Raw genomic sequence first — 70,746 nt, 5'->3', positions numbered from 1 at the left:
TGGTGGAATACTCGAAGTCCCCTTCCTTGTAAATTCATTCTAATACGCGCTCAAACTGGTTTACAGGAGCATTACCAAATCAAACTTTGATGAATGGTTTTTACAAAGAGCGCTCATCTTGTCAGGAGCAGTAATATTAAATAATTCCAGACTTCAGTAGTTCTTCATCGTTTTATTGCTACAGCTCTGTTTCGTATGGTCAAATAATGACCACACTCTTCAGGCAATATTAACGAATACTGTTAAAAACTTAGCTACTCATGCATGCCAAATATAAAAAACACCATCTCATCCCACAACAAGAAAATACTCTCTGATGCAACAACGACGCCAGCACAGCAACCAAAAAAAGAGTGCAACTGTAGAAAGGCACCCGAATGCCCACTCGACAAAAAATGCCTCCAATACAACGTGGTGTACCAAGCAACAGTGACAACAAAATCAAACACAGAATCATACGTAGGGCTAGCAACCAATTTCAAAGAACGATACAGAAACCACACGGCATCCTTCCAACATGAAAACAAAAGAAATGAAACAGAGCTGTCAAAACACATATGGAACCTGAAGGACAATAACAAATCCTTCCGCATAAAGTGGAAGGTACTCAAAAAATGCCAACCCTACAGTAACATAAATAAGAAATGTGACCTATGCCTTTACGAAAAGTTTATCATAATATGTCAGAAACACCTGTGCAGCCTGAACAAACGCAATGAATTAGCAAGTCCATGCCACCACCGAAATAAATTCGTTCTCAAAAACATCAGTAACACCGATGCCACCTAACTGTACCAAGCGCCAGTATAAGACCTGAATTCTCAAAACTTTCTTGGTGACGCGATATAGTTGTCGAGAATTACGTCATACATCAACTAATGTTGTGACGTCATCAGTCGCAAACGTTTTTAACAGTATTCGTTAATATTGCCTGAAGAGTGTGGTCATTATTTGACCATACGAAACAGAGCTGTAGCAATAAAACGATGAAGAACTACTGAAGTCTGGAATTATTTAATATATATATATATATATATATATATATATATATATATATATATATATATATACATACATACATACATACATACATACATACATACATACATACATACATACATACATAGATAGATAGATACATACAAACATACATACATACATACATACATACATATATATATATACCATTATCAGCTGAGTAACAAGCTACATGAAACTTAATAAAAGTGTGTTAATTAGAAACTATTATATTTATTGTACCAGATTCTGGTTAAAACCTCTAGCGTTAACTACTTGACAAATGTACACTAAATAAATGTTTATTAATGTTTTGGGACTAAAAACTATTACTCACACAAATAGACAATATCGTATTATTACCAATCAGAGCAACAATTGCTTGAACTCCTTAAGTGTTAGATGGTACACCTCTTTAAGGGACATTCCTGAGTTTGCTGCATTGTAAGATGTTTCCGACTAATAAAATATTTCTATGATTAAACTTACATATTAAATATATTTCCTGGTTTAGAATATTAGTGTCTGTATATTCAATGTGTTTCTGGTCGTTTTAATATTTGTAAGAAGCCCAAACTGGATTTTGTCTTCAAATAATTTTGTACGTACGAATTTTTATTTTTTTTGCAGATAAAATTAAATATAACCTAGTACAAATATTAGAACGATCAGAAACATGTTTAATATACAGCCACTGATATTTCATGCACAAAAATATATTTGATATGTAATTACAATCGTTAAAACATCTTTGTTAGTCGATAATATCTTAAAAAGTGCAACAAACTCAGGAGTGTCCCTTTAAGGCAACGCCACACGATACGAGTGCGTCATACAGGAATAGCAGATTGCACAGCAATCGATGAAATCATAATGTTTGTCTTGCCGCAATCAGCTGTTCTCATGCCTCTTCTCGTACGACGTCCCGTATCATGTGGAGTCACCTTTAGCTATGTAGTGCAAGGCAACCTAGAATCTTCACTGTTTGTCAAACGAGGAGAATACTGGACATTTTAACTTTTATTTAAAAGCAAATAAAAGTAAATTCAGAAAGAATTGTAAGTCAGATCGTTACGCAAGATGAAACTCGTGGTCATCATTTTGATCCAGAAAAAACCCTTCTTGGTACATAGTTTTCAATAGACACCCGCTAAAACAAATGTCCTATTAAGTCAGATCATAAGGCTTAACGTGCACATTCAGAGCAAATTGTTTTAGCGCACGCCTGCCATGGGCACAGGTGCCGGCCTCGGTCGGCTCCTCCGTCCAGTACAGTCCTATGAGGAGCAAGAGGTCTTTTATATAGCACTTTCCCACAGACGGGATAACACATACCTTGGCCTTTGATCTACCAGAATACTGATTGGAGTGTAAAAAAAATGGATCCGCCGAATAAACGCGAAAGGGTTAATGGTTTTGTTTTTCGGTGAGCAAGTTTATAGAAAACATGCCACGATAGATGTACAAAAGATGAAATGAAGATATTGGCATGTTTTGTAACTGTCGTGGAAGCTGCCGATATGCTGCGGTAAGTTCAGCCAGCCGTTTGTCACTAACGCTTACTACCATGTTTTGTAACTGTCGTGGAAGCTGCCGATATGCTGCGGTAAGTTCAGCCAGCCGTTTGTCACTAACGCTTACTACCAGTGCCGGATTTATAAGGGGGCAAAGGGGGCCCCAGACTAAGGACTTCCTTTAAGGGACATTCCTGAGTTTTCTGCATTGTAAGATGTTTCCGACTAATAGAATATTTCTACGATTAAACTTACATATTAAATCTATTTTCTTGTTTAGAATATCAGTGTCTGATATTCAATAGTTTCTATTCGTCTTATAAGAAGCCTAAACTGGATTTTGTCTTCAAATAATTTCGTACGTACGAAACAAGCTATATTTTAGGAAATAAGATGACACTCAACCTATTACAAATATTAGAACGATCAGAAACACGTTTAATATATAGCCACTAATATTGTATGCAGAAAAATATATTTGATAGGTAATTACAATCGTCAAAAGTCTCTGTTAGTCGATAACATCTTAAAAACTGCAGCAAAGTCAGGAATGTCCCTTTATTAAAAAAAAATGTAATAATTATAAAATTAGTTAATTTTTTTATTTGTCATGTAATTTAATTTCTATGTTGAGGGGCCCCCGAACATGAAGTGTCCGGGGCCCTCAAGGTCTAAATCCGGCCCTGCTTACTAGTCAAGGTTTTACGCTACACGTATGATGACTCAGGAACGAGTCAAACTAGTTTGCAAACGTTTATCGAAAACTAGCTGTCTGAACTTAGCCCTGACGATTCTCCTTCAGCTGCTACTGAATGTAGCTTCGAGTGACTTCCTCACACGCTTTGTCCACCAGATCCGGGTTTTTTTGAAAATTTTAGAGCATAGACTCAAAACTCTAATAGAGTCTGAGACTCGAATGCCATGGCAACGCAATACAAATTGTAAGAGTGTGACGTCATTAGAGATATGAGTCTAGACTCTAAAGTTTTAAAAATACAGGCATCTTCAGATATATATATATATATATATATATATATATATATATATATATATATATATATATATATATATATATCCTAAATTGAAAGTCGATTTAACGGCATAGCTGCAGTTTATAGCAAAATTTAAGAAGAAAAAAAAACCCTCTGGACTGAATGCATTGACGTACAAGCTGGCCATATTTAAAAAGCAAAGATGCAGAGAAAATGTTTGACATGGTTTAAGTAAGAGAAAATTGGGTAACGTTTGTTTTTTAATATCCCTCTTGGGATCGAGCCCTTTTGGTAGACCTTGGATGTGGGGTTGATCTTGTTGTTGTTGGGTTTTTTTTATAATGTTGTTGTTTTGTTTTGTTTGTTTTTGTTGGGTTTTTTTTGTTGTTGTTCTAACCAGTGTTTGCTGTAAAGGTCGTGATATGTAATGCACTGTCTGTGGGAAGGTACATAATAACACTTTAAAGAAGTAGCCTATGTGATAATAGCGTGTTTCTGGTCTATCTAAATAAAGTTAAAGTTTCTTTTGTTTAATGACACCACTAGAGCACATTGATTTATTGATCATCGGCTATTGGATATCAAACATTTTGTAATTTTGTTATATAGTCTTAGAGAGAAAACCGTCGAAAAAAAATGTCATTAGTAGCAAGGGATCTTTTATATCTACCATCCCACAGACAGGATAACACATACCACGGTATTCAAAATACCAGTTGTGACGCACTGGCTAGAACGAGAAATAGCCCAATGGGCCACCGACGAGAATTGATCACAAACCTACCGCGCCTTTATACGAGCTCTTTGCGACTGGGCTACGTCCCTCCCCATCTAAAACAACAGTCGCAAGACGATGAATATGTTAACCACCAATTAGCCGTAGTTTAACACAATATATTTGAAGTGTCTTTTAAACAATTGTTTGGGTTTTTTTTAGTTCCTAACAGGCTGCGACCAATTATAATCATGACAAACAAGTGACTGTCTTATTAAAAGTGATGTATTTTGTTCTACAACTCAATTAGAGAACTCTGTGTAACTTACCATGAGAGGAACGCGGACTAAATTCGACACATGACATGTAAAATGCTTTCTTAACGTAGTTCTGCAAGGTTTGTGACATTAATTGCACGACAAAAACACATTATAACGTTATACGGCTATGGTCATGTTTCAAAAGGCGGGTTCGTACGGAGTACAAGGAAATTGACGGTTCGTAATTCATCTATGGAATTATTATATTATGTGCGGTTCGTCATTTTCCATTTTTAGGGCTACTACATGAAACATATATGTTTCTAACCATGCACAGTTGACGAACACTTTGTTTAATATTTTTTAAAGGAAAAATTCAGTTTGTGAAGCGTTCTGGTCCGGTCGGCGTTTTACCAACACCCATCGCTAACACTTGATATGAATACTGATAGGCATTACGTCCATACCAGTGAATAGTTTGTAATTTAATATAATTTGTTAATGAAATGATTCTTAATTAACACAAGTTATACACTCAACAGTATTTACTATTGTTATGGGTGGATTATGTACATGTATAATATTCACTACAATATAGGCACAAAATTGTAGAATACCCTTTGCAGATCGAATATAAAAATTGAAAACTAATTCTAACAACAGGGGGCTTACAAATCGTAAAAATTAAATGATTTGGTCTTGTTGGTCTGCCACGTGTGAGGTCATGTGACATGCACCGAATGTTAATTGATCTTTCGCCATTTTAATTCAATTTCTACGAGTCATGTGGACCCGATATTGGTAATTTTAAGGAATAAACAAAAACGACTTAGTAAAATTAATGGATTTAGTGGTTTTTAAAGTTTTGTATTTAAATACTTACTTGTTTTAACTTTTATATTAATGAAAATGTTTCAGAACTGCGGAGAAAACCTTCGCAAATGAACTACATGCAGACGACAACAAATCGGTTGTTGATTGCGCGAACCGTGCAGTAGAAAATAAATTGAACGGAGTTGCAAGCATAAGGCAACTAGGGACATTGACGATACACATATACACACACAAAAGCACAAACACGCGTACTCACACACACATAAACACACACACACACACACACACACACACATACATGTACATGCACACACATACAAACACACACATACATACACACACATACATACACACACATACACACATATACATGCATACACACACAAACACACACATAAAAACACACACACACATACAAACACATACACACATATACATGCATACACACACAAACACACACATAGACACACACATACACACATTTACACACATACACCACACACACACACACACACAAACACACATAACCACACACACATACACACATAAACACACGCACACATACACATACATAAAAACCCAGTACCTATCGCCTTATGGTAGCAGAGAAGTAAATTGACCAATCAGCGTCGTGTTGCCCACGAAGATAGTGCTTTTAAAATGCACCCCATTTTTTAATAAAATAATTTATGAGTTTGAAAATAGGTAAGAAATTGGATCTTTGACAGGAATTGCACCTACATTTATGGTACACAGTTGTGTTGAATGAGATCTCACTTTCCATGAGTTATTTGTACATACCGAGTATGAATACATGGTCGGGGAGGAGTGACTTCCTAGCAGCCGTGAAATGGCAAATTGGGATGTGCCTCTAAAAATGAAAGATTATTTCCAGATTTGGGTTGACATCACTTAGTTCAGACATTCTTGCTGCACAAAACAAGGACTGGCTATCATCACTACATGTGTGATTCACCTGGGAAAATTCTATTTTTCTATTTTTTTAAAATTTATGTTAATATGGTGGACAGTGTGTTATGATTTACTTCACTGCTACCTTGTGTCGATGGCTTAACAACGACACAACCGAGGCCGGTGTAAAAGGAACGCAGGTCCGCAGGACCTCGGTTCCTAGGAACAGTAGTCCTATCGGATCTCCATAGCTTAGGAACCATAGTCCTACCCGGACTTTCATACCTGATTTATTTTTAAGTTGTTTTTATCCTAGGACTTGTATTCCTACCGGACTTAAATTCCTTCTACAGCAGTGACAGAAGTACAAGTCCGGCAAATTAGATGTCCGTTTGTTGAGAAAAAAAGTGAGTTTTTGGCAGCCTTACCTCGTAGTGTGATGGATAAGTATACGAGTCTCTTAAGATTATTGTGGGTTCAAATCTCTATGTCAAAATATTATTTTTAAGTTTGAGTATCAACTTAATAATTTTTTTACGTCATAGACTTGTGGATCAGATACGTGAGTGAACTTTTGTAATCGTCTTACATTTTTGTCAGCATATTGAAATAGGACGAATATCTTGCTTTTTTCAAAAGTATATAATGCAACTACAGATATAAAGTAGACTATGTGTTCATGTGTTCAACACGTAGAAATATATATCTAAACAACAATATGTAGCCCAAAGTTGTTTTATATAAATGTGTGTGTGTGTGTGTGTGTGTGTGTGTGTGTGTGTGTGTGTGTGTGTGTGTGTGAAAACTGGTAACTCCAAACAACTTAACATTTGGCGAACAGCAAAAGATAATTTCTATATATACCAACATAATTTTTAATAATATGTTTTATAAGTTTATATTTTGACGGTAAATCACAATCTGATTATTTGTGATTTTCTTAATCTTTGTCCGATCGGACTTCCATTCCTCGGAATCCTTGTCTGTGGGACTTGTATTCCTAGGAATTTAAGTCTCTGGGACGTGGATTCCGAGGAATGTAAGTCCGTGGGACTTTTATTCCTGGTACTCCTGGTCCACAGGACTTTCAATCCTAGTATTCCTAGTCCTCTGGAATTTATTTCCGATATTTTGCTTATTACATATATGATTCCTGAAAATCCCTGAAATAAAACTTTGAAAACTGTACTTCGTTCTAGTAGTTAGTACTAATAACTAGTACTATAATGGCCAGTTAGGCCCTACTACAATATAAAAATAACAGGAATAATAAGCATGAAAAATTACCTTTTACTGATGAACAATTAAAAATAGCATCAAAAGACTTGAAATTAATTATCACTGCCTGCCTCATGGCAGTTTTGACCATCATAAGCATAAGATATGGGTTGAGGAAAGGGTCTCTGCATTGTTATACCTGGCCATAAGAAACATCATAAGCGTTCGAGACTGGGTGGAGGTGGGGTCGGGGGGGGGGGGGGATGAGGGGTCACTCCCCCAGTGCTGGGGGGTCAATGGACACGTTCGGGCAAAATGAGCTGGCCTGACATTTTCACCATGTATTTCCATCATTCTACTCACAATATTAGTTGTAATCCATGTACAAATGCAGACTGATTTGTTTGGAATCCTATATAGCGTCTTGGTAGTAATGCGAATATAAATATACGCTGTGTTACAGATTCGGATATTTTCGTTTTATTCGGGCAATAAAAATCAGCCTGCCCCCACCCCACCCCTACTCCCAAAAAGAGAGCCTGAATGCCTATTGTGACCAAAACTGTCAGGTGTAAAAGTGTCATGAATAGTTAGTCTGTTTAAAAATTTCTTTGTAAATTGTGTGTGCATATTATTGACAGTATGATAATTGTTCAGGGGTTACTGTTTTGTCTTAGTCGGTGTAGTGGCCCACTGAGCTGTTAAAACCCACTATTTCTATTAATTGATAAACGTTAATGATAACCATTTAACATAATTTGATATCGATGGTATGATTGGTTGGGACTAAGATATCATAGAGCCCAGAGTCTGCTGTCATATGTTAGACCAAATTAATTTTTGAAAATGAAAATTGACAAAGCAGGCACATGTTCAGTAAATTATGCAGGGGGGAGGTCTAGACTGTGGCAGGTAGAAATTTATTTTGAAGAGGGGTGTTTAGACCACGCCACCCCACCCCACACCTTACGTACACGCGCCTGCAACATTATTGACAAAAAGGCACAAACTTAAAAATTATATAAGATGGGCAAGTTATACTTATCTGCGAGTACTAATACATGCTTCGAATTATTGAAAATCTTTTCGAGTTACATTTAAATGTTTAAACATTTATTAGTTGGAACAACACGCAGTGGATAAAGACCTTGGTTTTGCTCGTGTAATAAGGTCAACAAAATGTGTACATGTGTACTCTTGCAAATAATATAAATGGAAAATATTGGAATAAATAGAAAATATTTAAATAAGGAGAGGCGCCAGTATCCCAAGTTAATTCAATAAACCAGAAAGGAGACTGCTTTTCATTTTGTTTACATTTATAATTTATATTTTATATGTACCACCGGACTTAAATTTTGATTGTCCAGGAATGCAAGTCCGACCCAGACTTAATATCCTGGCAGTCAGACCAGTATTCCTAAGGAACGTAAGTCCTAGGACTTGCATTCCTAGGTATATTAGACCTAGGACCTGCATTCCTAGGAGACTAATTCCGGCCAGACAACTATTCCTACGGACTTGCATTCCGTTTACACCGGTAGAACGTAAATGTATTTGGAATGCAACGTAAGGGAAGTAACTCGTTTTTAATTTTAACAATTTGTAATAAAAGCGATTGTTTCCCTTGCATATACTAGTGTTTTAAATATTGTTGAATGACAGATACCGGCCTCGGTGGTTTCGTGGTGAGGCCATCGGACTACGGGCTGGTAGGTACCGGGCTCGCAGCCTGGTACCGGCTCCCACCCAGAGCGAGTTTCAACGACTCATTGGGTAGGTGTAAGACCACTACATCTTCTCTCTCACTAACCACTAACAATTAACAACTAACCCACTTTCCTGGACAAACAGCCCAGATAGCTTAGGCGTGTGCCCAGGAAAGCGTACTTGAACTTTAATTGGATATAAGCACGAAAATAAGTTGAAATGAAATGAAATGAAATGAACGACAGATTTTACGTTAAACCCAAACTTTAATTTTTGAGAGGCGTGAGCAAGACTGCACCGTGTACTCTCGTCAGTTTGAACTGAAGGGTGCGAAACGCCGAACCCCAGTCTCAGCAAATATATTGTTAAAATTGTTTGTTTTGTTGTCCACCTTGGCCATTTAGCAAAAAAAGAAGAAAGAAAGAAAGAAAAATAACAGAAAAGAGGGGGGTGGGGGGATATTTAAAAATAAAATGAATTTTGTAAGTATAGATATAGATTATTGTAGGAGCGGCCAAAAAAAAAAAAAATGTTGTACAGAATTTATGAAACGTGTTTGGGAATATATTTTATTCCCCTGGCAAAAACGAGGTGTATAAAACAATTCCCAAACGAGTTTTATAACTTTCGTATGGCACTTATGCGAATGCTATAAAATAAAAAAATTCACAACCTGTGATTTAAAACAAACGTTTAATATAATTGTAAGAGCTTCACAGTCGATTTTAACATTGAGTGATGTTAATTACAGTGACGTTGAAAGATGTCAATTTCACAAACCGCTACTGCCACGAGCTTGTAGCTGCTATAGTGACTCGTGACGTCAGAAATGTGCCATAACATTTTTCAAGGTATTGTTATGATCAAAGAAAAAAAGAAATGTTTTATTTAACGACGCACTCAACACATTTTATTTACGGTTATATGGCGTCAGACATGTGGTTAAGGACCACACAGATTTTGAGAGGAAACCCGCTGTCGCCACTACATGGGCTACTCTTCCGATTATGTCATGTCATGTCATAGGGTTTTACGTGCACATTCAGAACAAGCTGTTGTAGCGCACGCCTGTCGTGAGCACAAGAGCCGGCCTTGGCCGGTTCCTCCGTCCATGACAGGAAAGGTGGGGAGAGGGGAGAGGAGGGAGCACCAGCAGCCCGATCAAATCGTTAGCAGGCGGGTGGGGGTGGGGGTGGTGCTATGGAATTTGAATGGAGCAGTTAAATGCCAACGTGAAAAGGGTGCGCAATTTTGATCGAGGGAATTTGGCGCAATTTTGAACGGTCGGTCGAAAGGTAAATGGCCGAGCATTATAGGTTTTGATATTAGTGAATCGAGAGTAGCTCGTTAATTTTAGACCTCTACGATGCTGTGGTGTCTCCCTAGGTTGCCCATAGGGCCTCTTCCGATTAGCAGCAAGGGATCTTTTATTTGCGCTACCCACAGGCAGGATAACACAAACCATGGCCTTTGTTGAACCAGTTATGGATCATTGGTCGGTGCAAGTGGTTTACACCTACCCATTGCGCCTTGCGGAGCACTCACCCATGGTTTGGAGTCGGTATCTGGATTAAAATCCCATGCCTCGACTGGGATCCGAACCCAGTACCTACCAGCCTGTAGACCGATGGCCTACCACGACGCCACCGAGGCCGGTTGTTATGATCAATGCCGTAAAGACAGCATTGGAAAATATAATATTTATGTAACTGTTTATTGAAGACCATATGGGTAATAAACGATGATATAGATGTATAACAAATTAAAATTCCTGGATTTTGTACTTGGTTAAGTACTGTTATGTTATGTGGCCTATTCCTTCCTTTGTCAGGAAAAGCAGTTTTAATTAGATTTTGTTACACGTCCGTTACTGAGAACATCATTCGTTATTTTTGAAAACACATACTGTTAACACATATACGTGTGATAATTATTTAAAGACATACAATTGGCTGCTCCTAGGTGATGACCATGTCGCTAATGCCATACCATCCAATGAACAATAAAATATGATCGAAATGGATCACTCAAGGACGTTCAAGTTAACCTGAAAATGACTTATCTTATCTGTGAGTCACAAGGTAACTGCAAGCGCTAGGGCCGTAAACAAGTTTAAATTTATTTTAAAACTGGGGTTTGGGGGGGTTATATGTAAGAAATAGAATGCTACATTCGTGTCTGTTAGATACCATTTATCTTACAGCTCGTTGTTTAAAACTGTATTAAAATCGCGTTCGCTCGTTTGGTTCACTTTAAAATAAGTCGTTTTAAGGTAAATGGTGTCTATCGTCAATCATGTAGTATTCTCTGTTTTAAAAATTGTGTTTCCAGGAACCTGACCCCACCTAGAGAAAAAGAGCCGAACCCTAAAAACAATTTCAATAATGGGTTTCTTTTCTATTTTAAAATGAAAAGGGTATATGTAGATCCTTTGAATTAAAAAAACAAAAACATTACATTAGTCTCGGCTCAACAAACTGAGCAAACACTTAAATAAGGAATCCCATTAAAAGTATGCTAAATCTACTTTTTGTAAAATATATCATTTAAATGCACTTGGCTATGGTATATACCACAGCCTTTGATTTGTCATTAGTAGGGCAATGAAAAAAATCCGGACGAACGATATTTTGCCGGGGTGGGTGGGGGGGGGGGGGGGGGGGGCGCATTTTAATGTTATTTCGACATTTTCAAAAAAAATTATACAGAATACAAAATAGAACTAATACATTTAAAAAAAACAAAAAACATATAAGAATAAAATAGAAGATGTTATGAAAATGTCTCGTATGTATTAATATATTAGCATAATAAATGCGTAAATCAATTCTATATACTTCACAGTATATAATCTACCGATAAAAATTTGGAAATATAAATATACATTATACTCTATACAACTATATAGTTTTGTCCAACAATTCTAATTTGATTGTTCTGTCACTTATTATGGAAATAAACTTATCTATATGATAATACATCTTCAGACTGTTTTTGGAATCCAGTTAACGTTAGATGTTGCATTTTGACTTTTTAAGAATAATTAGGGTTGCTAAAGTAATTGTAATGTGCATTTAGTTGAAGTGTGACGAAAATGCCGGAAACATTACCTTAAACACGTCAACATTATTTTCACGTGACATCAACAATGCGTTGATGTTTTATTAATTATGCTCATTGATGTCAAAGTGATACTACGTGCATTCGTTTGATTATTTTTCAACTTCAGAAATATTGTGAGGCAAAAATAAATGTCGATGGTGGTGTCACTGTACTATCCCAGTGTAAGTAGGGGCCATGTTCCTAAAATATGTGGATAATTTAATTTGAAAAGGCCCAAGACAAGAAATTATCATGTTCAAACTCGCTAAGCCAGGATTTAAGGAGGGAGGGCACCCAATCAAGCCTCACTAGTAAATCCTGTTCGAATTTTAATTCAGTTCAGTTTAGTGCATCAATTAACCGTAAGAACTGCCCTTGTATTGAAGGACTGCCCTTGTATTGAAGGACTGCCCTTGTATTGAAGAACTGCCCTTGTATTGAAGGACTGCCCTTGCATTGAAGGACTGCAAGTGTCGATCCAAGGGGAATGTATTCGCACACCACTACGAAATTTGAAATGCGCGAAAAATTAAGTGTTTAGCAGATGAACATAATGCATCAATTACTATTTTTACAGAAATCATTTATTGGTTTTAGTGGGTGAACAATGTTTACAATGGTTAGTTTGATATTTCCGCGAACGTTTCTTTGTTTGTTTTCGTTAACGACCACTAGAGCGCATTGATATATTAATCATCGGGTATTGGATGTCAAACATTGGGTAGTTTTGACATATAGACTTAGAAAGAAAACCCACTATATTTTGTTCCATTAGTAGCGATACATCTTTTATATACATCATCCCATAGACAGGATAACACATACCATGGCCTTTAATATACCAGGCGTGGTGCACTGGCTGGAACGAGAAATATTCCGCGAACGATTACGTGAACATGCGTGTACGTTAGTGTACTATTAGCTACTGTAGGTGCCCTTTTTAAGCGTTGCCCCTTCTCTAGGAAAATCCTGCATCTGACACTCCCTATTTTGAATAATTGCCATATTACTACGCTTTCTCCATCCGCTGACAATACAGTCTGGTTGTGACCTCTGTTTGAGTTTACGCTATATCTGCTATTGTTTCCTCTGAAGTGAATGTACTTTTTAAAAAATAATAATTAAATAATAATAATAATAATAAATTGTTTAATTAATTTTTAATTAATCTTTTAATTAATTTTTCAATTAATTTTTAAATAAAATTAAAAATAAATAAATAAGAAAACAGGTCGACCAACATCACCTAATTTGTATCGCAGGTTCCCGGAAACACATTTGCTTCAGGCTTTAGTTATTTGTGGGCAGGACGTAGCAAATTTGTAAAGTGGTGATCGATCCACGTCAGTGGCCTCATTTATTGTTCCAGCCAGCGCACCACGACTGATGTATCGCAGCCGTGGTATGTGATATCCTGTATCCATTGCTATTATTGGCAAAATGTATCATGTTTCCTATCTAAGACAATAGCCGATGATTTATAAATCAAGGTGGTCTAGTGACTAGTGGTGTCGTTAAACAAAACAAACTTTAGTTATTTGTTTAGAAAACTAAATCTAATACATACGTAAGTGATAAATCAGCACCAGTGGAGGTCTTTAATGATATTCACGGATATATCTATTCCATATTTCCAATCTAATTTCGATTATTTTGAGGAAATGAAAACTTTTACCTAGGTCGCTGCTAGAAGAGGAAGAGGGGAAGTGACAAAATGTGAAATATGTTTAATAAATCGTGGTTTTGGGGATGGTTGCAAATATTTTCATCTTTTTTTATAGATAATATGTGCTGTTTAATAGTAAAGGTTTGCCAGTATTAAGAAATTTATCTCAATTTGTAAGAACCATTTTTAAAACAACTTCTTAAAATTTAAAAACCGTGTTGCAAGAAAATACCATATCCCTTGTATGTTACATTATTTGGGGGTTTTCTATGTTTGACAAATGTTTTCTTCATCATGTCATGCAATATGACCAATGGAGTAGTAAAGTGTTTGTTTGTTTGTTGTTTTAATTTTATTTGTTGTTGGCTTTTTTTTTTTCTTTTTTTTTCTTTTTTTTTTTTGCTAATGGTCCCAACTGTCAGATACCCATCGTTTCATTATGACCATTTGCAGAACTGCTCATAAGAAAAATTTATTATAAGGAAGTATGAACACATTTTGCTTCGAAACTTAATTATCAGTAGTGCAATACGTCATTAAAATCATTTATTCATTTCATTTGCCAGTAGCCTATCGTATTACAACACACTAGAGTGTCGTCAAACATCCACATACATCCTAACTGATCAAACAGCGCTCGGTATCCTGTAGCACCAGTAATCTGCTGTTCGGGAGCTAGACAGACATTTGGACGGTTATGATCGCTCTCTCAGCCAGAGAAAGAAGGAAATGTTTTATTTAACGACGCACTCAACACATTTTATTTATTATTATACGGTATCAAACAAATATGTTAAGGACCACACAGATATTGAGAGAGGAAACCCGCTGTACATAGCAGCAAGGGATCTTTTATATGCACCATCGACCAGACAGGATAGCACATACCACGGCCTTTGATATACCAGTCGTGGTGCACTGGTTGGAACGGGAAATATCCCAATGGGCCCACTGATGGGGATCGATCCTAGACTGACAGCGCATCAAGCGAACACTTTACCATTGGCTACGTCCCGCCCCGTTAGCCAGAGATAACTGAGAAGAGAGAATTGCTGCCTATCACTGGGTAGGCAAAGATTGCTGCCTATCACTGGGTAGGCAGAGATTGCTGCCTATCACTGGGTAGGCAGAGATTGCTGCCTATCACTGGGTAGGCAGAGATTGCTGCCTATCACTGGGTAGGCAAAGATTACCGCTAAATACTATAGTCTATACTACATTGATCATTTTCCAGTTCGCCGATAACATATATTTCATATATATTAACCACTAATACAGCAGTTAAATATGTAGTTGCTGATGGGTTTCTTTCTGTTGTGTGTATTAGTGATTAATGTGTCAACTATTTGTTATCAACGGACTCGAACATTATCAATCTAATGGTATTTAGAGTCAAACATATGGTTATTGCTATATTAGAGCGAGAATCTTTGCCTACCGTCAGAATTCCGTAGTTTCGTTATAGTAAAAAAAAAGGTTTGTTTAAAGTTTGTTTTATTTAACGACGCCACTAGAGCACATTTATTTTTTTATCTTATCATCGGCTATTGGACGTCAAACATATGGTCATTCTGACACTGTTTTCAGAGGAAACCCCCTGTCGCCACTAGACTATTTTGACGACAGGCAGCAAGGGATCTTTTATTTGCGCTTCCCAACCCGCAGGACAGCACAAACCATGGCCTTTGTTGAACCAGTTATGGATCACTGGTCGGTGCAAGTGGTTTACACCTACCCATTGAGCCTTGCGGAGCATTCACTCAGGGTTTTGAGTCGGTATCTGGATTAAAAATCCCATGCCTCGACTGGGATTCGAACCCAGTACCTACCAGCCTATAGATCGATGGCCTAACCACGACGCCACCGAGGCCGGTCTTTCGTTATAGAGTTAGTTATCTCTGGTTGAGAGAGCTATCATAACCATTTGAATGTCCGTCCAGCTCTCGAACGGCAGAGTACTCGGGCTAAGTATCCTGGGACGAGTCGTTCAAACAGTAATCAGTGGTTAACAGAAATGTTTAAAAATCAACAACTGAATAAAAATAAGAAATAATTAAAAACATAGTGTTGAAAACTTGATTTAGAACAATCAAACGTATCCATACATGATCGAATCTAAAGTTTATTTTGTACTTGTGCCAAATTAATTAAAATGAAACTATTAGGCTAACCTAGAGTTAATTTAACTACGCTATGAACAACTGAACCCTGGTTTGTATCACAATTAGACGTCCTCGGAGGTAAAGCGCTCGCCTGAGTTGCGATGTATCACAGGGTCTATCCTCCTCGTGAGTCATTGGGTTGTCACGTCCCAGTTACATCAGGGGCGGATCCAGAATATATTGGGGGAGGCTAATGGGAATAGGGTACCGGTTCTCTAATCCCCGCTTAGGTCTGCATCTGTGCATTATCGGTACACCAACTGACATGGTATATACTATCCTGTCTTTGGGTAAGGTAAGGGAATGGATCTTTGATTAGGGTACCGGTTCTCTAATCCCCGCTTGGGTCTGCCTCTGTGCATTATCGATACACCAACTGACATGGTATATACTATCCTGTCTTTGGGTACACCAACTGACATGGTATATACTATCCTGTCTTTGGGTAAGGTAAGGGAATGAATCTTTGATTAGCGGCACCTCAGCACATTATACTGTAAACTACCACTAGTTGGTGTCTAATAATTTGTTATTTCAGCACGTGGTTGTCATAGAGTGACACACACACACACACACACACACAGAGAGAGAGAGAGAGAGAGAGAGAGAGAGAGAGAGAGAGAGAGAGAGAGAGAGAGAGAGAGAGAGAGAGAGAGAGGAGAGAGAGAGAGAGAGAGAGAGAGAGGGAGAGGGAGGGAGAGAGAGAGAGAGAGAGAGAGAGAGAGAGAGAGAGAGAGAGAGAGAGAGAGAGAGAGAGAAGAGAAAGAAAGGGAGGGAGGGGGGAGACAGAGAGAGAGAGGGAGACAGCGAGAGGGGGGGGGGGAGAGAGACCACTGCCGCCAGATTGGATACTCGTAACAATAAAGCAGATTATTATCTTTTATATGCACGTTCCCATAGACAGTCATGATTGGGGGGGGGGGGGGGGATCCAAGTCCATATATGGCTATCGTTCCTGCGACTCATCGCATCTCAGACAGTCACTCTACCACAGTGTTATGTCCCGCCCCGTGTGTGTGTGCATGCATATTTAAAAGACCCTTTGCTGCTAAAAGATAATAGCAGACTATGTGGCTGCAACGAGGTTTTTCTTTCACTTTGTACCACATGTTAAGTAAATATGCCAGGTGTCGTTAATCAAACATCCCCCTCTGTGTTTATGTTGGGTGTTTTTATTTCTTTTAAACAACCTTGTAGTGTGTTTACTCATCTTAAAGATAATACATACCATATTAAACTCGAAACCATTCCATTTCAATTTATTTTTGTGTTTGCATTTAATTGCGGTTCAAGTGCACTTTCTTTAATATACATGCCTCAGTTGTGTGGGCTGTCTGTCAAGGGTTGGGGTCCAAGTGGCATGATTCTATATTTAAAACAACAACAACAACAACAACAAAAAAGAACAACATTGTACGGTACTTCCGGTTGAAACAAAGATTCTTTCCTAAAAACGTCACTTGGTACATCTAGTTTACCTACAGGTATACTACCAAATAAAACCCCATAGATGGCAATCATGGTCTTATTAATGAATTGTTTAAAAATAAGGAGCACTCTGAACTTTGACCCGATTAGTTTCTATTTGATATAATATTGCTACCTATATATAATTTATATCTTCAAATGTTTGTGATACTGACAAGTTTTTAGCTTTTTTCTTCGTCTTTTTTTTCTTAAACGCAGGCGTTTAAGCATTGTCAGTGTATGTAGTTACGCACGTGTAAGACATTTCAACAGGCGTTGTCAATTTGGCCCATACTGTTCTTCAGATATTTATCATTAGATCTGAAGATTTGCATTTTACAGTCTCGCTAAAGCTCATAATAAATTAAACTTACAGTATCATTTGGAAGATAGCCTCATTATGAAATGGAAGCTGTTTTAAATGCTGTATCATATGCAGTGTTGTTAACACAAATACTACACACCTAGCTCGAGGTGCTCGTAAAATATTGAACTAGATCAGCATTTACACGGCATACCTCGCTCAGTGCATGTAAATATGGTTTTAGGGGAACACATATTTAATTAATTCTTTTTTCTGCCACCGGTTTTATGTATTCACTGGCGTCGTTATGGCAGGTAACGAAGTTGTGTGTGTATGTGCGTGTGCGTGCGTACGTACATGCGTGTGCGTTCGTGTGATTATATATGTGTGGGTGTGTGTTAATGAATGTGTGCGTTCGAGCATGAATGTTGCTGCATGTTTGTTTGTACGCGTGGGCGTGTACATGCGTTTGAATAAATATGTGTTATGCTAGGCTTAGACTGTCAACTGTCACGACGAAGTTGGCCAACTCGACGGCTGCATTGTAAAACTCTCGACTTACGACTGGTGCGCTCAGATTAACAACTAATGGATTATACGACGATCATAGAGTTGTAACAGCGCTCAGACTAGCAACTGGACAGTCGTAAAAGTCGTGAGAGCAGAAAGTTGGCCAACTTTCTTCTGGTAGTTAGTAGTCTGATTCTAGCATTAGTATATGTGGGGGTGGAAGAAGTACGACTATGATGGCCATGTTTAAACTTTATATTGTTAAAATATTACTGTTGCGATAGAATGCTTGGCGAAATTTATAGAAAACAAGGTAATTGAATCCCATTTTGATTGCAATTGAAAACAAACTTTTATTTCTTATTACATAATATAACAAAATTAATCATACTACTCGGTATCGAAATTGTTATTACAACTCACCTGAAGGGCGATGGTTCGTAGGAAGGATATAACTGACGAGTGCATTCGGCTATTTTATCTTCGTCAGTGTTCAGAGACTTTTGTATCAAAGACCGTGGTATGTACTGTCGTGTTTGACTGAAAATACTTCTGAAAAGCCCTAGTAAGAACATTCAATGTGGTGACAGTAGATTTCATTTCTCGGTCTTTAGATCAAGTGTCGGGATTATGAAAACAAAAACAAAAAATATCGTTGATATAAAATCTTTCTTTCTTTTATTTTTTATTTCTTTTATTCGTTCTGTCTTTCGTTCTTTCTTTCTTTCTTTCTTTCTTGATTTAAATCGGCCTAGGCTTCATAAAAACAAACAATCCATTACCCTTCTTTTTCATGATTACAATTTAGGGTCTGGTTTCATGTTTTGCTGCTCGTTTCTTAACCCCCATTCCCCTTCGCCCTCCCCCATCCATCTCCGTCTGTTTCGCGCTCAGTGTAATGAATCTGGTTTGACATTTTGAAGCCCACATATTCCATCCAAACAACAGGCAGATGCGTCGGGGTCTAACCGACCCAACACAGGTAAACATTATTAGGTAACAGCAAATGTAGACATGTCTAGAGCGAAAAGTCAAGCACGTAAATAACTATGTAGATAAACTGACACATATCACTAACAGGTAGGCGGCAGGTAAAAAAAAGAGATAGATGCATTAAACACCACTGAAATTCAAGATATTTACTGCCTGGAGCTTCGGTGAATGCTCCTATTAAAGCATCCTAGTTTCCACTTTTCAAATTATGACGATCTCCATTTTACGTTAAGGTAGCATGAGTAAAGAATGAGTATATTAATTATGACGATCTCCATTTTACGTTAAGGTAGTATGAGTAAAGAATGAGTATATTAATTATGACGATCTCCATTTTACGTTAAGGTAGCATGAGTAAAGAATGAGTATATTAATTATGACGATCTCCATTTTACGTTAAGGTAGCATGAGTAAAGAATGAGTATATTCATTTGTATTTACTTCCCCAGGCAACGGAACGTAGCCTAGTAGTAAAGCGGTCGACTGATACGCGGTCTGTCTGGGATCAATCCCCGTCGGTGGTGCTATAGGGCTATTTATCAAAGATACGACCAGTATGCAATAAGTCGATATAATGTTACTATAATAGTACTAAATCACAAAACAGGTTTATAGACTGTCTGTAGGATATTAGTATAAAATTGGTTCTATAGGATGCCTAAAATAAGTGGAGAGGGGGGGGGGGGGGGATTTGTGAGCAGGAGTGTCCGGTTCCCGTCAATCCCCACCCCAACCCACGATTTGCGGCTGAGCCGTATTAAATTCGAGATAACCAACATAACAGCACGTCATTAAAATAAAAATGTGTATCTCAACCAGACAATTAAGGTGAGCGTGATTCATTACTAGCAGACGGACGATTGGCATGGTGTGACCTTTATATGACCGCTTGTTTTCTAAACAAATAAACCCCTGTGCCTATTTTGACAATTTGGTGTCGCCCATTGACTCACGGCGGCGTGCTGACGCAATATTTAATGGTGCAGTACGTCAGATAATGCACCAACAAATAGTAGTCCAAAACTATAGTCCGTCCCACAGGGAACGCCTTTTTTCATGCTATGGAATTTACTACAAGTTATTTATTTCTGAGCCAATTGGTTTCTAAATTGGATATGAACATTTTATTTTATGTTTATTTCCAAAGCACTTTAACTTTCCTTCTTATGTCAAACAAACCTGAAATTATTTACAGGAGAATGGGACGGACTATAATATCTTTTACGGGATTATATAAAGTTAATTTAAAGTTCATCACAGTGATTATACTCAATTACAGTGACAGGTCGTTGAACAGTGAAGAGGTCGTTGAACTGGCCGTATACCTCGCCACTAAGCCATTAGAATACATCCAAGGTGGGAACCGGTAGCCTTAAATATTATAGAATAGTTTTAAGACAAATACAGCAATGGATTATATATTGAAACTCCATTGATACGATACTTAAAGACGGATTACCGTGTTCATGTTTGCCAAAATGCTGGATCATAAACAAAACAAAATGTATTCATTTGATATACCAAACATCATATCAAATGGGATATGACGACTATATACCTGGTTTAATAGAGTATTTTTCTGGACAAATTAAATATGTATTTGTCAGGTAATTGTGTTGGCCATTTAGTAGGAACACTGTTCGTACGATTCTCCCTTTAAATGGCAAATTGTATAATAGGGAAAAATATATTTGAAGTGAAATTACAAAATATTTGACATTATAGTAATGACATTCTTTGTACATAAACATATTTGGAAATATATATATATATGTATGTATGTATGTATGTATGTATATATGTATATATATACATATATATGATTTTGATATATATTTAAGAATGATTCACATTGAAGTAATTATCAATAAATAAAAAAAACAACAAGTAAAACTGGTCTAAAACATTTATTCTCCTCCCTTTAATGGCCCATACGTCTCTAAAACGTATACCGGTATTGAAACCTGCCTTAAAAATACCATTTCTAAACTTTACACAGTTCTTTATGAGCAGGTGTCCCATATACAGAGGTAAAGTGTAGTTTTGTGTGTTGAAAGCATAACATATTACCAACATGTGCATTATCGAATTTGAAGTTTGCGTATGTCTTAAATAAAAGCTGGTTTTCCACAAGTGTCCGTAACACACGGTTTCACATATCGTTCGCCAAGTGAACATTAATTTGGCCAAAGATCATAAAGTTACTATTAATGACAATTAGTGCGAGATTTCGCATCGTGAGCATTTAATTCGTCGCAGTTTTGTTTGACTATGAAAAATGTTCAACAAAAATTATTTACCAAACTATATATTAATCACTATGATTTTACTAGGTAAGTACTGGTTATGAATGATTTCATGTATAAGTTTCCTGCCTTTTTAAAGAACTAACAATGATTGGTAATAAAATAAAACACATTTGTCAGTCGATATTTAAAGCTGCAATCTCGAAATTATTTAACAATCAAGACAAGATATTCCATGTTATATTTTTATCAGTTACACTGTTCTACGGAGTCTTATAGATGCAGTCACTAATCCAGATCACGTACAATTGCATTAATCTGGCGTTGACGCCAAAACCGCGGATCGCCTTCTTCACTGTTTATTAACGTAATAAAGTATTACAAGAAATAGCGACAGGCATGGTTCTTGTATCGTGGATTTTGACCATATATAGGGGTTGAAATTGGCTGAAATTCCTGCTGGTCATTCGGTTCGACAAACAACAACCGAACCAAATCAAATCGTGCCGGACCAAACATGGTCATAAAGTACAAACGCAAATTGCCGATCCGTTTAGGAAGGCTGGCATAATATATCTCCAGGCACGTTGTGATGTTGACTGGCCAAAACAAAAATGGCCGGGTCGGTAGTATTTCGACCACTGATATACGTTAATAACGAAAATATCGATTTATTAAAGCTGGAGTCGCGCTGGTGTTTTAAATTAGAGCATAATGATATAACAATGTCAGGTGAGATTGCAACTTTAAATTACACCAATGTTTCCAATCCGGGAGATTCGTCGCTGTGCATGGAGCTGAGACCCGTATCTGAATCGTTGTCGTCACGTGACACTTTACAAGATCTCTCAAGAATCGAGTAATGGCCGTCATTTGCGTATGTATACATTGTTGGTGGAAGAAAACAGTTCCTACTTCCGGTAAACGGTAAGTCGGTCTTGTAATGATTGTCGTACTGTTTGTAATCTCTATATGAATCGCCATTGATATATGGCTTGTCGATTCGAGGTTGTTTCTGAGTCACAATTTCTCTATTTTTCAAAATAGACGTCACTCTTAATTCATTTCGATTCCCTTGATTCTGCCCATGTTTCTCTAATTCAGGAGGGCGTGGATTCAGTGGAATGTCGTTATGGAAACGAGCCACGAGACTCTGGGTATTTTGAATATGTTCTGTTAAATTTTCTTTAGACGTTCCGATCACGTGCATGTGATTGAGCGTGTCATCAAACGTTACAGACTTCGTCCTCATTCTAGGATATTCATCGTGTACGTGCAGCTGACCCACACGGTCCTCGCTGTCAAGCTCAAGGTCGCGACTAGCGGTCGTGTGACCCACTGGTCTTGTTTCCTCGTGCGACGGCAGAGGTGAGTCCAGACCCTCCAACTCGATCTTGAGTGACTTGAGCATTTGCTGTTTCACACTGATCTGCTGGTCGAAATACTGAAGTTCCTTTTTAATCCCTTCTTCCTTGTACCTCTGCATCATGTTAGCAGTGACTAGACGATTGATATCCACCTGAATCTGCTCGCACCTTTCATTCTCCTCGGAACCATAAACCACATCTGTAACAACACCACCACCACCACCACACCCAACCCCTCCACGATCTGGCAGACGGGAACCACTTCCTCCAAACGTGGGTCCGCCCGCCAGACCGCTCTCCTGAATCCTGGACGACAGTCTCCAGATGGTATTCCTCTCCTTCTGAATCCCGTCCTCCAGCTGTAGAATCCTGTCACAGAATTCCAGATACTCATCCACCTCGTCCTCGCGAATGCTAGAAAGAAACGCGTCCATGCTGCCGCTGTCGTCGCTGGCGCTGTCGAGGTACGAGTTCTGGACGTAGTCCTCACCGTTCTCATGGATCCTGCTGAAGTGCCGCTTTGTCTCAAGGTTCTCTATCATCTGCTCCGTCTCCTCTATCCTCTCCTTGATGTCGTGCAGCTTCCTCTCCTGAGTAATCACCAGCTTGACGACGCCCTCCAGACACTTCATCTGGCCCGTGTCGTAACAGTTATCGTGACTGCAACACCTACCGCTTCTCGTCGCGTGCCTCGAGGACCGGTGTTTGCTGCTTCTCCTGTGACGTCGCTTAGACCGCGAGAGCTCGCCCGGGAGAAAGTAGTCGTCGAGTTTCCTCATGTCTAGCTGAACGTTGCACTGCTCGGCGCCCCAGGCCTTCCACACCTTGAGTAGCTTAGTCCTGGCCTGCAGCGGTCGCTCCACCTCGCGCCACCGCTCGAAGATGGCGTAGCTGTCGGTGCCGTGGAACTCGTGCTTGTTGTCGTGGTAGAGCAGCGCGTAGATGATGTCGTCGCACGTGGTGCGCTTCGTCAGACCGGTCACCCAGCGCTGTACGCCGTTTACCCAGATCGGTACGTCGAGCGAGGTCGAGTCCGGCGAGTCAGACTGCATGTTACGCTCGTCCATCTACAGAAGGTAAAATAAACATCATTATCAACATCATCATTGTCATCATCATCATAATCATTAATATCATCATCATCAACATCATCACATAATCATCATCACATAATTATCATTTAACATCATCAATAACATCACATCATCTTCATTATCAATATCATCATCATCATCATCATCATCATCACGCAATCATCACCATTACCACAAATATAATTATTAGTTAGTATCAAGCAATTATTATTTCAGGTTTTTGTATTATTACTATTAGTACGCACTTATCTATAGTAGTAGTTGTTGTTGTTGTTGTTTTAATAATGGTGGTGGTTGTCGTCGCTGCCGTCGTCGTAGTAGTAATAATAGTAGTACCATTATTATTAACATTATTATTTTGTTGTTAAATATTATCAATATGACTGTGTCGATTATTATTGTTATTAATCACCTAGCGAATATGGACACGAAATGAAATCCAGCCTGTCAAAACATAAATGTTATAATGTCATGGTACTATTTATCGGATTATCAGAATAAATAACTCCACCTAAAACAGCATGTAATGCTTGCTAATGACCGTGATGTTAATCTACTTATAAATAACGATGTCAGTAACTCCACCTAGAATTCAGGTAATCCTAACGCACAGGTTCATTTACACAACAATGAAAAGCTTGCTTGTGGCATTTCAGCATATTTTCAAACTAAGGTTATTTTGTACATTTACGAAAAAGCCCGTCGCAGTATTAATCTGGTTTATAGAGAGAGAGAGAGAGAGAGAGAGAGAGAGAGAGAGAGAGAGAGAGAGAGAGAGAGAGAGAGAGAGAGAGAGAGAGATTGAAAAAGGAGAAACGGAGTGGCAGAGACAGAGAGTAAAAAAAAAGTTTGTTTTATTTAACTACGCCACTAGAGCACATTGATTTGTTTATCTTATCATCGTCTATTGGACGTCAAACATATGGTCATTCTGACACTGTTTTTTTTTAGAGGAAACCCGCTGTCGCCATATAGGCTAAAAAGAGAGAGAGACAGATACAGAGACAGAGTAAGAGAGGCACAGAGAGAAAAATTGTAAAAAGAGAGAGAGAGAGAGAGAGAGAGAGAGAGAGAGAGAGAGAGAGAGAGAGAGAGAGAGAGAGAGAGAGAGAGGGAGGGGAGGAACCCGCTACTATCGCATAGGCTACTCCTACCAAACAACAGAAAAATATCCTGCACTGTATGCACATTCCCAGGGACAGGACATCACATATCACGGTATTTAATATACTAGCTGTAGGGCACTGGTCAGGGCAGGGACAACTCTCTGTGTCTACCAAAAGGAATCGATTCTAACAACCACAAAGCGTTAAAAGCTAAAGATGTAAACTATATGAACACAGGTTGAGCTGTTCAGAACAGTTAACTGATTAGTGTTAAAGAAGAAACCCGATGTCACTACTTGGTTAATCCTTCCGACTGTAGGCGAATATACAGAGGATTCGTCACGAGTATTTTAATATGAACAGTATTTTTCGAACCTCTGCCGAGACAAATACCAATTAACAAGACGAGGTTGATATTTTACATATTAATAAAAAATAAAAAATAAAAAAATAAAAAACCCACCACGAGTAGCGAAATCTATTTATTCTATGACACTTCTAAACTAATATTATAATTCTATATTTAGTCAATCACAATTCTAAAGTCGCCTCCAGCAGCAACGTGACGTCATCACGATTATCAAAAATGAAATCACGCTATTTAACTAAATGTGTAAACATATGACCCACTGACAGCAAAGGGTTATTAACCGGGTTAATAAATATATATTCTATGATGCCTTTGAGGAAATACATATGAACTATGGCATATGAAATTGCCCACAGGCATCACAGAACATATCTGACGTAGAATATTAACTCAAGCATTCCACTCACAATTAACATCCTCAATCACCTTAGGTGAACGTTGTACAGTCATGCATTAAAGAATGTCCACAAAGAGATAAAACAAAAACACCCCAACAAATTAAATAATTAATTCCTGAATCTTAATTCGTCGTGAAACAAATACAAGTAAATGCCTAAAATATATTTGAGACTAGATAACAAACAACAACAAAACGTACTCACTAGTATTCAATGCCAAATATCGTTACAATATATGTCTGTTAACTTGATATACTCGCTGTATATTTTCACACATTGTCATGCAAGCATTTTTGCTCAGGATAGTTGATTGTGTTGTGTGTTTTTTCGTTCCAACATCTGTCACGCGAATTAAAATGACATACATTATTTAGCTGTAGCACCTGAAATGACACCTGATTCACGGAGAGAGAAATATCAATAGTTCAGCTATTCACAGCATGAACGAGGAAGGTTAGTGGTCATATCTGTAGAGCGAATCATAAATCGTTAGCTCAGTCAAGAGTTCAAAAGCGTAAAACATATTAGTAACCCTTTAGTCTATTTCCAAAGTGAAAAACATTGTGTCTGTTGACAATGTTTAGAACACGAAACATTAGCTTGATAAGAATTCCAGTAGGGTCAAAACGTTAGTCTTGTCGGAATTTTAGATGAGTAAAATGTTAATGTGATAAAGTGTCAACTTTACGTAAGATTTCACTGGGAAATCCTGAGTGGAGGTTGTTTGTAACAATGATGTAATTTCAGAGATTAAAAATAGAAGACCCCACATACGAGAACAACCTCGTCGAATTGATTCCTTTCATTGTTTTTCCCAGCGAGGAAAATCGAAACCATGATTAGAGAATCCTGAACGATTAGTTGTTTCATCAACAATATATCCTTTGCATTGATTTGACAATAGGAACTGAAATCCATGTCACAAGTGTGCAATCAGAAGACACTAGTGCTTAAAAAGTGTTTTACATGGATGCAAACCGGGAGCCAAATTCGGCATCCATAACCATTTAGTCTTTCCATGGACATTATTTTCTTGCATTGATTTGAACGAATGCTCCACTATTTGAATCACGTGTCCAGCTAACTCCTTTAACAATGCTTTTGTATGCACTGATGCAAACAAATCAGTCAACACACAAATTCCATCTGCCCAATACTTCACTGAACAAGAAGATAAATTGAGACAAATCAATATATATACTGTAATACATATTTCCAGTTGCAGTGAAGTCGATCAGTAGCTGTGGGTCCCCTCAACCAGCGTGTCCTCCCACTGCCTGTGCGGGAGATTGTGTATCAGCTGTTTGCTCAAATTGAACAGCGGGGCGTACAATACACACGGTATCTAGTGCGTTATCCCAACACAGAAACAAACCGCGATAGTTGTCAAATCTGACCTCACCGTATCTGTTTGTCAACAGCACGCATGGGTCACTGAGCGACAGATACAATTGCTTGATGGATAAACCTTCCTTGTAATTGCGTCCTACGGCAAGTTTTCAGTTTATCTGTGTCCAGTCATCAGAGGTTTGGAGTTGAATAAAACAGACCTCTGTGAGAAGGGGTTTATCGCTTTTTTGCCGCTTAGGGACAGGTTCTGTCTGAATAGAATAGAATAGAATAGAATATATGTTTAACGACACCTCAGCACGAAAAATACATCGGCTATTGGGTGTCAAACTATGGTAAATGCAATCAAATAATGGCTCTGTCTGAATGACAAAACCAATAACGTACTGAAAATCGTACCTCTGCACTTGGTTGAGGTCAAAGGGTTATTTGATAAGACATGATTGCTCTGAATATGAACCACTCTCAGGTGCTTCATCTCTAGGACTAGAAGTCCCTAAGTTGATACATCCTTCCTTGTCTGTCTAAAGAAGGACTTCGACTGTCAAGACTTGCCAATATTGTTTTTTTGAACCTAGCGCCTGAACTCAGAATGGCCTTATTGCTGGCAAGTACCTTAGTCTGACACCCAATAGTATTTGCTTGTGATGGGGTGTCGTCAAACATTCATTCATTAATTTTATTGCTGGCGAGAGTTAGATACGAGGAAATGGTGCTTGTTTTTGACGTAAGATAAGGTCGATGCATAAATAAATAGATAAGAAGCATGGGCTCTTTTTAGGTAAGATGAGATAGGATAGGTCCACCGCCTAAAGACTCTTAGGAGCTCTTTGATCTTAAAAACATAATTTGAAATAACTGCAACGGAGGTCCCTAAGTTGATACATCCTTCCTTGTCTGTCTAAAGAAGGACTTCGACTGTCAAGACTTGCCAATATTGTTTTTTGAACCTAGCGCCTGAACTCAGAATGGCCTTATTGCTGGCAAGTACCTTAGTCTGACACCCAATAGTATTTGTTTGTGATGGGGTGTCGTCAAACATTCATTCATTAATTTTATTGCTGGCGAGAGTTAGATACGAGGAAATGGTGCTTGTTTTTGACGTAAGATAAGGTCGATGCATAAATAAATAGATAAGAAGCATCGGCTCTTTTTAGTTAAGATGAGGTAGGATAGGTCCGCCGCCTAAAGACTCTTAGGAGCTCTTTGATCTTAAAAACATAATTTGAAATAACTGCAACGGAGGTCAACACTCCCTGAGCCCATTGTGGAACATCCACCGATGTCGTGTCCTTGTTCAGTACAGGCATGTCCCTGGAGAGATGTGTGCCAAACACAATTTGGCATTGACCTCGGGTGAACGGACAATTGTTTTGATTAATGTTGTGGATCTTTTATTTATAGTTTATATGGGGGATGTCAGTGTTTTGTGATTTTTAAGAGGGAGAGAGAGAGAGAGAGAGAGAGAGAGAGAGAGAGAGAGAGAGAGAGAGAGAGAGAGAGAGAGAGAAGGAGACGATACTGAGAAAGAAACAGAAATAGACACAGAGACTAAGACAGAGAGAGAGAGAGAGAGAGAGAGAGAGAGAGAGAGAGAGAGAGAGAGAGAGAGAGAGAGAGAGAGAGAGAGAGAAGACTGAGAAAGAAACAGAAATAGACACACAGAGACTAAGAGAGAGACAGAGAGATAGAGAGAGAGAAAGAGAGGGAAAGAGACACAGAGAGACAGACACACACACACACACACACATAAAGAGAGACAGAGAGGATAGGTGGAGGAACAGAGAGAGACACATACAGACAGACAGAGAGAGAGAGGGGGTAGAGGGAGGGACGGATAGAGAGAGAGAGAGAGAGAGAGAGAGAGAGAGAGAGAGAGAGCGACAGACACGCACACACACACACACACACACACACACACAGAGAGAGAGAGAGAGAGAGAGAGAGAGAGAGAGAGAGAGACAGACAGACAGACAGAGACAGAGAGACAGAGAGAGACAGAGACAGAGACCGAGAGAGGCCGACCTTAAATACCTGCCAGAGGAAACGGGTAATGAAAAGCGAATGACAATGTAACCGTTTCTCATACACTAGTAGTGGGATTACTAGCTGTGTTCGACAGCTCATACTCGATGCATAAACACTATAGCTGTAATGAAGCAATATCCACTAAGTGTTTAAGCTTTGCCTTCGGCACCTCGTTATAAATGGAGGTCATGTTTTATATCAGGCCAACACAAAGAAGAAATATGCTAGTATTTATAAGCAAACGCCATTGCAAACATAAACACAAATGCAACACACACACACACACACACACACACACACACACACACACACACACAAAACCCACACACAGAAAGAGAGAGACAGAGAGATAGACAGAAAGCGAGAGAGAGAGAGAGAGAGAGAGGGGGGGGAGAGAGATAGAGAGGTGGGGGGGGGGGACATTGAAACAGAACCAGACAAAGAGAGGAGAGACAGAGGGAGAGGGAACTGATTGTGGATGAGGTTAGAGATAGATGATGAGAGAGATAAGGAGTAACAGATAAGCGGGAGAGAGGGAGGGAGTAAGTTCGAAAGAAAGAAAGAACATGCTAAACATCGAGACCGGCGGACGATCAGACAAATTCGTGACAAACATTTCTTGAACCATCTGGTGCGAAACGCGTTGAATTTTGTTAGTGTATCCACCGCCATTTTGATATTTAATTGTCGCTTTTTGTTTATAAGCCTTTGTATATCAGTGTTAAAGCGTTCATCGGGTGTGTGATGGGACGTAGGGTAATCTTCTCGGTGGGCCAGCTATCTTTTCCCATCCCAACCAGTAACCCTCGACTGGTATATCAAAGGCCATGTGTTGGTTTGTCTTGGAAAGTGCACACTTATTATAGATCTATTGTTTTTTTTCAAAAGGCCCGCGTATCATATGGTGGCGGTGGGTTTTCTCTCTCACACACTACGCCAAATGTCTAGTTAACTGTGTAAGAATATAAACAATCAGATCTGGTGTAAACTGTGACTAAGTTGTCCTTAAATACCGTAATTAATCTTTACAAAAATCTCACAATCATAATTCATAATACTGCTATGCTTTGGTCGTGTAGTGGTGCCCTGCGAAATAGGAGGGGTGAACATATTTGCAATTTCTCAGTAGTCAAGACTTCGAATTATTTTAACATTCTCATATACCACTAAGGTTTCGAGTATCGTAGTCAAGAGACACTTTTGAATATCCCACCGGCCTCGGTGGTGTCGTGGTTAAGCCATCGGACATAAGGCTGGTAGGTACAGGGTTCGTAGACCGGTACCGGCTCCCACCCAGAGCGAGTTTCAACGACTCAATGACTCAGTGTAAAACCACTACATCCTCTTTTCTCTCACTAACCACTAACAATTAACTCACAGTCCTTGACAAACAGCCCAGATAGCTGAGGTGTGTGCCCATGACAGCGTGCTTGAACCTTAATTAGATTCTGTTACTTATTAATATACGACCTTGGGTATGCTTTTTGATGACCCAGTGTCTTAATTACTAAATTTTAGACCTCAAATATATGTCGACAAAATAGTTTACTGGTACATTCAATCCTTCTTTCTATTTCTTTTTTTTCTTTTTTCTTTTTCTTTTTAATTTTATATAGTTTGTTTTGTTTTTTTCATTTTTTATTTCACATAATACAGGACAAAAACAGGCAGATCAACAGGAACATTCTTGTATCAACGAGGAAGAAAAAAACTACATATATTTACAACACCCTTCTAAGTACTGCATTTAAAACACAATTGTACATGCAGATACACAAATAATTTCTCTTTCTTTTCTTATCCCCGTCGTTTTGCCAATACGTTCACATTCTATTGTAAACTGTATTATTTGTCTGTTCACCTATACATTTAAAAAGAAATAAATACGATTAAATTGCCCACGATTGCCTAGAAAGTTGAACTTGTAATCCGTTTTTCAAATATTGAAACACGGTCAAACAATTTATCTTCAGTCAACAGTGTTAAAGCTTGTCATTATTTAGTTCGCTAAGCTATCATACTCATTCAACAGTAAATACTTATTCGCTCCCATTGTTCAGAAATAGTTCTTTTTGCAATATATACTAGAATATATGATCTAAGCCACTGATTCCGAATAAAACCTGAAGTATGCATAAAAATCAGTTTATGATTAATTAAGACGTTTCAACGGCCGTGTGTACAAATATCCTTTCACAAAGGCTTAACATATGTGCAGTGAGCCAAGTGGTCGTTACTAGCAGGTTCGTGACAGTGCAGAACTCTTCAATATAGAGTTCGAGTGTTTACATTTGGAAAATAAATATGGCTGAAAGAACATTGTTCTGGTGTACAGCAGCTTTCAGTGGGAAATAATATTGGAAATAATAAATATTTTGGTTTTTAGGTCTTCGGTTGTACATGTAGAGTCTGTATTGTGTTTTCAGATTGCAATAAATAACTGTAAGTAATTACAGTGTGTCGGTTGTCAATAAGGTGACCAGGTAACCTAACCAATTGTCCTAGTTACGGATTTACGTAAAGCCATAGGGGTTTGAATTTGCACAGACATTTTCATAAATGCTCAAAATCCGTATGTGTATCATTTTATACATAAAAAATTTTTAAAACCCGCAGAGATTCATATCACATCAGGAGCGTAGGCATGGAGGGGGTCGGACGACTCTACCCTCACCCCCATCCCCGCTGATGCTAAAAATTTTACGGTATAATATTAGTATATTCATATAGGTGTCCAGGAAAAATGTAGACAAAGGGTCCGCTAGGTTCATATTCGAACTACCCCTCCGCCCCCCCCCCCCCCCACCCCTCAACCTTTCAAACCATACAACGCCCCTGCACATAGTAGCAAGCACTTGACCGACATCAGCCAATAACACCTCCCAAATATAACACACGGTCAGCTTGTTTTCGGCCTGAAAACTTACAATTTCACTATCCAAACTGGAGTTTAAAACCACCTGTAATAACAAAACTAAAATTCGCTGATCTACAAATGTATGTGTTAAATATCGCTTTATGGTATCTAGTTTAATATAAATAGGCAATATTTACATGATTCACAATCAGAAATGTGGATTGAGGATCCTTTAAACAGATACGTTTGCTAAAATTTTATATAAAATTAAATATTTTCTTTTTTAAAAATATGGTAATGGCTGACAAAATTAAATGATTTACAAGCTGAATTGCGAGTGGGTGATACGTTTGCAAAAATATATATAAAATGTTGAAACAAAGTAATATAAAACAAAGTAATAGAAATTTTTTCCGCTTTCAACTAAATAATATAACTCAAACATTTTATTTATTTATTTAAATATGGTAATGTCAAATATAAATTGAAATGCGGGTGGTAAAAATATTTTAAACATATATTTTTGCCGAAAATTATATCAAAAATATTAATAGCCATTTTGTTGTGCCTTTAACAAAAGATATCTGAAACATATTATAATATAAGCGTACACTGTGGCGCCAATAATGGCTTTGAAAAACTATTATTATTAAATAACAATCACTTTAAAACAGCGACACCCGTGACTAACGCCGGTCCTGATTTTCACAATACCTGCCATTTGTGTGTGTCGTCAAAACGCCGACACCTAGCCTATACTTTAAATAACCCAGGGTATTCGCGACCGCCAAACCGTGTAATGCAATACAACACACTGGAGTTAATCATTTTCAGTTTACCGGCATGACGATGATTTGCCGATCTATCGATAAGTTCAAGAGTAGTCCGTATATAAAACACGGCTTATCCAATACAATATAATATTAATCTGTTTGCCACAAGAATGTGTATAGTTGTGTTCTAAAGTCACTGACCAGTGCCAATATAGTAGGGGTATGGAAAAAGGTTGTTTATACATGTGTATCTATGAATAAACGTAGTTAGCATACCATCTACCTGAGGTAAGAATGGGCGATACGTACAGATATAAAAAAAAAAACATTGGTTTTTATTACGTGTACGTATTACATGTCACTGTTCCTTTGTAGAACATGGTATATCATTACAGATGGCGATAAATCGACCCTATGTCCGACTGCACCTCTACATATGCAAATGCTCTACCACAGAGCTCCACGCCACCCCTGAACCAAGACCAGAGTTACAAGTAGCCATTTTAAAAATAGTTTTACATTATTGAAATTACAATTTACTGACATTTTCTTGCTTTGAATATTAATGTCTCTATAACCAATGCATTACTCGACATTGTAATGTTCTGTAAGGTCATTTCAAATGCATTTATCCGTATAATGCTTTATATGTAAAACATGATAGCGTTTTAAACAAACCCAGGGAATAGCAGGGGGGGGGGGGGGGGGGGGGGGGGGGATTTTGTTGGGAGGAGGTGGGGGGGGCGACGGAAGTCTTGTAATGGCTGAAAACTCAGTATAGTCCCTTTTACACCTGATTAAGGCAGGATTTTTGTTTCAAAAGATTGGGGGAGGTGCATCCATGTATAAGCAGCGTGGAGCATTGACCCATAGGGAGAATGGATGCCCTGACCCCTCTCAATTTCTCAGGATTGCGAGGAATGGCTGCCTGTATTCGTGTGTATTTCCAATCTTCGTTGAAAAACAGCACACCTCTAACACGTGGGGCAAGGTGAGGGAGTTATATAATAGGGTGGACGTGCTTTGAAGGGCACGAAATAAATGCAGTTTAGTAATCAGTTCTGCCCTGTCATCATAAACAAATCAATGTTGTGTGGATCGCTGCCCTCGCGATCACATCTAATATCATTAAGGAACAATCAGTGTCATAACTAGCGGGGTAAGCTTGACAACTGTCTCAACCCTTGTAAAACAAGGTTTATGTTGTTGTTATTGATGTTGTTGGGGTTTTGATTTTTGTTAGGTTGTTGTGGGGATTCAGACATATCACACCATATTACAAGGGGACCGTGGTCAAGGGCATATGATTAACGTGCAAGTTCAGAACAAGCTCTTGTAACACACGCCTGTCATGGACGCAGGTGTTGGCTCTCGCCAGCTCCTCCGTCCAGGACAGGAAAGGGTTTGGGGGCGGGGTGGGAGAGGGGTCGCCCGTGCTGGCATGTACAAGAGAGCACAAGCAGCCCGACCGGAAGTGGATAAGGGGTTAGCTTTGGTGCTATTGGATTTGCAAATGCCCCGTAGGATTAAAGTCAAATGGAAATTGGTGCGTATTTTCTTGAGGGTAATTTTGCCGCATAATTTAGAGCGGTTCATCAAAATTGAAAATGAAGCTGATTGGTTGATTTGACTTCGTTGATCAAAAGGTAGCTCCTTAAGAGTGCGTAAAACAGTTATGCACTTAAGTTGATCTTAGCGCTTAGGTCGCTCCGTGGAACGGGGCTCTATTTCTACGTAGTGTGCAGCTTTTACCATTTAATTATCATATTATATTTTATGTAATGTTGAAGGAGTCTGTGCACGGGGCAATGATTCCTTCGAAGCACAAAACTGTTATTCAATATTCTGGTTTGTAAGATATTCACATCAACAGATCTTCCCCATTTAGGGGCAGTCAGTAACCTGTTGATGGGTCAACATTCATATTAATTGATAGCAACAGTAAGGTTATTATTTCAAGATCTTTTCTCTCTTAGTTTGAATTTTAAAATTGTTGACATCGACATTCTGATCTGTACAATCTCCACATCTACAGATCTGTCAACAATCATATTAATTGATAGCAACAGTAAGGTTAGTATTTAAATATTGTTTCTCTTTTATTTTTAAATTTAAAATTGTTGACATCGACATTCTGATTTGTACAATCTCCACATCTACAGATGACCAATTAGTGACCTGTTGACGGGTCAACAATCGTATTAGCCGATAGCAACAGTAAGGTTATTGTGATAAAAGTCTCAACACCTCGCGATCCACTGTCCACATACCCCAAGCTAGTCAACCAGACGAGGTGGTTTGGTATGTGGTGATCGTAAATCTTGATAGAAGATTCCTCTCCACTTATTAAACATGAGGACTCGGTAGAGGTTCCTTCACCATAATTCAATTTTCAGTGTCAACTGTGTTGACATTTTGTGTCATAAATATACGCCTAGACATTAATGAAGTATCATCTGAATTGTATTGCAGCCAAAAGAGCACTAGAGGTCCATGCCGACGTAGTTTAAACCAGATACTGTGAGGTTTTACAAATTTTATATCTACTGGATATTTACCGTGACGGTATGCGTAAATTACGATGGTTAAGCCATCGGACATAAGGCTGGTAGGTACAGGGTTCGCAGCCCGGTATCGGCTCCCACCCGGAGCGAGTTTTAACGACTCAATGGGTAGGTGTAAGGCCAATACACCCTCTTCTCTCTCACTAACCACTAACAATTAACAACTAACCTACTGTCCTGTACAGACAACCCAGATAGCTCAGGTGTGTGTCCAGGACAGCGTGCTTGAACCTCAATTGGATATAAGCACGAAATAAGTTGTAATGGACGAATGTATGATAAGTACATCAGTGTAATTCCCGTTCCATAGTTAATTACCATACAGTATCATGCATATTAACGGTTTCTGTCTTTTTCTCTAGAAAACATTCAATATTGCTGTCAATATTTTTTCAATATCATCTGTATACAAAGAACATTAATTTCAAAGTGTTGGTGCTTACTTAATGTCCAGGTGTATATTAGACGTTGATGGAAACAATGCGCTGAGGTACGAAATATTGTCTATCAAAGTACAGAATCGCAGCATTCCGCTAAAAGTATTTATAAGATTCTGTTTAAAATGTAAATATTATTAACCTTAACCAGCCAACTACATATTTCAACTATTTACTGGTAGAATTGTATTTCATTTTTCTACACAATCTATAGAGTATGGTCGACGGGTTGAACGCTTGACGTGGACCTTTCTGTTTATATGTTTAGCCAAGTAATCTTAGAGAAACCACTGTGTACACTTAGTGGAACTCGTTAACATTTTGATATCCTAGAGTTATTATGCAAAACGTATGTGTGGAATCGATTAATTTATAGATATTTATTGCAAGCACAAATAAAAAGAGCATTCAACTATTATGATGGACGTTTAAACACACATTTATTAGCTTTCTTTCCAACATAATATTATGTTCTTAACTTTGTCGCTTTGCTATTTATTAAACAGTGATAATATTACTTGCCGAGGTAAAAACACATTTTAAACTGTCATTTGTCAGAATATCTCACAAGAACCAGATGTCCTCAAAACCACAAATAATAGCCTTTTCAATCACTGGTTATGTCGAACCCGACAACAGAAGGACAAGGTCTTTCAGAAACTAAGTTGACGTTTTGAACAAGACCTAAGTGATCTCATTCCTGTTTACAATTAATGAAAGAAATAAAGAATGAAAGAACGAAAATGTTCTATTTAACGACGCGCACTCAGCATATATTCTATTTACGGTAATATGGCTTTAAACATGGTTTAGGACCACACCGATAATGAGCGAAAGTTAAAGTTTGCTTTGTTTAACAACACCGCTAGAGAACATAGATTTATTAATCATCGACTATTGGATGTCAAACATTTGGTAATTTTGACAGTCTTAGAGAGCAAATCAGCTACATTTTTCCATTAGTAGCAACGAATCCTTTATATGCACCGTCCCACATATAGGATAGCACATACCACGGCCTTTAATATACCAGTCGTGGTGCAATGGCTGGAACGAGAAATAGCCCAATGGAGATAATAAGAGAGGAAACCCGCTGATACAACTCCGTGGACTACTCTTTTCGATTGGTAGCAAGGGATCTTCTTATATGCATCATCCTACAGACAGGATAGTACATACAATATCTCTCGAAATTGCAAGAACGATCGATTCGTTGGCGCTTCGTTTATACAAAGATAATTTTACGTAACCTATTTTTCGTTCGTGTATTATATTTAGGCATACTTTCAATTCTCTTAGGCAGTGCACCACCACTGGTATATCAAATGCTGTGGTATGTGCTATCCTGTCTGTGGAATGGTGCGTATAAAAGATCCCTTGCTACTAATGGAAATGTGTAGCGGGTTCCCTCTCTTAAGACTATATGTCTAAATTACCAAATGTTTAACATCAAATAGCTGGTGATTAATAAACCAATGTGCTCTAGTGGTGTCGTTAAACAAAAACAAACTTTAATTCTCCGAGGCCTGCAGACCATGGTATTTGTTACACAAGATCGACTGCGCTCTTACCACTTGGCTACGTCCCAGAGGCGGATCGGGGGGGGGGGGGTAACCAGGGGACCCGTCTCCCCTAAAATATATTCAAGTGCCCTTTTTCTGGATTTTTTTTTAATGTTCATTGAGTTACACTTTTCACAAGGTTGTCCATGTGCTCTTCTCCCTAAAAATGTTCCCTGTATCCGCCCCTGCGTCCCGCCCCTGTATACATTAAATACAAGTGGATGGTGCATCTAGTCATTATTGTGGCCAGCCAAGCAGACAAGTCGCTGTCAGTGTCTTGTGGTTTATATATGTCCTATTATATCAAACCGAGATAATATGGGGTCACCAAGGTTATGTTTTTATCGAACTATCTCAACTGTGAAATACAATACTGAAGAGAGAAAAGTTACTGACAAATTGCTGTGGTATGTGAAAGATGTTTTTTTCCAATCCTAAAGAAAGAAAGTTAAAGTTTGTTTTGTTTAGCGACGCCACTAGAGCACACTGATTAATCATCGGCTATTGGATGTCAAACATTTTGTAATTGTAATATATAATCTTAGACAGGAAACCCACTACATGTTTCCATTAGTAGCAAGGGGTCTTTTATATGCACTTTCCCACAGACAGGACCTAAAAAGAAAGCAACGAGGTGCATCCTACCAAATCATATCGCATAGATGACAGCGCTGTCGTTACAGCTGGTGACAATATTCAGCCAACAGATACACCACAGATAAAGTCACACCTGCACAAGTGGCCACCTGCCTTACATTTAATATATATAATTTTGTTGTGTTTAATGGAACCACTAGATCACATTGATTTATTATTTATTGGCTACTGAATGTCAAATATAATTCCGACAGGTAATCTTTCAGGAAACTTGGTACATGTTTTGCAATAGAAACATGGGATCTTGTATATGATAGCAACATGGGATCATGTGTATGATAGCAACATGGGATAATGTGTATGATAGCAACATGAGATCTTGTGTATGATAGCAACATGGGATCTTGTATATGATAGCAACATGGGATCTTGTGTATGATAGCAACATGGGATCTTGTATATGATAGCAACATGGGATCTTGTGTATGATAGCAACATGGGATCTTGTGTATGATAGCAACATGAGATCTTGTGTATGATAGCAACATGAGATCTTGTATATGATAGCAACATGGGATCTTGTATATGATAGCAACATGGGATCTTGTGTATGATAGCAACATGGGATATTGTGTATGATAGCAACATGGGATCGTGTATATGATAGCAACATGGGATCTTGTGTATGATAGAAACATGGGATCGTGTATATGATAAAAATGTGGGATCTTGTATATGATAGAAACATGGGATCGTGTATATGATAGAAACATGGGATCGTGTATGTGATAGCAACATGGGATCTTGTATGTGATAGCAGCATGGGATCGTGTATGTGATAGCAGCATGGGATCGTGTATGTGATAGCAACATGGGATATTGTATGTGATAGCAACATGGGATAGTGTATGTGATAGCAACATGGGATCGCGTATGTGATAGCAACATGGGATCGTGTATGTGATAGAAACATGGGATCGTGTATGTGATATCAACATGGGATCTTGTATATGATAGCAACATGGGATCGTGTATATGATAGAAACATGGGATCGTGTATATGATAGCAACATGGGATCTTGTATATGATAGCAACATGGGATCTTGTATATGATAGCAACATGGGATCATGTATATGATAGCAACATGGGATCGTGTATATGATAGAAACATGGGATCTTGTATATGATAGAAACATGGGATCTTGTATAGGGAATTTGAAACAGACACCTGCCTGAAGTTTTAAAAATATATTATAATTTTGTTTTGTTTAAAGACACCACTAGGTCACAATGATTTATTACTCATCGAGATCGGCTTTTGAATGTCAAACCTAATTCTGACGAAACCTGCTACATTTTACATCAGCAACAAGCGATCTTACATATGCATTTTTCACATCTAGCACAGCACATATCACAGCCTTTTTATATACCAGTCGTAGGACAAAAAACACTTCGAACTGAGTTAGATCCAGCATCACCATTGCGGAGGTGGGTAAAATTAATTGCATTTGACTAGCTTGTGGACACAAGTTTCTCTAGCACTCTAAAACACACACACACACACACACTCTCTCTCTCTCTCTCTCTCTCTCTCTCTCTCTCTCTCTCTCTCTCTCTCTCTCTCTCTCTCTCTCTCTCTCTCACATACACACACACACACACACACACACACACACACATACACACACTTGTCTGGCGTCGTTAGTTCAGACATCAAGGTAATTTAATGAATTGCATACACTGACAGTGTTGTGTGCTGAAACAAATGTATGCATTTTTTTTGTCTGGATAGGGGGTGGGGGTGGGGCTGATAACTTACTGCAGTGAAATCCATATCGCTGAGTATCATACTATGTACATAACTTCACGTCAAGCCATGACACTGACCTACTTCAGTAGTATTTACGTAATAAAGACAGCTGAACGTATATTGCTTTAAAAAGAAAGACAAATACGTAACGAAATAGGAATACGAAATTGTAGCTGTAAAAGCCTTCAGTTGATATTGCACAGCTGTTATGTGGCTATACACAAAAAAAAAATGAAATCAAACATTGCATTGTCCACGATATGCGGTCGGTTATTTTTCAAAACTGGTACATTGTATTTATAATAATGTTTAATTAGCTAGCTAGTTTCGAAATATTTTAATGCCAAATACCAAGTAGCCATAATTTAAAAAGTGGTCGTAAAGTTCTTGCATGACGTGCGGTCGGTCTAGGATCGATCCCCGGTGGGCCTATTGGTCTATTTCTCGTCCCATCCAGTGAACCATGACTGGGATATCAAAGGCTGTGGTATGCGCTATTTTGTCTGTGGGATGGTGTATATAAGAGATCCCCCGTTATTAACGGGAAAATGAGACTATATGTTAAACTTATCAAATATTTTAAATCTAATAGCCCATGAATAATAAATCAATGTGCTCTAATGGTGTCGTTAAACAAAACACACCTAATTTAAAATGTGCTGACGTACATCGTTAAAAAAACATTCCGTTCCTTTCCAAAATTACCATAAAATTAACCGTGTATCAAATATTAGGACTGCTAATACTAACTAGTAAATATGTTCTACAAAACATCTAATATAATTAATAATGATTCATCTTTCCATTATATAAATATTATATTACACATATTAACAACCCCGCTGTGGCCATTAGGCTCATGTGCTAATGTTGTTTAACACTGTGTTTGTTGACTGGAAACAAAAATGTAACAAAACAATGTTTTATGGGCTGTTAGCTCACAGCGCACGTGTGTGTTTGTCATTAAAATATTGACATACATTTGTACAGGTAAACTGCAAAGAGCCTCGTTCTGACAGATTAGTATAGCTCGGATGTAAAGCGCCGTTGGATTCCCCCATCCCCCATCAATGGACTGACCATTTGTCTCCCTCCGCCCCCCCCCCCCCTTCCGCATCCCATACAATGCTCCACGACTAGTATATCAGTAGTATAACCGACCATATCAATGCAGCGTTTTTGTCAGTTTGTTGGGTTGTTGTTTTTTGTGTGTGGTTTTGGGGGATTTGTTTGTTGATGCTGTTGTTTTTATTGTTTTTATTTTTTGTTTGTTTTGTTTATTTAGTTGTTTTTTGTTGTTGTCGTTGTTTTGTTTTGTCATTTGATGTTGTTGTTGTTGTTGTTGTTTTTCTTTTCTTTTGTTACTTGATGTTGTCGTTGTGTTGTTGTTGTTGTTGTTGTTGTTTTGTTATTGTCAAGACCAATTATGGACAATTTAGAATTACCATTATTAATTATAATTACCATTATTAATTAGAATGACCATTATTAATTAGTCTGCTGGGGTCTCGGTAAGCAACCGCCCCTGTCATTTGGCACGACTTACTACCAAGATTTGAACGTGTTTCATTGCAGTAAACAGCCCCAATTTCAGACAGCAAACGTTACAGCCAACAAACGTTTCGCTAACGTTCGCGAACTATTTGAATGGTTCCCGACGTGGCCATTTGGTTTAACTTGAAGCGAATAATCCAGTCTAGCGGGTGGGATCAGGAAAACTGCATTAGTAAGTTAGTAAGAACCTTTTCTTGTTGTTCTGGTTCCTTTTACTCTTGTTTTTTATTATTGTTTGGTTTGAGGGGTTTTCTTGTTTGGGCAATTTTTTGTTTTGGTTTGTTGTTATTGTTGTTTGTTTGTTTGTTTGTTTGTTTGTTTGGTTCAAAGATAATACTGGAATTATTTTAGATCACATCACCGTTTTTTCTGATTTTTAAAAATGTATTTTTTATGTCATTTGTAAATCCTGTTTAAATGTATGTCGTGTCTCGTATGCCGCTGAACAACGCTTTTCCTATAACAGACATCTGTTGTTTTACAAGCCTAATTCAATATTTGTTTTATTAATCAGAAGAAAGCGTATGTAAGACTTTCTTTTGATTATGCACATGAAACAAATTAACTAATATTTATCGAGTCACACCGACATGCTATCGCAAAATACTGAATTCTACAATACAGCACGTTTCGACAATGTACTGCAATGTTAAACAAACGGTACATCCAAGTCCGAAATTATTGAAAAGTTTTGTATCAATGTTGATGCACTGCTGGTGATTCGGTGTGTTTAAATTATTCTTAAATTGTTTTCTCTTGTGTGTCCATGTTTACCTTGTGTAAATCTACCTCAAATATCAAATATTAATACACAATAGGTTTTAATAATGTTTATTCAGATGTTTTGTTTTTTTTAGAACCGCAATGCCTTTAGATCACACTACATGTATTGTTTTAAAGTGACTTGTTATTAGAACCCGAGGTACATACGTCTTAAAGTTAATGTAGAATGCATTATGAGCTTCTATAAACACCACACATGTTTTGTTTAACAACAGAATTAGAGCACGCGGTTTTATTGCTCATCCGCTGTTGGATGTCAAACATTTGGTAATTTTGACACGTTGTCTTACAGAAAAAAACCTGCATTTTTCTATGAGTATCAATGTATTTTTATACACACTTTCCCCACAGACAGGACAGAACATACCACGGCCTTTGATATACCAATCCTGGTGCACTGGTTTGGACGGGGGGGGGGGGGGGGGCAATCAGAGAATGGGTCCACTGAGGTTCAAAATCCGATAACACGACGCATGTACCTCAAGCGAGCGCTCTGCCGACTGGACTAATACTCGTCACCTTCTGCAAAATGCCCATTGGGCTATTTCTCACTCCAGCCAGTGCACCACAACTGGTATATCAAAGGCCGTGGTATGTGTTGTCCTGTCTGTGGGATGGTGCATATATAAGATCCCTTGCTGCTAATCGAAAAGAGTAGCCCATGAAGTGGTGAAAGCGGGTTTCCTCTCAATATCTGTGTGGTCCTTAACCATATGTCTGACACCATATAACCGTAAATAAAATGTGGTGAGTGTCGTTAAATAAAACACTTTCTTCCTTCTACAAATACCACGATGACAGACCTAGTAACAAAAATTAATCATTTATGCTTGCAGTTGTGATTTTTTTCTCCTTTTGTTTCACAAGTAAAAGCGTTACACAATACTAAATGAACCGCGAACGCTCTCAGATGTTTGATCTCCTGAACTACACTACATGTCGCTTTGCAAACATTTTGAACAAGCTTGTGTTGGCTAAAATTGAATGAAGGTATATTTCCAATTTATGGCTACGTTACAGTAATTCTATTTTATGCCTAAATATCGATAACAAGTTAGTTTGCTTTGTTTAACGACACCACTAGCACAAATTGATTAATTAATCACCGGCTATTGGATGTCAAACATATGGTACTTCTGACACGTAGTTATCAGAGGAAACCTGCTACATTTTTCTTAAGGCAGCGAGGGATCTTTTATGTGCACTTTCCCACAAACAGGAAAGCATATATTAAATCCTTTGACCAGTTGTGGTGCACTGGTTGCAAAATATCGATAACAAATGCCAAGTGGATAGTACAAGTATGTAGCTAGTTGAATAGCATACCTTTCGGGACAAATTAATATATTTTCAAGCAATATGTATAGGGGAATGTCCGAGTAACTTTCCATTCCTGAAAAATAATGAAGAGTTACGAGGATATTCCCCTACTTAAAATATACCAATAGATAGAGACTTTATGTCTATCTATCTATATTTATTTATATATATATATATATATATATATATATATATATATATATATATATATTACTCTTAGTAATGGAGAATTGTGGAATCATCGCTGCATTACTGGAAAATAACGGAGCGTTGAGGCAATACAGTGACCTCGCAGGTGTATTTTAATTGTTGGTTCACTGATAGGTCTGCTCCCTAGATAGATTGACTTTAAGACCTACTAGCTACTGTCTGTCAAGTGTACCCGAACTGTGGATGTTTTTTTTTTAAAAATCATTTCTGTCCTGAAATGAGATTCTAACTGGCGACATTACCTAAGCTGCGTAACATTTTACTGGAACGCGACATAATAGATGATCGTGTATCAAAACTAAATACTAAGTTGCATATCTACTGACCCCAAACCGGTTTCAGTCAACCAAAACGTCGGTATCGGATTTCTCATCCACCCGATACCCCGCGATCGAGTAACGACCGTTACGTGGTAAAATTTGAATTATTTCAACCCGTAATGGTTGTGCGCAATTCTAGACACCCCGTGGTTGTTTTTGATGTCCTGTCAAACAAGATTAATCTCTTAGGAATCTAATAAAGTAAAGATGTGTATGCAATTTCAGAAATAGGTGATAACAGAATGTCTTTTTAAATGGTCGTGGGTCTGGAAAAAATGTATTATCGGCTTTGATTAAAAAAACATTCTTTGAATCTGGATAGGGTACAGGCCTTTAGGGAGGCTTCAAAAACATTTCGGGAATACTCTACAAAGATTGTTAAAATTGTTTTATGTTTAGAGGATGATACATTCAAATATATATATATATATACATATATACGTGTGTGTGTGTGTGTGTGTGTGTGTGTGAGTGTGTGTGTGTGTGTGTGTCTGTGAGTGTGTGCGTGTGTGTGTATGTGTGCGTCTGTACGTGTGTCTGTGAGTGTGTGTGTGTGTGTCTGTATGTGTGTGTCTGTGAGTGAGTGTGTGTGTGTGTCTGTGGGTGTGTGCGTGCGTGCGTGCGCGCGTGTGTCTGAGTGTGTGTGTGTGTGTGTGCGTGTGTGTGTGTGTGTGCGTGTGTGTGCGTGCGTGTGAATTCTTTAGTTGTTTATATTATTTTACGTATTTTCGTTTTGTTGGTGTTGTTTGTTTAATTGTTTATTTTGTTTATTTCTATGTGTTTTACTGAACTATTTCTCATATCATTTAGAGGAAAATGCCAATGTGGGTGTGTTAGGCATACATCTCTCCATCACCCCGTCAAAAACTCATACTCTGATTTTCGTACCGATAATGGGATGCGATCCCAGCACGTACCATCCTTAATGCTGATAGCTTACCCACTGCGCCACTGATACCGGGTGGGAAGATACACGTACATGCTGTTGACTATAAATGTCCCGGGGATTCGTCAAACAAACAATATTTATCTTTCCTTTCTTTTGTCAACACCCGACACTAGATCTCTCTGAATAGGGAAATCAAATGCGCGTGTGTTTTCGCTATTAATTTTAGTGTCTTTTTTCTCTCTTCCCTTTTTTTTTAACACAAGAGACATCTGATTCTTAGATAATAATAATATCCACGATACCATGACCACCCTATCTATATAATTATGTCCACGGTGTAAAGGAAAGTTCAGCTCCTATCGCGACGGTCCTTTCAAAGTGTCACGAACGTTTTGTCGGTGCTGTTTTCAGTCAGGTGCGTTCTGTGTTTAGTATGATCTACTGGCGGCTGTTAATGGACGTCGTCAAATTCCTCACCCAGTCGCCGAGCAATAATTGTGACAGGTTTATCGTTTGGTTTGTTGAATCCTATCATTTACTTCTCGCGATCACCTCCCGAAATATGGCGACAGATAGCAGTGACACTGTCCATCGGTACCTAACATGATAACAAAGGACAAACAAAAAAGAAGGAAAACAACACCCACAAGTTTTTATCTATGGCCATTGATAAATAGAGGATATTTTATTTTTATTTTATTTTTGTCAAATATGATTTTGAAGTTTGTAATCATTAGCATATCTCACGAGTCGTGTGATACGATTGCAAACTTCACGAGAAGAGATATAAATCATATTTGATAAATAAAAAAATAAAAAAAATAAAAAATAAAAAAACATGAAATTTTCTATTTGTTATATAACTTTTGGCAATTTACCTTTATTTTTAAAATGCCGGCAGAAAAATAGTTCCGGCTTTCTTACAATGAAGATAACACTTTCTACAGTGACGATAACGCATTTTAGAGTGAAATAATGACATTTTCACTCTAAAATGTGTTATCGTCAGTGAGTGACTGATAACACTTTTATTTCACTAATATTTTAAGATATTTCACTAAATGCTATATAATAATATGTCATATCATTATTATACCCTAATTTTGCGCAGTCGGACGAACAGATAGATAGAAAAACGGAACGACAGATGGGGGGGGGGGGGGGGGGGGGGGGGGGGGGGATAGGCGGAGAGACAGATAAGAGGAAGGGACAGATAAGATTGACACCATCAAATTATGTAGTATCGCTGTCTCGTCTTCAGTCAAGTGATAGATGAACGGACGGACAGATAGATGGACGAACACAAAAATAAGACTGAAACGATATAATTATGGTAATAGTTTAAGAATTCACCGCAAGTCTTCCTGTTTAGTTCAGTGGCAGAGCGCTGAGACTGAGATACGATATAATTATGGTAATAGTCTAAGAATTCACCTCAAGTCTTCCTGTTTAGTTCAGTGGCAGAGCGCTGAGACTGAGATACGATATAATTATGGTAATAGTTTAAGAATTCACCGCAAGTCTTCCTGTTTAGTTCAGTGGCAGAGCGCTGAGCCTGAGATACGATGCGTCGCTAGATTAATTGCCCTTGGTGGACTCACAAAGTCTTTGTCCCAACTACAACCAAAAACGTTAACGTTTGTTTTGTTTAATGACACCACTAGAGCAAGTTGATGTATTAGTCATAGACTAATGGATATCAAATGTTTGGTAATTTTGACATTTAGTCTTAGAAAGGAAACCCGCTACATTTCATACTTAATTAAATATTAGCACGCAATACGTATAAATATAACACAATTTAATAGCAGAGGATCTTTTATATGCACAATCCCACATACAGGATAGCACATACCACGGTCTTTGATATACCAGTCGTGGTGCACTGCAAGTGTTGAACAAGTTTTTTTTGTTCAACATCACAAGAGCATAATGACAATTTATTAATCATCGGCTGTTGATGGCAAACATTTAGTCATTCTTACATACGTAGACATTAAGCGGAAGCTCGTCGCATTTTCCCATTAGCAGCAAGCGATTTTTATATGAACTTCCCGACAGAAAGGACAACACATACCAGTCGTGGGGAACTGGTTGGGACTGGATAAAATAAAAACAATCCGATAATTTAAGACCACAGTACCTCAGGCGAGCGCTCTGCCGACTTAGATAGATCTAGCTCTCTGGTGCTGAATATATCCATACACTACTATTTCCTCGTCAATTAACTTTTTTATATACATATATAAAACTGGTTTCGCTCCTGGGCTATATTACACGTAATAGGCAACGGAAATCGACGAATCGTGTGTCAAAGGAAACAAACGCCACTGGTTTTTCTTCTATTGCGATACTATAAGTTAAACTACTTCATTTAAGCCTACAAGGAAACTGATAACGTTTCAAGCTCGTATCTTTCGTATCTAACAGGGGTGGGGGTAGGGGTGGGTAGTGGGACTGTGAAGAATAATCATGACACAGCAACAGAAGTGTTTTTTCAACTAGACAAAAAGGACTTAGGATTTAAACTATAAAAAAGAAGAAGTTCAATGCACCTTACAAATATGTTGGCAGAATTCTCCAGAGGGCCAAATGTAATCCATGATAGCTGTCCCTGTATGACTCTACTATTGCAGGGCTCAAACTTAACGACGGCATCGACGTAATTGAGATATAAATTGCCGTAGGAAGAGAGCATCAACGACGGCACTTTTGTGCCATTAGTAAATCTCCTCAACAATGGCAAAATGTGTACTTGGTGTACATTTTCTATCAATATTTAACATGTGCATGTTTGGAATATGTTTACATACAGCAAATTAACCTTTCAGTCATGTAAATACCATAGGTAGGCTCAAAATTGCCGTGGAAGACAAATTGTTACGTTCGAGCCCTGTATTGGTGAATTTGGCGACGGCTATTTCAAGTTTCGTCAGATACTGCTTTTCATTAAGTGTCCAGTATTTACGAAACCTCCATTATATGTGCAGTGACTTCTACAGCAAACCAATGATATATATTACACTATCGCAAGTATCGCAAAGTAACTGACGTTAAACGTAATGCTACAACGTGTGACCAAATACTTCAGTATTGAATATTTTATCAGCTTTACATAAATTATACATACATATGCATATTTGTGAAAAATTCCATGAATTTTTTTAGCGCAGGATTAATGAATTGTATTGTGACATATTACATTATTAAAATGTTTGTTAGAACCCAACTCCCCACCCCCACCCCACATACACATAAGCTACTCCAAAAGAGGGGGGGGGGGGTCATTAAAAAGTGCACTTCAAACGGACCCCCTTTAGATATATCAATGACATAAAATATATGAGATACGACTGTACGTTGAAAAGGTTAAACTTTAATATTATCACTACACTTACAACGTGAATACGCATGCCAAACTATGAAAATAATCTGTCACACACTAATGCTAAAGCCAGTCACAGGTAACACCGGTCACATGGGAAGGAAATCTCAAGGAAATCTGGATATAAATCTGACGGCTTATAGCGTTTGGCAGGTGTGTACAGGTAGGGCGAAACGAGAAACGTACAACAACGGTTTACAGGTAATCGATAAATAGCTGAAATCTGCAGGCGAGTAATAACGGAGATTTGTTGGGCTTTTCACGTGAGAGTAATTGCTTACACTGGAGTTTATATTTCACGCTGATTGGCTGTGCAAATAGCGATAACAAGTGTTTACACGGGGTGTGGACATTTAGCGACGGAATTTCGTCCAAGATATACGTAATATGCCTGACTCAGATCTCAAGAGTTCTTAAATATTTAGATTTCTTCTTATAGGGTTACTTTTTAGAAAGGTGACTTGGAAAAAAAAAAAAGGTTTCTTTTCAGTTACAATGTATTAACATGCCTGATTTGGTTTGCACGGTTGTTGTTTTTTCTTGTTTGATTGTTGGGGGGGGGGGGGGGGGGGGGGGGGGGTAGGGGGGGGGGGGGGGGGGGGGGGGGGGGGGGGGGGGGGGGGGGGGGGGGGGGGGGGGGGAGGGGGATAGGGGTGGGGGGGGGGGGGGGAAAATAGTTTTCAGTTACCGAGTTAAATGATGAATTACATACTAAAATACAATTTACGTTTATTCATTAAAACAGTTCTGACATGGATCCCAAGTTTTTAAAATTCAAAATTCGGTCTACCTTTATAAATACTACTATACTAAATAGCATCTCTCCGGTTCAAAGTTCGAATTCCCACCCCTAACCTGCACCCAACTTTAAACAGAGCACCGTATACTGACATGCCAGTAATTGGTGACACGTGTCAGAATATGATCGAGGTGCCACTAAAATTGTTATCGCAATGTTAGTGAGGAACTGTGGTAGTCAAGGACACTTCCTGTTATATTCTCGTTCCAGCCAGTTCACTAAGACGGTATATAAAATGCCGTGGTATGTGCTATCCTGTCTGTTCATATAAAATATTCCTTGTTGCTAATGGAAACATGTAGCGGGTGTCTCATCTAAGGCCATATGTCAAAATTACCAAATATTTGACATCCAATAGCCGATGAATAATTAATCAATGTACTTTAGTGGTGTCGTTAAACAAAACAAACTTTTCCCTGTTATATTCGAAATTCAACCGGCACTTTCATCAATTCATTTTATCTGACGTCGCTGACGTGCTGTAATATTTATTACATTCCTATTCAATCTTACTATAGTGATAAAAACATTTTCAAACAGTGATAAATTTATTTTGTATCAAACATATGTGCGATCTGGACCGGAACTTTTAAATGGGGAATTCCTTTTTTTTTTTTACTGTAGTTAGCGCCTTTTATTTACTGACGTCATATATGATTTACAAATTACGTCACATCGTATTTGAAATATTACACAAGGCTGCCACAGAGTAAGATTCTTAACGTTAAGTAAATCCATGAAAGGAATTTCGATAATAGATTCAACAAAGTGTTGTTATGACGTTAAATTAAAAACCGTTTTTGTAAAAGATAAAAGAAGGTATGTAATAAATACGGAACTTCACATACGTGTTTTCGCTTCCTATTTATTACATACCTATTCAATCTTACTATAGTGATAAAGGCATTTTCAGTCCGTGTAATAAATTTATTTTGTATTACACATATGTGTAATCTGGACCGGAACTTTTAAATGGGGAATTCCCTTTTTATTTTTACTGCAGTTAGCGCCTTATATTTACTGACGTCATATATGATTTACAAATTACGTCACATCGTATTTGAAAAATTACACAAGGCTGCCACAGAGTATGGTTCTTAACTTTAAGCAAGTCCATGAAAGGAGTTTTGATCATAAATTTAACAAAGTGTTGTTATGACGTTAAATTAAAAACCGTTTTTCTAAAACATAAAAGAAGGTATGTAATAAATACAGAACTTCACATACGTTGTTTTCGCTTTCTATTTATTGCACTCGTTTACTTTGCGAAAGAAGCTACGCGGTCTCGTGGTATATATTCTTGCTCAAAATAAACTCGTGCAATAAATAGGAAGCGAAAACAACGTATGTGAGGTCTATATGTTGATTGAAAGGTAGCTTTATTCAAAATAAGATACTCTTGTCAATCATTTCAATGTTGATTTGATTTTGATGGTAGCCTCTATAAATGGAGGGATGTAGCTCGGTGTACTCGCCTGTGGCGTTACTGATCGCAGGATCAAACCTCTCAACATATCCTTTTTACCGTTCCAGCCAGTGTCTCACGAATGGTCTAATAATTGTTATTGTAATTGTCATGACAGTGAAAATAAAGATCCCTTGCTGCTATTCGGTGGGAGTAATATATCTGACAGCAGTGTGTTTTCCTCCTGCATTCTCTAGTTTCAAAGTAGCTCGAATTTCCTGTATCCCTATTCGGTTTGCATAGTTTACCGGACATAAAAACAGGACAAACCTAGAGAACAATCAAGCTGGTGTTACATTAAACCATATATTATACACCACGTATGTATGTACTTGGAATTCATAGAGGTAAAGTTTTGTTTAACGAGACCACTAGAGCACATTGATTTATTAATCATCGCCTATTGGAGGAATTCATACAGATTTAATTAGCTAAGTAATACTGAATAACTCTTTCTTTAAAATAAATTCCTTATTTAGAGAATACGTCTTTGAATGTTTTAATACTAATAGCCATTTGCCTTGTGAAAATACCTGTATTTGTGTCCGAATGAATGAATGAATGAATTAATTAATGTTTAACGAGACTCCAGCACGGAAAATACATTGGCTTTTGGGTGTCAAACTAAGGTAAATGCCTAAATGAATACATATATAATCAACATCAATACAAAAATTCGAGTATTTGTGTCCTAGTACCTGTCGTGTTGGGGTTTTTGTTGTTTGTTTTTGTCTTCGGGGGCGGGGGGGGGGGGGGGGGGGGGGGGGGGGGGGGCCGTTTAGTGTTGTATTGTAATGTATTGGGGGATTTTTTAACGTGTTTGGTTTTGAGTGGGGTTATTTGTTATTATTATGATACTCCTATAATTTATATCCCTGTAGCTCGTATAAGTCCCGACGCTAACACTAAATCGTGGATGTGTCACTATAAACAAGTTGTTAATCGAAGAGGGTGAGGAGTTCAGACATCAAACAAATACAATTATGTACGTCTATACTTAGGTGCGGTTCTAATCGACTACAATCTGTTTGTCAGCTGGGTCGAAACAGCTCGACGTGGTCAGTGTTTCTACGCCTGCATATTGATTTGCTTTAAAACATGCAGCAGACCACAGACACTATCCTATTACTGATATTTTTAAAAAAAACCATACGAAAGGAACGTGTTAAAATACAATTAGTTCACAAGAAAAGATGCTGTGCGAATGCTTATATATAATATATGTGTCTGTATGTGTGTTTGTGTGTGTGTGTATATATATATATATATATATATATATATATATATATATATATATATATATATATATATGTGTGTGTGTGTGTGTGTGTGTGCGTGCGTGAGTATTATATATATATATATATATATATATATATATATATATACACGTGTGTGTGTGTGTGTGCGTGCGTGCGTGCGTGCGTGCGTGCTATAGAAAGTTGGCAAACGTATGCACTGTTAATTTGTTCTTTATGCAACGAAATTAAATTGTTTTTACTAAATCCTGTTTAAATGCACGAAACGCTTACGGTTGATTACCGCAGCAGCTGAATTCCAAAAATAAGTCCTTCAGATTACATTTTAGCAGCGAGAAGTATTTTATAATCATTTTATCAAATGCAATTAGCACATATGATACCGAACTCGTTGCTATATAAGCAGTGAATTAATGTCTGGAGTGGGCGGAAACTGGACCTTTTTTGTGATCATATCTTAAAGATAAATATATTTCCCCCTCGAGAAACTGCTTTGTTTCATATAAAGTTGGAAAAAATTAAAAAAGTGTTTATATATTTATACAGAAAAGAGGATTAAATACTTGGAAAATATCGACTTAATGACGGTTACAACGTGATTTCAAACTCATCCAGTGACTGGAGTTTTGTTTTTGTTTGTTGGTTTTCTTTGTTTTTCTTTTTGCTGGTTTTACCACGATCGACGTTCCGGTTTATTTGCTATTTACAATTTTAAAACATTAATCTCCTTACTTAGTAATCGCACTAAAGTCCTAATCCCAGATTAACTAGAACGATTGCTGTTACGTATCTAAGAGTTTTACGAATCCACGTCTAAAACTGAATATCTAAAATACCGGTACTATAATATGTTCGAAATGTTGAGTAGTGATGAGTTCATAATTCCCACATAACACTGGACAAAGGCCAGTGTGTGTGTGTATGTGCGTGCGTGCGGGCGTGTATGTGTTGTTATGTCTTACGAAAAGTGCATTAATGCATAATTAGTAATGCCCATTTTTGCATTAAGTATTATCCATCATGTGCATGATTCAGTGTCTTAGTTGCCTTAACTTTGATACCTAATAGCCGTTCATTAAACAATGTGCTGAGGTGTCTTAAACCCTTGGTTAGCAGCAGCGAAGAATTAGCGTTCGTTTTAGTGGTTTTGTCTTTTATAATAATTTTTGGCAAAATAGAACAACAGATCTTGTCGTTTAAAGGTAAAACTTTCACCTACGAACCTTTTTGTTTCACTGAGTATCTTCAGTAGTAAAACGTAGAAAAAGGAGAGGTGTAAACAAACGTTTATGCCACTATATTGTTTTGATTTTTGGGTGTAGATAAGTTTTAAAATGTAAAATGGTCTGTAGAACACACCAACTAATACGAAATGGCTTATGGAATGAAATAAACACTTACAAACCATCACAGTCACTGTAAACAAACTACCGTAATAATATGTCACCATACCTTGTAATAACACGTCTTTGATATGGCATCATATCCAGTAAAGAACTTTCAATCTTTCAATCTAACATTAGAATTTTTTTTTTACTTTATCAACACCGCCCATCTCAAATATTTCATTTGTAGCAATTGGGTTTTCCCTGCTATGCGAGTATTCCATTTCCGAGACAAATTGCCAAAAACCTGTGACCGGTGCTGCGCGGTGCAGGTGTTTCCAAACGTTCGAGTAACTTGACATCTACATGTGTAGAATGATCGCCACAACACAGGCGATACATCCGTGGCTAACACTCGTCTATGAAGAATTCCCGCGTGTACAGCATAATTTGTCTTAATTCTTCAAGTTATGACGGGTGGAGGGCTGGGTGGGGACAGAATAGAAAAGACAACTCGTGACAATAACAAGACGATAGAGATTCTTATCAGTAAGCATAAACTTACGAGACGAGGGGGTGGGGTGGAGATGGGGGAGCACCTTCCCCTAGTGCTTTGAGCAAATCCTCAAATTTTGGCAGAAATGATCTATTCTTGCAAAATGAGCTCACCTGAAACCTGAGCTCACCCTGTTTTTCCAACATTCTACCCACACTATAGTTGTAATCCATATATACAAATGTGTAGTGGTTCGTTTGTAGCCACTATATTACTGTTTGGCAGTAATGCTAATGTGAATAAATGTTGTTATATCCAGATTCGGGCATTTTCGTTTAATGGGGGGGGGGGGGGGGGGGGTAAGCTTCCGTCCACCCCTACAAAAAGAGAGACCGTACGCCAATATTAGTAAACTAGTTTGTCATAAGACATATGGCATCCGTCGCATCTTAGCGATTCCTCCCCATCATTCTCTGTATTAAAATATGATTTCTGAAAACACCCGCATTAAAATATGATTTCTGAAAGCATACCCACATTAAAATATGATTTCTGAAAGCATACGTTTATTAAAATATGATTTCTGAAAGCATACGTGTATTAAAATATGATTTCTGAAACATACCAGTATTAAACTAGGATTTCTGAAAGCATACCCGTATTAACATATGATTTCTGAAAGCATACACGTATTGAAATATGATTTGTGAATGCAGACATGTATTAAAATACGATTTATGAAAGCATAAACGTATTAAAATATGATTTCTGAAACAATATATCTTACTGAGTAGTTGTATGTCACTGTATAACACGATTATATCTCGCAATGGCAAAGTCGTAAGAACTGCATGGATTACCTTAACATTAGGGCTTAATGGCTTCAAACAGCGTGCTAAACTGGAGGGCATGAGCTAATCCGATACATCTGCTGCCAAGTGAAATCCAGTCGTCGGCAGACGCCAGATATATTGGACTATGCACGAGTCAGATAAACAAAACAAAAAAGGCTATAAAACGCTGAATTTGGTAACGTTTGGTTACAGATAAAGAACGACAATAAAAATAGGCCTAATGAGAGGAAATAAATTAAATCTTTAAACAAAAATTACTGAATTTTAGGACGTAATTAGTTTTAAAATGTTAAATAGAAGGGTCATCTTGCCTAGGCAAATAAAAACCCACACACACAATAGCCCCCCCCCCCCCCCCCCCCAAACCCCCCCCCCCAAAAAAAAAAAACCAACAACAACAACAACAAAACCTATCAATTAAATAAGTAACTATTTAACTAATTAAACCATCTTTTTTTCACAAACACCTTACCATTTCGTTCATCGTGAATCTCACTGCTAAATGGTTCCATGGGTACGAAACCGACTCATCTAAATCGGTCCAGTTTTAAACTTATATCCAAAGATTGTGGCACGGCATTAGCAATTGACGGAATCCCATTCGTATAGACACGACAGTTGACATTTGCGTCCAGAAACAGGCTGTGATCGTGTGCTCTCGCTGTATGAATCCGTCTGTATCTTCCCCGTCTGTTAGTCTTCCGACTTCCAATCGCACAGAGACACCATGTTCAGTCGTATCTCCAAACACTTGCCTGCCGTGGTAAATCCGTCCATGCAACTACGGCCCTTTTTCAAACACCACCGAGCACAAACATGCTCTCGCTAAAGGGCGAAAAAAAAATGTAATCACGACACATCCAAACAACATCCAGAGCTGTGCACACAAGAAAACCTCTGCCTGCTATTTGCTACATGTTTCTCTGACTGGACGCCACAATTATTTTCTTGTCCTAAAGGCGCGTAGGTAATGTAAATTCCAAAATGTAAAATACACCAAATGTAGACTCCTTGTAATTTGTTTCTTCCTTTTTTTGAGAATACTTTTCCTCTTATTTCTTTCTGGGTTTTTTTTTGTGTTCAGTTCCTTGTCCTGGTTCGTCGTAGACCTGCTGATGTCTGATCCGAAAACATAAAAGTTTAAGTTTAAATATTTGAAGCGTCGACCGACAATTCGGGATTATGAAATCTCAGAACAAACAGCGGTCCGGCACGCTGGGACAACAGAGACGGATTTCCCAGCCGCGAACATAAAATCTGTGTTATCGGTTTGATTTGAGCGATAGGTAAATTCTCACACTGTTTCCAAACGCCAGGCTACGTCGAGGTATCGCAGCGGTCCCCTGACCCACGGCTTAAACCCAACACAGCCGTCTTTACTACACCGAGTACCTGTCGAATCGACGTAGCACCTGTTTACGTTATGTTGTAAGCAAACAGTCGCTATGTCGCGTAATAACATCAGCTATATATACACACACATACACATGTATAGAGGGATTTAACCTGCTTTCACCGCTGGTAACGCGCAGTGGGCCGGTCTTAGGGCGACAAATCGAGGCTGTCGCGTACATGCGTAAGTGGGTTGCGCTATAATCCAGCCGGGTAACGCGTGGTTTGGTCATTTTCTCATGCCCAAAACTCAGTCGTGAATGGAAAACATGTATAGCATACCTTAATGGAAACGAAAATACACGAGATTTGATAGTTTTGTCCATAAATTATTTGGCGAGTGGGCGGCGGTAACAATAGCTGTACACTAACTGGTAAGATTAAACGATAATTGGAAGGTGCTCTTCAAAGAAACAGGAAATTTATTTAAGGTGTTTTGAGACCGGTAATCACGGTCGCGTGCATTTGAACGTTCTTAATTAGCAATTATGAATTATTTATTTATTTCCACAGACGGCGAGTTATTGGTTAAATAAGATCAAACAGAATAATGTCCTTCACAGATAAAATAGAATTTCGTTTTCTCTATTAGTTTGTTTGTCTTAAAGGGACAGACCCTAGTTTTTAAACCCTAAGACATATTTGTTCACAATTAGAGCCGTTTATGATCACTAAAATCAAACATTACTTATATTTTATTGTTTATATTATCCATTTCAGTACAACCGAAGTTTTTCTGCCCATCCTAGTGTTTCTAATACCACAAAATTCATTTTTTTTTTTTTTTTGTCAGAAGTAACAGTTATGGAGTCGAGTTTTAGTCGAGATTTAACGGCATTTCACCGTTTCAACTTCACAGACTCTTGGTTCACTCTCTTGTAACGTTATTCAAATGTGTTACAGGTCTGTAACTTAACCGAACTTAGTGTCCATTTTTACTGGTTGAAAATAGGGTCTCCGTCTTTAAAGCCGCAATCTCATGAAAACAAGTTTAAGAGCGGAGTTGAATAATACAATAAAAGTAAAAGCCTGACAAGATTAGGGTTTTTTTTCTTTTGTTTTGTTTTTGTTTTTGTTTTTTGTTGTTTGTTTTGGGTTTTTTTTTTCATGTTTTGACAATATGTATTGATAAGTGAACACACTCGATTTTATTAAAACTGTAGTTGCGTTTTACATTTGTAAATGTTGTTTTTGTTATTACACTTCAGAATAGGAGGCGAGATTGTATCTTTAATATAAATTCACTCATTACTGTAGCGTTGTACACAAATTTATTTTAAAAAAGAAATACACAATGCCAAAACAAAAGTTTGGATTTAGTGGAGAACTAGAATCCGAATCGATCCTGTTAATTCTTTATATCGGGTGGATGGATGGATGGATAGAATCACGGCATCGGTAAATCTGTGATTGGATGGTACATTTTGGATAGATGGATTTGCGTTTATGTATGGAGGGATAGATGAATGGACGAACAGGTGAGTGGCCTTTGGGTGACTGGATGGAGAGTGTCACGAACGGCGGACAGATCTTACAAAGTTATCAAAATTAGACAAGTAGTACTTTCTACGGAATAACCTCTCCGAAACACAACAACAACAACAACAAAATAAAAATAAACAAACAAATAATAAAATGAATATAAATTGTTTTAATTAATAAATTTCAAAGAAGGGGCGGGATGTAGCCCAGTTGTAAAGCGTTCGCTTGATGCGCGGTCGGTCTAGGATCGAGCCCCGACGATGGACCCACTGGGCTATTTCTAGTTCCAGCCAGTGCTTCACAACTGGAGTAACAAAGGCCGTGGTATGTACTATCTTGTGTGGGATGATGCATATAAAAGATCCCTTGCTGCTAATCGAAAAGAGTAGCCCATGAAGTGGCGACAGCGGGTTTCCTCTCTCAATATCTGTCTGGTCCTTAACCATATGTCTAACGCCATATATCCGTAAATAAAATGTGTTGAGTGCGTCGTTAAATAAAGGATTTCCTTCTTAAACTTCAAAGAAAAAGAAAAGAAAAAGTGAATACTAATTATCAAATAACCTTTTTTTTTTTTTTTCCCTTCTTCAAAAAAATTAATTATTATCGTGTGGACACGCCTACGACATTCTTTGCGCATGTCCTGATATTTCAAAATATAGTCTCATAACACGGGTTGCCGTTAGATAGCCGTTATCGTGTCATCCACGACATAAACACCCGTTCTCGCCTCATTCTCCATTTCAAATTTCCTGTCCTTAACAAAGATTAGCCTGTCACGAGGAATGCTGTTATAAATCCACGCTTGTGTGGACACAAAAGAAACGATCAGGTTTCACCGTCCTACAACTCCGTCATCACAAGAAAGAACAGGGTGAAGTGGGAAACTTGTGTGATAAAAATTCAACTATATCATGAAATGTTTTGGTAGACTCAGAGAGTAGTCAGTCATTTGCAGTTGGGACCGCCTTAACCTTTGTGCAATGTTTAACAGTGTACGCAAAAACAAAAGAAAAAAAAAGAAAGAAAAGAAAACAGATTAGTACATGTATATACTTTCGCATTCTATACCTTTTTTGTGCTGGGGTGTCATTAAACATTAATTGATTGATTGATTCATCCATTCATCCATACATTCATTCACATTCTGGGTTTTCTTTTATACAGGGTCAGATTTGAGATCGGGCAGACCCGGTACTGTCCCAGTTGTATCGGCGAACTGCATGCCTCCAAGCTATAATTATATTTGAGATCGGGCAGACCCGGTACTGTCCCAGTTGTATCGGCCTCCAAGCTATAATTATATTTGAGATCGGGCAGACCCGGTACTGTCCCAGTTGTATCGGCCTCCAAGCTATAATTATATTTGAGATCGGGCAGACCCGGTACTGTCCCAGTTGTATCGGCCTCCAAGCTATAATTATATTTGAGATCGGGCAGACCCGGTACTGTCCCAGTTGTATCGGCCTCCAAGCTATAATTATATTTGAGATCGGGCAGACCCGGTACTGTCCCAGTTGTATCGGCCTCCAAGCTATAATTATATTTGAGATCGGGCAGACCCGGTACTGTCCCAGTTGTATCGGCCTCCAAGCTATAATTATATTTAACACCAATATTCTTCATCAGTTATCTCTCTGGCTCATTTTCATATAATAGTAACACAGTTGCATGCATTTCGGAGAGGATTTGTTGTTTTTTATAGCCTCTTTTAGCATGGTGCAGCACCGTGCCTTAATAGTCTAGTTTCATCTTGCCTTAATGAGCACCATGTATGCTGCCCTGAGGTTAAACAAGACTTTTTAAAAATAATTAATTACAGAATTGCCTTTATAAAACACTCAGAAAACATTTATTATTAATTAATAAATTATCTCTGTTATATATTGTCATTCATTTATTAAAGCAAGCACATTAATTACATTTATTACTATTTCTATTAATTTTTTGTCTTTAATGAAAACAAAAAGTACCATGAAAACGGTGAAAATGCCCCAAAGGGAAAAATGCCTCTAAGGAAAACACTGTGCATGTATGTTATTGGTCATACGCCATCCATACCTTACAAAATACTCATCATAGATGTGTGCCTTGAATTGTTTTTTATGTTACGAAATATCAGACTTATAGACCACTTATCAGTAAATATATTCATAACATGGAACAAATCAACGTTTGTTGTTAAATAAATAACCCTTCCCAATACCATTCAAAGCCATGCTTGTAATCAAGTACAAGGAAAACAGTTACCTGTAAAATAACGATTTGCTTTTTGTTTTGAAGCTTAATAGTATTTATGCCGAAATATGTAAAAAATATAACCTCACCGTGAATCAGTTTTCTCGCTCTCCGCATATTATGTCATGACGTAGCGTGTGGATACAGCGTTGAATGTTCTCTCCTTGCGATACAGCCCGTCCCTGTATTATAAACGAGTCTTAAACCAGTCCTTGTTTAAAAATTATGCCTTTTGGACCCTGAGACACTTTCATAGATGAATACACCATTAATTAGACAGTAATTTTATCTCGATTCCCCCTAAAATATATCCATGATATTTTTATGCATCTGGGCGGGTTTTGATTGAATCTGCAATCCAAGTCAGGGTTCCGTAATGTATCTAGTGGTGTCCAGTTACTTACGGAACCAGACGATTTTAGGACAAGTACTTATGAATTTATTCTGCTATATGGTTCGATTCGTATATTAATATATTCGTTCTTGTCGGGATTCTTGTCATAGAAAAATAAAATAAAATAAAACCACTTTAATTAGTATTGTTACGTTTATATATTTTTTAAATTATGCCTTTGCCACACTTTAATGTACCCTTTTCAAAGAATGACCCGTATTATGTCAATGATAGTATTAGCTGCACACTACAGGTTATGACATACTAGTAGTCAAAACGATTAAAACATTTGATTACTATAAATATATAACTCTCATTCAATATGAACACAAAGGTAAATATCGTTATTCAAACTCGCTTAGTAAAAACGCACCTTTAGTGTTAATGGACACGGCACACGACTGCAAATTCGGCAATAAAACACTAGGCTTAAACTGCGTCAGAATCATAGAGACTTGTACGAGAAAGTAAATATACCGACACGCCGATAACACGTTAATGGCCACGTGTATGTCAGCATGAATAATGCATAAATGCATCTGATTATAATCTATATGATCGGTGGTCGATGATATAAAAATGTAAAATGCGTTACTAAATATAGTACGCCAAACAACTGCATTAAGTCCATGCCAAAATAATCAGTTGAATGATAAGCGAATCAGGCACTAGATCACACCATTAGAGAACATTGATTTATTTAGTGTAGCCTATTGGATGTCAAATATTTGGTCATTCTGACAATGTTGCTACATTTCTCCATTAGTATCAAGGGATATTTTATGTTCATTTTCTCAAAATGAGGATCGTATTTACCGCGCCCTTTAATATAACAGTCTGGATCACAGGTTGGGACGGGGGAAATCCAGTCAGAGAATGAGTCCAACGAGCGCTCTACCAACTGGGCTAGATCCCGCTATATTATATATGCGATTCAGTGTGCCTGCCTACCAGCTTGTCTGGATGCCTTTTTGGCTCCCTGTCCGTGTGTCCGACTGTCTTCGCATATCTGTCTATCGACATCTCTCTCTCTCTCTCTCTCTCTCTCTCTCTCTCTCTCTCTCTCTCTCTCTCTCTCTCCCTTGCTATTAATACAAAAAAACTCACACACAAAAACTCACACACATGTATTGGGTTTCCTCTCTTTGACTATGTGTGAAACGTACCAAATGACTGACATCCAGCAGCCGATGATTAATAAATCAATGTGCTCTAGTGGTTTCGTTAAACAAAACAAGCCTGTCTATATACATGCCTCTCTATATATCTAACTGTATATTATGTCTGTCATTCTGTCAGTGTATTGTGTCTGTGTGTATTTGTGTCTCGTTAGAAATACTCGTGGTGGGGAGGGGTATCTTTTTTAAAGTCAACGTAGCCAAAACTTTAAGGATACAGACATGATTTTGTTTTAATGCAGGTGTTAAGGGCAAATGTACACTTAGGGAAACACCTGGTCCACGACGTTAGGTCACGCTCCGTGACACAGAAGGAAGAGCTTGTGTTTATGCTCTGGGTTGGTGCGGGGTCGTCTGGGGTCACTGGGGATTCTGTGTTACAGGAAACAAAGATCTCCAAATGACTGCACAAGCCGACATAACGTAGTCGTGTTACAATTACCTGATTTATCGCCTGTTAACGCCTTGTAGGTTCAGGGTCAAGTAGTAAAATAGATTCTGGATCCTATTGTATTTTTAAATTTCATGGTATCGCGCCTTTAATATGAGATTGCAATAATATGTTCAGATTATAACGATTGTGCATACGCTTTGTTGCATTTTAATGATACGCACAATGTATTCTCTATTAGATTCAAATTAAAAAAATATTTAATTATATCTATGTAATCGCGCCTTAAATATGAGATTGCAAAACCATGTTCAGAGTATAATGATTATGCATACGCTTTGTTGAATTTTAACGATACATACAATGTATTCTGTATTAGATTCATATATTTAGGCTTTATGTGGTCACGGAGTTAAAAATGATAATGCAATGAATTGTTGTGAGGTCATGACCCCGTGCTTATAAATCATCCACGTCTAGACTCAAGGCTGCGAGTTTCAGTCAGACATAATATATGATATTATATATTATATTACAAAATGCACACTTCATCACTGAAGACTTTGTTAAAGTGAACATGTAAACTGTAAAATGATATAACTGGCATAGTCAGAATAAGGCATGGTGGCCACGTCGCCCCAAACACATCTCGTTTTCACTTCAGTCCATAACACGACTCATAGACTGTGGTTCTCTCCCCCCCCCCCCCCCCCCCCCCCCCCCCCCCCCCACTCCCACCCTTGTCACCCCGATGTGGATGTCCCCAGTATACAATCCTGGCTACACCAATGAGCCCAGGTACTGAATTTTCTTCTTTTAAGCTCGGGTAAGTGCTTCAGCAGATCTATTATTTTTCTTTAATAGCAACAAATCCGAACATCTTTTCCGGGTTGCGAACCCAATACCTACCAGTCTTAACGCCTATGGCCACCCCACCTATCTAGGCTTTTCTGTCCGGGACAGATGGTTGTGGTTAATGAGAAAATAGGTCCATACACCGGAATCGATCGTGTGAATTATTGCACCGCGGGCGAACATTGAATATAAATTATTTAGCTAAATTTCTATTCTAACATAAAAAAACGATATTTCATTATCATTCAATTAATTTGTGGAAGGCTTTCATACTAGTAATGAGGGTCATTGCCCTCCGAAAAACACATTCCGTGACCTTTTTGGTTTAAAAGACTATTTTTGGTTTAAAAGACTATTTTTGTGAACATTTAGTTTTAAAACAGTTTCAGTGGAAGCATGTTTCTAAAGTGTTATAAGACATAGTTTGTCTAGTAAGAGAAGACTACAATATGCCCTGATGTGTTTGTCTAGTCAGAGAAGACTACAATATGCCCTGATGTGTTTGTCTAGTCAGAGAAGACTACAATATGCCCTGATGTGTTTGTCTAGTCAGAGAAGACTACAATATGCCCTGATGTGTTTGTGCGTTTTAGTGTGTGAGTGCGTGTGTTTGCGTGTGTCTTTATATTTATGTGTTTGTCTAGTCAGAGAAGACTACAATATGCCCTGTTGTGTTTGTGCGTTTTAGTGTGTGAGTGCGTGTGTTTGCGTGTGTCTTTATATTTATGTTTTTTTTTTCATTTGCTTGTGTGTGGGTTTTGTGTGTGTGTGTGTGTGTGTGTGTGTGCGCGTGCGTGCGTGTGCGTGCGTTGTGTGTGTGTGTGTGCGTTGTGTGTGTGGGTGCGGTGTGTGTGTGTGTGTGTGTGTGTGTGTGTACGGGTAATTGCAGTCTAGATGTGACCCTGTTAATGACAATAATATTTATAAATACCTTTATGAACGATGTGCGCATCTCTCGAAATATTCTTCCTCAAAAGAAAATCGCCTTCGATAATCAAATAATTATAGTTCCCACGTTGAACTTGACCTCTGATCGCAATTACGGTCCTCCAACCATCGAGTCCCGTGTTTAATTAGGAACAGGAAACAAAGACGTCAATTTGTGAGCGTACATAATCCATAAAGGTGACAGACTTATAAATATGGGATGAGTGGAAACCCGATACGTCGGCTTAATTAGTTTCCATGGCGACAAGGTAATAAATACACCTTATGCGTTAAGTGCTGCTTTGAATCAAGCAAGACTAATAAGTTTCGTAAGCAAAGGGCGTCAGAGTGAAGTGTAATTCTGTTACCGACTGTTACGTTATGTCGATGACATCAGGGGATATTTAAAATCAAACAACTTTTGTGGGAATTGATTTTCAACACAGATACACGTTTGTGAGTGAGAAGGTGGTTTCGGAGTGGTTGAGACGTTGAAGGGTTGAATGGAAACAAAATACAATTCACAGACCGCCTTTATTTTAGCTGGAATATAGCCGGGAGGGAAAACAATGTACACGGCCCGTGGGTATATGGGATAACATACATATTATGTACCTAGATACAGCCGAAATTGTGTTAATTAGCCACATAATAAAGTACCAAAATATGCATGGTCTGTTTTGGAAAATATATGCCATTAGTAATGCTGAGGTAGACACTGCAATCTGTTATCGAATACATTACAAATCTTAGTTATTTCTGGAGGTAACTAGGGTCTTTTTTATATTTTATAAATTGTCGCTCACATTTCTTGATGTATTGTTGACATAATTAGTTTTGCTGCATGAACTACAAATTTTGGTTCGCAGTTCATGATGTAACTGTTTTTATTGAATGTGCTACATATTGCCATCCATATTTCTTAACGTACCTTGTTTTACTGAATGTATTATGTACAAACTGGCGCTCACATTTCTATTATATTAATATAGTATATATAGATTTTATTTAAAGTATTATTTTAATGTCAGTATCTCGTAATTCCGTATGGAGTGGCTTGTGTACTTTTATTCTTGTATTTTTGTATTTTAATGTTTTTAAACCTGTGTACACATGGTGAGACTTAAATAAAAATATCTGTCTGTCTGTCTGTCTTTCTTGACAAAACTTGTATTACAACTGTTGTTCGCATTTCCTGACGTGACTGGTTTTATTGAATATACTACAAATTGGCGCGTGCATTTCTTGACAAAAGTTGTTTTATTGAATGTGTTACAATTTTGTTCGCATTTCTGGTGTTATTGAAAGTACTACAAATTGGCGCTCGCATTCCTTGACACAACTGGTTTCATTGGATGTGTTACACATTTTCGCATTTTTTGACAATACTGGTTTTAATAAATGTACTACAAATTGTCGTTAGCATTTCTTGACATAAATAGTTTTATTGAATGTACTACACATTGTTTCACATTTCTTGATGTAACTGGTTTTATTCAACGTACTACTAATTTTTGGTTCATATTTCTTGAAATAACTAGTTTTATTGAATTGTATTATACATTGTTCGCATTTCTTGACGTTACTAATTTTATTGAATGTATTACAAATTAATAACTGGTCTTATTTAATGTATTATACAATTTGTCGCTGGCATTTCTTGAAACAACTGGTTTATTAAATTGTATTACAAAATTGTTGTCCGCATTTCTTTAAAGTGACATGCCCTAGTTTTTAAACACTAAGACATATGTTTGACTATTATAGCCGTTTTTGATAACTGAAATCATGCTTTACTTAGATTTTATGGTTTAGATTATCAATTTCCGTACATTCAAAGTGGTTTTCGTCATAGTGGTATTTTTAATATCACAAAATGCATTTCTCATATTTTTAAAAACGCACGTGCGTCTGAGAAGTAACAGTTATGGAGTCAAGTTTTAGTCTATTTTTAGAGGGTATTTCACCGTTTCAAAGTCACAGACTCATGTTTCACTCAGTTGTAACTTTATCCAAATGTGTTACAGGTTTGTAGATTAACTAAACTTAGTGTTAATTTTCACAGGTTGAAACTAGGGTATGTCCCTTTAATTAACTGGTTTTATTGAATGTACTAAACAATTCCGTTCGCATTTCTTGACGTAACTGGTTATATTGAATGTATAATAGAAATTGTCGTTCGAATTTCTTGACGTAACTGGTTGGTTATATTGAATGTATGATAGAAATTGTCGTTAGCATTTCTTGACGTAACTGGTTGGTTATATTGAATGTATGATAGAAATTGTCGTTAGTATTTCTTGACGTAACTGGTTTTATTGAATGTACTACAAATTGTCGCTCACCATTTCTTGACCTAACTTCTTTTATTGAATATATTACAAATATTCGCACTTCTTGACATAACTGGTTTTATTAAATGTACTACAAATTGGCGCTCGCATTTCCTGACAAAACTTGTTTTAATGAATGTATTACAAATTGTTGTTCGCAGTTCTTGACATAACTTGTTTTATTGACTTTACAACAGTCTTTGGCATTTCTTGAATGTCTTACATATTTTACTACACGCAGTCTACAGTGACGTAAGCCTAACCGATTTTACTAAATGTACTCCAAATTTGCATTTACATTCTTTGACGCAACTGAATCTAGAAAACAACGTAGGCAATCTTTGACGTACTACTGAAAGTACTACAGCTTGCATTGTCATCACAATTTTTACTGTCATTATTAGTGAATGTCCGTCTATTGGCGTAACTGTTTTTATTTGAAGGTACTACAAATTGTCACCGTGAAATGAGCAAGTACTTATAGGTATTTGAAGTTAACAGCACTAAGAACCCAATATCTAGTTTGTTTACTAACTACTTGTGATCTACGTTGGGTCTCAGATAACAATTTATAATGCTCTAGACGCCCACGCCTATTATACTTAGACGGAATTAGTGACCAGCACGTGTTACAATGACATGACGAAATATGCTAAAATACCTACCAAATAAATATTACAGAAAGGTTCATGAAAATATTTCATTACTGGCTATGGTTAAACAGAGTTAAATCTTGCTTTATAGTTTTTTGGAGGTTGCCCACTCCCACCCTAGTCCTATCCAGGTGTGTACAGTATTATAACATACCATTTCATCAAAATACTATTATATGTGAGGATGTAGTAACCGAGATACCTAGTCTCAATATTTAAAAAAAGAAACTCCCTGTCGCTGGAAGAACTCTGGATAAATAAATACAAATACAGTATATAATAATGGGAAGTAAAAACTATGTGCGTGATCTCTCTCTCTCTCTCTCTCTCTCTCTCTCTCTCTCTCTCTCTCTCTCTCTCTCTCTCTCTCTCTCTCAAACACACACACACACACACACACACGCACACATGCAATGCTCCCACCCCCGTTGACAATAAAATTAGTATGCATGTGTATAGCTACCACCACCGCACCTCAACCCTCCCCCTGTCTTGGATACATCCATCGGGGAATATCGAAGGATATGCCCAAGACAGTCGTACTTGAACCTTCAGTGTATGTAAGCACGAGTCAAATGGTTGTGAGTGAGTGAGTGAGTGAGTGATTCATTGATTGACCCCCACCATCCTAGTGCTATCATCCTCCGACGCACCCACAACTGAAAGGTACTAGAAATAATTACGTCTCTATTTTCCAGCACTTTTAACGACTGTCCTTCGGACTATGTTTGTGGGCCGAAAATACAACCTAAGAAGACAAGACAATCGTGGAGACGGTAGCAAACACGAGCACACAAGACAAGCGGCCCACCTGTCTATGTGAGGTGTTAACTTCACTTCCTTTGATGAACGATAATTTTAGATCACGGTTTGAAGTGCGGCCAACTTTAAAAGGCTAGGGAGACTTGGCGGAAGGAAGAAACGCCCAACCCAATCTGGGCGCTTGACCACAAAACGAGAAAAAACAACAACAAAACAAAGAAGAAGACGTTTTACATCTATTGACCTTTGACGCGATATTTACGCCATTCGGAGCAATGGGAATTGGGACAGTACTGATTGAATGCTATATGAAGTTCTGGTGGACTAAATTAATTCCTTTTGCAGATAATAATATTAAACTTTTTTTTTTTAAACTGATCTCTCATTTCCAATAAATCATTCCTTAAAACGCCTTTACTTTAGTGAACCTATGCTATGGAAAACGTTAACTGACATATTATATAAACTCCACTAGAACAAAAACCACCTATGGAATGTCCAGGCAGTACACCAGTTACAAAAATGTGGCACCGCGGATATTAATTGTTTACTCTGTACCTCGAACTTTGACAAGGAACTCTCTAATTTGGTACAATGCAACCTATATGATATCGAAAATAAATCGCTTTCAAAAGGTGTGATTTTAGGTGGGGGTTTTTTACCTTTTTTTCTTTCCTTTTTTCCCTGATATAATCTGACTACCTAATTAAAACCGTTGTTTCTATAGTGCAGCCTCAAAATATTATAATGTACAGCCCATAAAGCAGTTGTGTTATGTGTACACATGTAATGCATTAGATTTAAAACAAATACTAAATAAAGATACTAATCTTGAAGGTATTTATAGTGGGCTGGTTATGCATGTTCAGCTATATATGTAGGGTGAGGATGCATAGTCAGAATATCTCATTTCCAAATTTTAACTGACATATTATAGAAACTCCGTCTGTGGAATGTGAAATGAGCATCATTGCATCCATAATTAGTAATTTAATGTGATGCACATCACAGTTGAGGAACAACTGGATGTGATATTTTTAATCTGATCAGCCGAGCTGGTTTTCATAATATACTGATGAAAACAGTAAGGATCCACAACCACACTAGTATCAAAGAGTGAATGCAACCAAAACTCTCATCTACTATGGAAGTGAACCGTATAACTGCTATTAGCTGTCAATCCCACATTACTGACATTGCATCTTTGTACTTTATGCAAATATTTCAGCACTAATAAAAGATTAAATTGTGTCTACAATACCGAGTTTCCCTTCGTCTTCTTTTTTTTTTTTTTATCTCAGTATATAATTATCGATTATCAAAGCCACTGTTAACTAGCCATATTCCTGTTCATATGTTATTCATAATCTACAGTGACTATAGGTTTTAGCAATGCGTCATATCTAGAATTATAATTCAGCTTTTAAATTTATTTATTTATTTATTTATTTATTTTTAATTGTTTTGTTGTAATTTACTTCGTTATCTCTACGTTGAAGAAACCGAACCAGACGACTAACAATTCCAGACAGACAAAATTAATACATTTTGATGGAACTTGTCATTGGACACTTTCTCGACTTCGAGATATCAAAAGATTCGAGATGTCGAGATAACAACGTTTCACTTTATTAATTTATTCATTAATTTATTCACTCATTCATTTAGTCACTGGTTGATTTATTGTTTGTATATCTAAATGCCATCTACTAAGTACAAAAGTTTTCGGTGAAAATTATCATTGGCCATTTTCTCGATTTCGAGATATCCAAAGAGTCGAGATAACAAGTTTAACTTTATTCATTTATTCATTAATTTATTCGTTCATTCGTTCATTTACTCATTGATCGATTTTTGTTTGTTTATCTAAACACCAGCTACTAAGTACAGAGGTGCTGTTGTTTGTATATATTTCTGAAGCAGTAAGTAATATTGCATGTTCGTAGACTCGCCTGTCATATTACCGTATGATAACATCGCCGATTACCGAATGTAGGAGAGGGGCGTAACAGCGATCGCTCCGCACACCGCACACGTCTGCACACCCTCACTGGTAATCCCCGATATAATCCCGGTGCCACATCAATCATCTTTCGGGCAGAGCTGGCCTTTATGGCAAGTTTCGTATTCACCCAGGTGTGGGACAGGTAGATCCTATCGCGCCCAGGTTGAGACGGACTCCATTATTTAGACTGGCACCAACGCTGCTCGCCAGTGGTGGCGGATTGTCTGTGGGTTTAAGGTGCAGTGCCTGTTTGACAGAAAAGAACAGAACTCTATTCCGCTCATGGTCCATGCAGCTGATCGATGATATGTGAGGAATATAATCAGAGAAAAAAAAAACAATATTCTTCGACAAAGGAAACGCATAATGTCAAGTTATAAAATAGACGGTCTGCCTTAACCCCGACTGACTTCATTTTAATTCTTTAGAAGCCTTGGCGTCTTCTTCTCTTAGACCTTATAGTATGGTGGGGCGGGACGTAGCCCAGTGGTAAAGCGCTCGCCTGATGCGCGGTCGGTCTGAGATCGATCCCCGTCGGTGGGTCGATTGGGCTATTTCTCGTTCTAGCCAGTGCACCACGACTGGTATACCGTGGTATGTGCTATCCTGTCTGTGGGATGGTGCATATAAAAGATCCCTTGCTACTAATGGGAAAATGTAGCAGGTTTCCTCTCTATTACTGTGTCAAACTGACCATATGTTTGACATCCAATAGCCAATGATTAATAAATCAATGTGCTCTTGTGATGTGCGGTTTCGTGATTAAGCCATAGGATATAAGGCTGGTAGGTACTGGCTACCTGCTCCCACCTAGTGCTAGGTTTAACAACTCAATGGGTAGCTTTAAGACCACTACATCGACTTCTCTGTCACTAATAACTAACAACCAACCACTAAGCCACTAAGCCCAGATAGCTGATGTGTGTGCCCAAAATAGCGTGCTCGAACCTTAATTGGATGTAAGCACGAAAATAAGTTGAAATGAAATTTAGTGCTGTCGTTAAACAAAACAAACTTTATCTGATTCAGTCAGTTCAGCGTACGTGGAAAACCTTTCGCGGCAGTACTAGTACTATAGTAGTTTAACACTTAAAGGATGTGTACTGATGGTCTGTTTATTGTTAATGTGGCCCAACATGCCATAAACATGACAGAGAGGCCATAAAATGTATCATAGGGCTACAACACTGTCGAACACGACAATATAACTCGGGGCCTCTAATAAAAATAGTCTTTTTCGCCACATACGATGCTTTCTGAGCAGCAGAACTGTGTTGGTCAGCATCTTACACATTTCATGTTTTGATCCTTTATATAATAATAATAATAATAATAATAATAATAATTGTGATTATGATGTCGATGGTGATGGTGATTATGATGACGATTGTAATGATGTTGATGATGATGGTGATGGTGATGATACTACTACTACTACTACTACTACTACTAGTACTACTACTACTACTACTACTACTACTACTACTACTACTACTACTACTACTACTAATAATAATAAATAATAATAATCTATGAGTTG

The 70,746-nt window shown here is 37.8% G+C and overlaps 1 protein-coding gene across 2 annotated transcripts; it reads right to left on the bottom strand.

Moving 5' to 3' along the window:
• Positions 1–21,269: 21,269 nt before the first annotated feature.
• LOC121382032 (ras association domain-containing protein 9-like) lies at positions 21,270–56,054 on the bottom strand. Of its 2 annotated transcripts, none has more exons than XM_041511498.1 (2): positions 55,069–56,054; positions 21,270–24,056 (listed from the first exon to the last, which is right to left on the bottom strand). In XM_041511498.1, exons 1-2 carry the CDS (start codon positions 55,078–55,080, stop codon positions 22,374–22,376), a joined length of 1,695 nt encoding a protein of 564 aa, XP_041367432.1. In that variant the 5' UTR covers positions 55,081–56,054; the 3' UTR covers positions 21,270–22,373. The 2 variants fall into 2 exon arrangements, with proteins under 2 accessions (XP_041367432.1, XP_041367433.1); XM_041511499.1 differs by lacking the exon at positions 55,069–56,054 and adding an exon at positions 26,162–27,245.
• Positions 56,055–70,746: the final 14,692 nt, after the last annotated feature.

This window comes from Gigantopelta aegis, chromosome 9 (assembly GCF_016097555.1).
Source record: "Gigantopelta aegis isolate Gae_Host chromosome 9, Gae_host_genome, whole genome shotgun sequence".
NCBI classification, from domain to species: domain Eukaryota; kingdom Metazoa; phylum Mollusca; class Gastropoda; order Neomphalida; family Peltospiridae; genus Gigantopelta; species Gigantopelta aegis.
This window is presented reverse-complemented; position numbering and strand designations above follow the sequence as displayed.